The following is a 67,650-nucleotide window of genomic DNA, read 5'->3' as shown; positions in this document are numbered from 1 at the left end:
AACGTGGTCGTATTGCTTTTATAGATTGAAACAAACAAACCAAGGATGGGGGTTTTTAAGTTTTAAAGTCAAGACTTCAGTCCCTCCTTGCATGCTGGTTTCTTTGTCAGGACCTTGGAGAGGGGCAACATGGCCACCAAGGACCCCGCACAGGATTTGGCATCTGGCAGATTGCATTTAAGTCCTGGCTCTTGTTACTCACAAGGCTTAAAGGACCACCCTTCTGAGCCTCAGATTCTCACTCTGTAAAGTAGGGGAATAATGCCTTCGATATAGGGCTCAGAATAACGTGTGAAAAGTATCTGTCACTTTGCCAGGCGTAGAATAAGGGTGTTATTATCATTATTTTTCTTAAAATGATCATTTTCACAGTGGGATTCAGCACTAGTCTTCAGCATGCTTTATTTCTAGTTTGCCCTTCTTGCACCTGGGGGCTGGCTCATAGAGGATGGTGGACCTTTAAAGCTCCAGGGGCAGCCATCTCTGCCTGGACTCTCATTTTAGCCCAAAACCAAAACAAAATTCCTTGCATCCAGATGACCTCCCTAAGGAAACAGTAGGTTGTAAGAGACCAGCAGAGGCTTGGAGTCAGACAGAACGGGATCTGAAATCCAGTTTTTTCTTGCTGGCTGTGTGGCCTTGAATAAACTCCTGAATCTCTCTCGATCTCAGTTTCTTTATCTGTGAAATGGGGATACTATACGCCACAGGGTTGTTGCGAAAACTAATGAGGCAATGAGTGTGAAGTGCCTCGTACAGTTTCTCGTTCACAGTAAACACAGACCACCAGCATTATGCTTGCCTCTTAGACAGGCAGTCTTTTCCCGAGTCTGCTTGCTGTCCTGATTACAGAGGACCGCGTAGGATCAGGCATCAGCAGACGTGCATTTGAGTTCCAGCTCCTCTTACCTGTACGTTTTTATCACCTAAAACAAATAGCCCTGCCGAGCATCTGATTCTTGCTCTCTAAATGGAAATAATCGTGCTTACCTTATAGGTGTATATGCATGCACACGCGTGCTCGCGCGCATTCACACACACTCACGCCACACAGAGCTCAAAGTGGCGTGTGTGAAGGGTGCGGCTGCGGCTCGGGCGGACTCTATAGATCCTTTATGGTTGGAGCTTGGGGGAGTTGTCCAAAACAATGCATTTCTTGGACTAGTTCAAGCTCTTGGTACATTTTTTTGATTAAAAACACAGATAATTTTTTAAATTTAAATTCACGTTAGATAATACATAGTGTATTATTAGGTTCAGGGTAGAGTTTAGTGATTCATTGGTTGCACAGAACATCCAGTGCTCATCACATCACGTGCCCTCCCTCGTGCCCATCCCCCAGTTACCCCATCCCCCACCCACCTCCCCTCCAGCAACCCTGTGTGTTCCCTAGAGTTGTTTCTTATGGTTTGCCTCTCTGTTTTTATCTCATTTTATTTTTGCTTCCCTTCCCCTGTGTTCATGTGTTTTGTTTCTTAAATTCCACCTATGAGTGAAATCATATGGTATTTGTCTTTTTCTGACTGACTTATTTCACTTAGCATAATACCCTCTAGTTCCATCCACATCTTGGCAAATGGCAAGATTTCGTTCTTTTTGATGGCTGAGTAATACTCCTCTGTGTGTGTGTGTGTGTGTGTGTGTGTGTGTGTGTGTGTGTGTGTATGTATGCCACATCTTCATTTCCCGTATTTTGGCAGTTGTGGACATTGCTGCTATAAACATTGGGGTGCACGTGCTCCTTCAAATCACTCTTTTTGTTTCCTTCGGATAAATACCTAGTAGTACAATTGCTGGGTCATAGGGTAGCTCTGTTTTTAACTTTTTGAGGAACCTCCGTCCTGTTTTCCAGAGTGGCTGCACCAGCCTGCATTCCCACCAACAGTGTAAGAGGGGTCCCTTTCTCCACATCCTCGCCAACAGCTATTGTTTCCCAAGTTGTTCATACATCGTAAAAGCAGAAACCTTAATTCTGTGGTTTTGGAGCACCGCTCTTTTCGTTGGAGTTAGTTGCTGCAAGGAAACCCAATTGTTTATATACTGTTTACAACCCTGTTTCTTCAGAAGACATTGAGAAAAGATTAGGAGGAAATGTACCAAAATACTGTGTATTAAACGGCGGTATGTGAGGGACCTCAACAGAGTTATGGTTGTTGTTTTGTCTCTTTAGTTTTCCACGTTGTCTGCACCATGGGAATTATATGGTACTTTCAAAACGAGAGCAAATCTTAAAATATTTGTTACAAAATAGATCCGTAAGACTTTACTGTGAATAGATTCAGATAACAAACTTTGTCCTCATCGCGTGTCTTCCAGGTATGAACCTGACTTGATTTGGTCTGATGGAGAGTGGGAATGTCCTGATACTTACTGGAACTCTACAGAGTTTCTTTCTTGGCTCTACAATGATAGCCCAGTCAAGGCATGTGATTGTATGACTTCTCTCTTATTTATCTGTTATGAGAAAAGAAAGAGTAAGGAGCCAAGATCTGGAGTAATAAGAGTGACAGCAGCAACAATACTAAATACTCGTAGCGACATGGAGGTGGTAGGGACCAGGGGACTTTGTGGATGTTAACGGTTTCTCCTTTAATTCTTGATTTTGACAACAGAGGTTTAAAGCTTGTTAAGTTTAAATAGTAGAATAGGAGTTCGTAGAAGTCCCAGAGACTTAGAGAAAGTAAAATAAACTGTTAAGCAGGCAAACATTATAAATGAGAAAAACACCCAAAAATTAATATACAAAATTAATATACGAAATTATGGGAATAAGATGCAAATATTTATGACCTCATCTCATCTGTGCTGGTTATGCAGTTTAAATCTCAAGAGGGAATTTCATTTCTCTTATATCCACATGGATTAGGTGAGGTCACACCTGAATCCTACCCACCCAGATCTGTATCCCCCATTTAAGTGAGAGAAATAACTCTGTGATATCATATTGTCCACATATCTGTCTACTCAGCCAGTCTCTGCTGGATCTCTAAGGGCAAGAACTGTTGTATTCACCTTGGATACCCCAGTACAAGAATCATAGTAGTGTTAATCATTAATATTGAGATATTCCGCGGGGCTCAGTTGGTTAAGTGTCTTTTTTTTTTTTTTTTAAAGATTTTATTTATTTATTCGACAGAGATAGAGACAGCCAGCGAGAGAGGGAACACAAGCAGGGGGAGTGGGAGAGGAAGAAGCAGGCTCCCAGCAGAGGAGCCTGACCATGGGGCTCGATCCCATAACGCCGGGATCACGCCCTGAGCCGAAGGCAGACGCTTAACCGCTATGCCACCCAGGTGCCCCTGGTTAAGTGTCTGCCTTCGGCTCAGGTCATGATCCCAGGGTCCTGCGATTGAGTCCCACATCCAGCTCCCTGCTCCGCGAGGAGCCAGCTTCTCCCTCTCCCTCTGCCTGCTACTCCCCCTGGTTGTGCTCTCTCTCTCTCAAATTAATTTTTAAAAATCTTTTTTAAAAAAAGATATCCTGGGTAATGATTTCTCATAGTTCAGCAAAGATTTGAAGGAAAGAAAATATTTGCTGACTTTTCTTTACCTAGGAAAAGAAAGTCAGGGCCATGTAGTGGAAAGCATCCTGGCCTGGGTTCACATGCCTGATTCACAGTCCCAGCTTCCTGCAAATCTGCCCAGGGGTGTGACCTCAGGCACGTCTTCTCCTCCCCATTTCTCCTTTAAGAGAAGAAGTCGTTTACCAGATGATCTTTAAAACAGGTTCTCCCAGCTCTGACATTACATGTGGCTTGACCAGGGTTTCTCAGCCTTAGCACTATTGACTTTTGGGGCTGGATATTTTGTTTTGAGGGGGCCGTCTTGTTTGTCCTAAGACATTTAACAGCATGCCTGGCCTCTACGCACTAGATGGCAGTAGCACCCTCCCAACGGTGGCAACCAAAAGTGTCTCTAGACTTTGCCAAAAGTCTCTCGAACAAAATAGCCCCCAGTTGAAAACCGTTCTAGACCAAGTCTGTTCCTTATGTCCAAATACACAAGTTGCCAAACTGCATTATGTAAGGAAATGAAGTGGTTTTACACCAGATGACCCAGTGCTCTCCTCTTGTAGGATCAAGTAGTGGTGAATGACCGGTGGGGTCAGAACACTTCCTGTCACCATGGAGGATACTACAACTGTCAAGATAAATTCAAGCCAGAGAGCTTGCCAGAGCACAAGTGGGAAATGTGTACCTCCATAGACAGGGTCTCCTGGGGCTTTCGTCGTAACATGGTGATGGGGGACATCGCAAGTGAATGTGAAATCATTTCGGTAAGAGCACCTGCGAGTTGGTTATTCATTAACTACGGTCTCAAGGTAGCCTTCTAACTAAGCGTAGTGGGAGCACTCTGGATGGAAGTGCAGGTCGCTGGAACCCCCTGGGTCATTGAACACACCCATTGAAACCTGTCCTGGGGCATGTGGGTGGCTTAGTTGGTTCCAGCTCTTGGTTTCAGCTCAGATCATGATCTTGGAGTTGTAAGATTTAGCCCCACATCAGGCCCCGTGCTCAGCATGGAGTCTGCTTGGGATTCTCTCTCCCTCTCCTTCTGCCCCTCCACACCCCTCAAATAAATAAATAAATCTTAAAAAAAAAAAAACCCTGTCCTAAGGAAATAATTGTAATTACAGAAGAAAGTCTTACATATAGAGATGTTCTTCCCAAAATTATTTGCAGTTGGATATGTGGGTGGTTTTAATTTCTTGCAGCCATAACGGGATATTTAAGTAGATTTGGGGATTTTCCTTAACCATTAAAATGTTTATGAATGTAATATTGGTCAATGCCTAGGGTTTGAGTGAAAAATAAGTTACAGATTATCACAACTATATAAAACATATTTCCACTGCACAGGGCAAAGATCAGAAGGGAATATCAAAAGTTGATGGTGTGGTGTCTTTGGGGTACTATAACACATTGTTCTTTAAATTTTCTGAATGTCATTTTTCTGGGTCCACTTGAAGCGTACCTGTTTGAAGTCACAGTAAACACCGCGCACACACCATGCATTCCACACCACTCCAGGAGCCATGAAGAGTATATCCCTTTACAGCACGTTTTCCCAAAGGGACAGTATATACATGTATGTCGCCCATTTCATACAGTGTCCCACATTCTGCATCCCTCTTCCGTGTCCCCCAAGTCTCCCTGGCACCCACTCAGAACCCCTCTCCTCTGATCCCGTACTCTGTCCGCACGGCTCCCTGGGATCACAGCCAAGTGCTTTGTTCTCAGCTCCCACCACACTCTGTGCTGCTGACGCACGGCCCTCCCCGCCGCCCGCCGCAGCGGGGGAAGCGCAGGCCGGTGATCACTCCGTGGAATTCGAGTTAATATATTTCTCCACCTTGTAGCAGGATTTGTCAGTTTTCTCATGTAAGCCCGTCCTGCTTTTATGATGACAAAAAATGGAGGGCCTTTTCAAAAGGGTTAAGGATATTCACCAAGGAGAGAATGTGCCCTACATTCTTTTTCTTCTCTTAATACCTGTGCGCTCTGAGCGTTATGCTGGTCTCGGCACCTTTTGCTAGGATTTCACTGTTTCTGCTCTCACCAGGAACTGGTTCAGACTGTGAGCTTGGGAGGCAACTACCTTCTCAACATTGGACCAACTAAAGATGGGCTGATTGTTCCCATCTTCCAAGAAAGGCTTCTTGCTGTTGGGAAGTGGCTGAGCATCAATGGGGAGGCTATCTATGCCTCGAAACCATGGAGGGTACAACTGGAAAAGAACACGACATCTGTGTGGTGAGCTTGTCCTCTGTCGCTTGCGGAACAGGACAGCAGCCCCTTCCCGGCTGGCATCTCCTTAGCTCCTCAGTGTTACAAGCCAGGGTCAGAGCTGTCTTGAGGAAACCCCAAAGCTGCGCTTTTGCTATTAAATATTTACCCCAATTTATATCTTAAGCCAGCAGGATATCTTTGAGTAGCGAGAGGTATGGTGGGCTTGGTGAAAGGAGGAGCTATGAAGCGTCTGTGACTATACTTGACCTTGTTACCCTGCCTCCTAAAAATAGTAATAGCCCATGCTGGCACAGCACTACCCATGTTTAAGGCTCCAATCCAGATTCTTTCCACTCGCGGAATCCCCTCAACAATCCCACTGAGTGGTTACTGTTATTATCCCCACGTTACAAGTGACCAGGGGACTCAGGGCAGCTCTCTACCTTGCCTAGGATCACAAAGCTAACTCCTGGAGAAGTCGTGATTCAAACTTGGATTTGTGCATCTGTTATTTGACCTTGGGCCTGTGTTTTTCAAGTGTGAAATGGGGTGATGATACTTAGCTTCCTGTGGTGGTTGTGGAGGTAAAGCGTGTGAATTTGTGGAAAGGCCCAGCAGGGCACCGGGCGCATGCCAAGTGTTCGGTGAGAGGCCCCTGTGCGTGTGATGCCATCGGACATAGCCCTCTGCATCGGCGGAAACACGTTCATCCTTCCGCTTGGGGTGAAGGCCTGTGTAGTGATTTTCACCCTCTTCTCTAAGCGCGGTGAACTCTCAGAACCAACCCAGCCTCAGTGCACGTCTTATGGATCCGCTGCGGTTTCCCACGGATTTGGAGTTGAAAAAAGATTTGAATAAAAAGGCAAATGGCTACGGTGTGAAATAACTGGTATTAGAGTTAAAAATGTTTAAAGAAAACTTACAACCCGATAGAGAGGGAAAATGGAAGCGAGCCCCAGGAAGAGTCTCACAGGGCTGCCTTCTTCCCACAGACCTTGATAGGTTTGAGTTCGTAGCCCTTCCTGGCAGCACTGACAGACTCAAGGTGTTGGGATCGGTAGATAATTGAAGGGCTATATGAGGCTATGTGTCAGGGTCCCAAGCTGGGTATTTCTGACACGGACGTTTCTTCTCTCCCAGGTATACCTCAAGAGGGGCAGCTGTTTATGCCATTTTCCTGCACTGGCCAGATGATGGAGTCTTGTACCTTGCATCCCCCGTCACTACCTCGACCACACAGGTGAGGAGCCTCTGTGAGTCTGCTCCGGGAGGTACCTTTCCTCAAGGAATTGGAGGTCTTCTCTACTTCTTCCTTCCTGCCCCAGGTCTCCCCCATATTGACCACCCTCCTTCTAGACTATCTTCCCTGCCCTGGCCCAGCGCGGCCGTCTCCCATCACGTTCAAGCCATATTCTGTACTCAGCACGCTGATGTTTTTTTTCTCCATTCCCTTTTGCTTTCTGCAGATAACAATGCTGGGGATCGAGAAAGATCTGAAGTGGTCCACAGATCCAGAAGAAGGTCTGCTCGTTTATCTGCCCCAGTTACCACTCTTCACTCTGCCAGTTGAGATTGGTTGGACTATAAAGCTGACAGGAGTGCACTGATCATTGGAGTTCAGGCAGAACGGCCTCCTATATGCTGCTTTGGTTTTCCTCTTAAAGCACCATTGTTGCAATAAACTACTTCTCTACTCAGAGATGGCTTTTCCAACACATTTTAATCAAAGGAACTGAGTGCGTTATACTGATGTCTCAGTGGTCAGAGACCTGAGATCCATTGCTAGTATACCTCTCTCTGATCAGCAGGAGGCACTAACCGGTTAAGCTCTGAATTCATCCTTCTATTCCTAACCTGGGGAGGGACTCCGGAAACTTCCCTCCATTCTCTATGTTTGAAACCTCTCTCCTTAATCAATGACTTCAGATAAAGAAGGAACCAAGTCACCCTACTGCCTATGCAAGGAGGTGAAAAGGATTTGGCAAGCTCAACCATAGGCTGTGTATTTAACATCTGTTGTCACAGCACCCCTTGGGGAGGAGGAGAGCCTGGAAGAGAAGGAAAAGGCTTGCTAGGGCTGCTAGTGGTCAGCCCTTTGGAAGTTTCCAAAGCAAACTAGGGGCTCAGAAATTCAGTCTGTTTACGGTAGTATATGAAGAAAATGAATGTGATTCTGCCCTGCTTTTTAAAATATGATCAAATAAATAAATTTTTATGTCAAATCGTTTCTACCAAAAAGCATGTTGTAGTTTTCTTCTCCCAGTTTCTTATGGACTGCTTATGAAAAGCTGAAAAGCTTTGTTTCGGGGGGAAAAAAAAAAAAGGACTTGCCAAGTCTCCTTGATGCCAAACAAAGAACATAATTCCTTTGGTTTTTCTGCTTCTCACTTCTAGTACCATTCTTTTGAGTTGGCAACCAGTTCAGCCCCTTTAATTATAGACCCAATCAGATTTTCTGTTTGTTTTTTATTTAATAGATATATTTATAAATCTTCACCCAAAGTTTGAGGAGTATTTGTTTTCTCAAGCACGTGGAATATTTACAAATGTAAATATCAAAGGAACACTGTCATACAGACTTGTATGTCTGCAACATAATTAAAGGAACAAAAGAAAAACTCGGCGGAAGAAAACCTATATATTTGGAAATTTTAAAACACTTCAAAATAGTTCAGTGATCAAAGAAGACACCATACAAGGAATTAGAAAATACTGAGAATAATAATGAGACCACTATGCACTGAACTTTGTGAGATGGAATGAAGTCTTTAGAGAGGATTCTGGGAAGATGACAGAGAGGAGGCACCGGGAATCTGTCTCCTGCCCTAGACAACAATTACACTGGCAGAGTTTGGTGGAACTATTGTAGAAGTCTGGAGTCTACCAAGGCTCCAGCTTCCAGAGGAAGATTCAAATGGTAAATTGTGGTCTTGGTCAATTCACCTACCTATCCCCCAGCCACAGCCATGTAGCGGGCAGCTATGAACATGCTCCTGGAGCAACTTTTACACGGCTCGTGGGAGCCAACAAGGGCAAAAAGGACCCTGTCCTCCAAATATCTGGGATTTGAGTTCTGATCTCTGATTGCTGCTTCTGATCACAGAAGTAGAGGGAAAGAGGTGGGCAGCCATTGTTGCACCTCCCCCCTGCTACAAGGCCCTCCTCTGGCTGAAGTGACTTCCAGTGGATTTAAAGGATTGATGACCCCCCTTCAAATATTCCCCCTTTTGGGAGCCAGACATTAAAAACTAGGACATTCAAAAACAACTGCATGTATGAGGAAAATTCGAAAGTGACCACGCATGCCCACCTCTGGCTCATCTGCAGCACAGAGACAGCCTACAACAATCAAAATGCAAAAATAATAACAACAACCAAAAAAAAAAAAAAAAAAAAAGCAGGCCCCGGGGAGGGGGGGGNAACCAAAAAAAAAAAAAAAAAAAAAAAAACAGCAGGCCCTGGGAAGTGGGGCAGAGGGGGAATCTGATTACCAGAGTTACTACATTATTAGATTCCAATGTCCAGATTTCAACAACAACAAAAAAGTAAATCAACAGAAACTGAAACAAGCCCCTGAAAAAGACCTGGTGGCAGGTAAACTAGACAGACCTTAAAACAGCTGCCTTAAAGATGCTCAGAAAACTAAAGGAAGCTGTGGGGGAAGTCAAGAAAATGATGTAAGAATGAAAAGGATATGTCAATAGATAGCTAGATAACCTAAGAAGAAACCGCACACATACACAATTCTGGAGCTGAAAAGTACAACTGAAATGAGAAATTCACCAAAGAGATTCAAAGGCAGATTTGAGTAGGCAGAAGAAAGAATACTGCACTTGAAGATAGGACAATGTAAATTCCTGAGTCTGAGGAATTGAAAGAAGAAAGATTGAAGAAAAGACCATATGTTAGAGCAGGGATAAACAAAATAGAGAAAAACAACAGAGAAGATAAATGAAACAAAGTTGGTTTTTTGAAATATCAGCAAAATGACAAACCTGTAGCTAGGATGGACTAAGGAAAAAGAAAAGATTCAAATTACTAAAATGAAAATGAAAATGGGGACATTACTACTAATTCTACAGAAATAAAAAGGATTATAAGAGAGAACTAATGAGCAATTGTACTCGGTGAAGTGGGAAATTTCCTAAAAGCATGAAACCTACCGAGACTAAATCACAAAGAAATAGAAAACCTGAATAGATATATAACTAGTAAGGAGACTAAATCAGTAATTTTAAGATCTGACAAAAGCCCTGGACCTAATAGCTTCTTTGGTGACATTTAAAGAAGAACTAACTTTTCCAGAAAAGTAAAGAGGAGAGAAAATTTCCTAACTTACTCTATGAGGCCAGCATTAAACTGATATCAAATCCAGACAAAGACACTACCAGAAGACTACCGACCAACATCCCTTATAATCATTGATGCAAAACTCTTCAACAAAATACTAGCAAACCCAAATCAGCAACATACTCAAAGTATTACACGCCATCACTAAGTGGGATTTATTGAAGGGATGCAAGGATGGTTTGAGATATAGAAATCAATCACTGTAATAAACCACATTAACAAAACAAAGGGGGGAAAAACAGGATCATCTCAATTGAGGCAGAAAAGCATTTGACAAAATTCAATACTTTTTTGTGATAAATACATTCAAGAAACTGAGAATAGAGAGGCACCTGGCTGGCTCAGAGGAGCGTGCGACTCGATCTCAGGGCCATAAGTTCCAGCCCCACATTGGGTGTAGAGATTACTTAAAAATCTTTCTTAGGGAGGCCTGGGTGCCTCAGTCGGTTAAATATCTGCCTTCGGCTCGGGTCGTGATCCCAGGGTTCTGGGATCGAGTCCCACATTGGGTTCCTTGCTCAGTGGGGAGCCTGCTGCTCCCCCAGCTTGTGCTGTCTCTCTGTCTCTCTCTTTCTGACAAATAAAATATTTTTTTAATCTGTTTTTTTAAAAAAAATTTAAAAAGGGGGCGCCTGGGTGGCACAGCGGTTGAGCGCCTGCCTTCGGCTCAGGGCGTGATCCCGGCGTTCTGGGATCGAGCCCCACATCAGGCTCCTCTGCTATGAACCTGTTTCTTCCTCTCCCACTCCCCCTGCTTGTGTTCCCTCTCTCGCTGGCTGTCTCTATCTCTGTCAAATAAATAAAATCTTTAAAAAAAAGCATTTAAAAATTTTTTTAAAAACTAGGAATAGAAGAAAACTACCTCAACATAATAAAAGCCATATGAAAATCCTACAGCAAGTTATCATACTCAGTAGTGAAAGACTGAAAGCTTTTCCTCTAAGGCTCAGCAACAAGACAGGGATTCCTGCTCTTACCGCTTCTGTTTGGAAGTCCTAGCCAGAGCAACTAGTCATGAAAAAGAAATAAAAGGCATCCAAATTAACAAGGAAGAAGTAAAATAACCTGTTTGCAGATGATATGATCTGACACGTACAAAACCCTAAGAATTCCACACACAAAACTGGTAGTGACTAAGTAACCAGCCAGCATGGTACTGCCAGAAAGCAGACATAAAGTAGACCAATGGAACAGAATACACAGACCCAAAATAAATACACACACATGTGGTCAAATTATTTTTGAAAAGGGTGCCTGGGTAACTGGGTGGCTCGGTTGAGTGTCTGTCTTCAGCTCAGGTCATGATCTTGGGGTCCTGGGATCGAGCCCTGTGTTGGGCTCCCTGCTCGGCAAGGAATCCGCTTCTCCCTCTCCCTCGGCTCCTTCCGCTGCTCATTCTCTCTTTCTCTCTCAAATAAATAAAATCTTTAAAAAAGAAAAAGGGTACCAAGACATTCAATGGGGAAAGAACAGTCTTTTCAACAAATAGTGCCGGAAAAACTAGATAGCAATATACAAAGGAATGAAATTAGACCCCTATTTGATACCATACAGAAATTAACTGAAAATGGATCAATGACCTATGTGTAAGACCCAAAACAATAAAATTCTTCAAAGACAGCATAGGACTAAAGTTCATGATACTGGATTTGGTAACAATTTCATGGATATACCAAAGGCACAGAAAACAAAAGGAAAAATAGATAAATGGACTTAATGAAAATTTTTAAATTTTGTGCATCAAAAGGCATTATCAACAATTTAAAAAGCAAACCTCAGTTTATTTTTTTAAGATTCATTTATTTGAGAGAGAGCATGAGCAAACAGGAGGAGGGGCAGCGGGAGAGGGAGACAAGCAGACTCTGAGCACAGAGCCCGATGCAAGACTCTATCCCAGGACACTGCGATCATGACCTGAGATGAAATCAAGAGTCGGCCACCTAACCCACTAAGCCACCCAGGCACTCCCAAACCTCAGTGTAAAAAAAAAAACAACAAAAAAAATCCAAAAGAGGGGCGCCTGGGTAGCGCAGTCGTTAAGCGTCTGCCTCCGGCTCAGGGCGTGATCCTGGAGTTCCGGGATCGAGTCCCACATCGGGTTCCTCCGCTGGGAGCCTGCTTCTTCCTCTCCCACTCCCCTGCTGTGTTCCCTCTCTCGCTGGCTGTCTCTCTGTCACATAAATAAATAAAATCTTTAAAAAAAAAAAAAAGAGCTTTACTCATGGACGCCTGGCTGGCTCAGTCAATAGAACATGCACTTGATCTCAGGGTTGTCAGCTTAAGCCCCATGTTGGGCATAGAGCTTACTTAAAAAAGAAAAAGAAAAAGAAAGCAAACCTCAGAATGGGAGAAGATATTTGTAAATCATATATCTGATATGGGATTAAAATTCAGAATACAAAGTGGACTCCTAAAACTCAACTAACAAAATCCAATTTAAAAATGGAAAAGGACTTGAATATGTATTTCTCCAGAGAAAATACACAAATGGCCAATAAGACATAAAAAGACGGTCAGAATCACTAATCGCTAGGGAAATGGAAATCAAAACCAGAAGATACCACTTCAGAACCATTCGGACTGTTAGGCGATTACCAAAAAACCAAAAAGAAACCAGAAAGTAAGTGTTGGCAAGGATTGGCAGAAACTGGAACCTTTGTGCATTACTGGTGGGAATGTCAAATGGGGCAGCTGTTGTGGAAAACAAAATAGCACTCCTTGAAAAAATTAGAGAATTACCATAGGGTCCAGCATTTCCACTTTTGGGGTATATACCCCAAAGAACTGAGGGCAGCGTCTCAAAAAGATTATTGGCACACCCATGTTCATAGCACCATTGTTCACATTTGCTAGAACATGGGAGCAACCCAAGTGTCCATTGGCAGACGAATGGATAAACAAACTGAAATCTATCTATGTATGTGCTTCTCAGTTATATATGTATTTCCACAGTTTGCTTTTCCGTTATGTATATTATTTATTTCACATATATATTGCATGGTTTGCTTATCTACATATATATTATTCAATGTTAAAAAGGAAGGAAATTTTGCAATATGCTACAACATGAACGCAACTTGAGAACATTAAGTGAAGTCAGCCAGTCACAAAAGCCACAAAGAGACAAAAACTGTAGGATTCCACCTGTATGAGGGACTTAGCATTGTCCAAATCATAGAAACAGCAAGGAGCATGGTGGGGGCTGGATGTGGAATTTCAGTTCTACAGGATGAAATGTATTTTTACTACATTTATGGAGATGGAGAGTAGAGATGGTTGCACGTTATGAATGTATTTTTTAAGCTTTATTTGAGAGAGAGCAAGCAGGGCGAGGGGCAGAGGGAGAGAGAATGGGAGAGAATCTCAAGGAGATTCCCCGCTGAGCACACAGCCCAACTCAGGGCTCGATCGCAGGACCTGGAGATCATGACCTGAGGCAAAATCAAAAGTTGGACACTTAACCGACTGAGCCACCCAGGCGCCCCATGAATGTATTTAATAATGAACTGTACACTTAAAAATGGTTAAGATGATAAATTGTATGTTTTATGTATTTTACCACAATAAAAAAATTGAAAAAAATTGGAAAAAGTACTTAGAGGAAAAGTATAGCCTTAAATGTTTATATTGGGAAAAATGAAAGGCTGAGGTTTAATGAGTTACTGAATGTCAGTGTAGAGAAACCAGGAAGCAGGCAAGATTGGGGAGGTGGGTGGAACCAGAGCACCAATCCAAAGAAAATAATGTTTAAGTGATGAAATTAAAAACAGAAACTAAAGGAGAACACAATAATGATCAACAAGGTCAATAGTTTGTTGTTTGAAATACTAACAAAATAAACAAATAGGAAAAATAGGATAAGGCACACATAATTTTAGGAATGAAAAATGACACACTACACATAGATTAAAAATAACATGGATGATTTTATACCAATAAAATTTTAAATTAAATGAAAACATTCTTAGAAAATAGCACTCAGCCAAAAGGCTTAAGAAGAAACAGAACACATGAAAGTCCTCTAACATTTAAAGGCACTGAATCAGTAGTGCACAATCTTCCCCTAAAGGAAACACCTGCCCCGAGTGGTTTTACAGGTGAGCTCCACAAAACTTCAAAGAGGCTGAAAGTCACCATTTTTCAGGTAACGGGAAAAGGGAACACACCTCACCTCGTGCGTAATACTACCATAACCTTGACACCATAATTAGAGGACAAGAGTAAAATAGTAGAATAGCTCTATCCACTCCTGAGCAAAGATGCAAAAAACTCTAAGCAAAAATATCACAAACTGAATCCAGGCAACAGTCATAAAAGTATAACACATGTTGAAATTGGTTATATAGCAGGAACTTACGGTTGCCTTTAACATCAGAAAAAATGCCAATGGATTCAACACATTAAAGGAGAGAAGTTCGTTGATTCTCAATATTTTCAGAAATACCTTTTGATTTAAAACAACAACAAAAAAACCTCTGTGCAAAGCAGGACCAGAAGTGGGTATACACTAACAACTTACAGCAAACATCATAACACAAGCAGCATGTCGAGAAGCAAGCCTTCCCAGCCAGGAGTGAGCTGGGCTGCCCAGCAGCACTGTGCCACGTGCTGTTTGGGAAGTCGTAACCGACGCAGTAAAACAGGTCAAAGAAATAAGGGCATCAGAATTCGCAAGGATGAAACCGCACTGTCACTGTTCTGGGAGGATGTGATTGTCCACATACAAAACCTCAAAGAAGATACAAATGAACTATTAGAATGAATAAGATCCTTTAGCAGATTGTTGGATTAGTAGATAAAAATCCATTTCATTTCTACAGTCCAGAAATTAGAAAACAATGAAAAACTTCCATCTTCTACAACAACAAAAGATATAAGGTGCCTAAAACAAAATGAGCAGAAGTTGTGCCGGAGACTCAGGCATCGCAGCTCCCAAGGCCCTAGCCGCCGTGTCTCACGGAAGGAGATGAAGAGCCACTTTGCGGCTTTCGCACCTGAGCCTTCCTGATTGTGTGACAGGTCCCCAGGAAATCCTGCTGCTTGAGTCCGTGTACAGACCCAGCTCCTGGCAAAATCGTGGCCCCAGTGTGTCTTCAGCTCCTTAGTCTTCCAGAAGATACCAACTGGACTGATTCCAGGATGGTTCTCATGGAGAAGAGCAGATTCAACTCCTTACACGTTTAATCCCAAAGTGTGATCCCAACGCTAAGACTTCATCCAGTGTCTGGAGTAAATCTGGGCTGTTGGTCGTTAGAGAGTGGCTGCTTCAAAAACCAGCAGATTCAACTCCTTACAAAGTCGAGTTGTCCCTAACCCTTAAGTCTTAAGTATTGCATCAAATGTCTGAAGGACATCTGGGCTGTTGGACTTGATTCCAGATGATGGTTATGATGGAAATAAGTAGATCCAACTTCTTACAGATTGTTAGCTCAAGGTGTGTCCCCAACTCTTCAACCTTTCAAAATTGTATCAAATGTCTCTAGAAAATCTGCATTGAGTAAATTCACTTCGGAGGATCTTTCTCGGGGGACACAAGTCAACTGAACACCTTACAAGATTTGCCCTCAACTCAAATGTCTCACGTAATCCCATGGGGGAATTACCAGACCAGGGCGGGATGGTTTGCAATGAAGAGTGGCTTGAACCCCTTACAAAATTAAACCCCAAGTTTCTGGACTTTTCAGCTGGGGACCTTGGCAGGCCACTTCCTCTCATCTGTCATCAAGTCCTAAGCTGACAAATTATTTGGTCACTGTGCTTACCTTAGGAAACTGACAAAAGTGACCCTCATGGTCTGTTAATGGGCTGCAAGTTTTCTGAAGGTGGGCAATCCTGCCACAGTGGCCACCTAGGGACATGGGTTGCAGCTGAGTGAACTTGACCAGGCACAAGACACTGTATTTGCGGGGGGTACCTTGGGCCATAGACCCAGTTGGCTAACCTTGAGCAGGTGGAAAGGTGGGACTGGGCCTAAAAGACTCCATTGTCCATCATCTCAGGGACTTTCCCTCCCTTTATTTTATTATATTTTTGCCATTTTAAAAACTGCTTTATCAAGCTATAATTCACATTATACAGCTCACATGTTTAAAACGTACAATTCAAGGGTCTTTAGTATATTTTCAGAGTTGTCCAATCATCTCTACAATCCATTTTAGAACATTTTTATCACCCCCAAAAGAAACTCCATACCTTTTAAGCTAGCACTCCCCTCAACAGCCCTAGGTAACCACTAATCTACTTTCTGTCTCTATGAATTTACTTATACTATGTACCTCGTATAAATGAAATCAGACAACATGTGGTCTTTTGTGTCTGGTTTCTCTCACCTATCATAGTTTTTTCAAGGTTGATCTATGTTGTACCAGGTATCAGAACTTTCTTTCTATCTGAATAAGAATATTCTGTTGTGGGGCGCCTGGGTGGCACAGCAGTTAAGTGTCTGCCTTCGGCTCAGGACGTGATTCCGGCGTTGTGGGATCGAGCCCCACATCAGGCTCCTCCGCTATGAGCCTGCTTCTTCCTCTCCCANCGAATAAGAATATTCTGTTGTGAGGGGCGCCTGGGTGGCACAGTGGTTAAGCGTCTGCCTTTGGCTCAGGGCGTGATCCTGGCGTTATGGGATCGAGCCCCACATCAGGCTCCTCTGCTATGAGCCTGCTTCTTCCTCTCCCACTCCCCCTGCTTGTGTTCCCTCTCTCACTGGCTTTCTCTAATAAATAAATAAAATCTTTAAAAAAAAAAAGAATATTCTGTTGTATGTCTGTCACCACTACACTCAACTTATCTGTTCATCACTTGATGGGCTCTGGGTTGCTTTCACTTTGTGGCTGATTATGAATAAGGCTGCTATGAACAGTTATATGTAAGTTTTCTATGGACACATGTTTTTATTTCTCTCGTGTATATACCTAGAATGGAATTACTGGTTAATATGGTAACTCTTTGATTTTTTTAGTATGATAAAAAATATATATCACATAAAATTCATCAGTTCAACCATTTTATTTATTTATTTATTTATTTATGTATTTATTTTGGAGAGAGAGAGAGAGCAAGCAGGAGGGGAGGGGCAGCAGGAGAGAGAGAGAGAGAATCTTAAGCAGGTTTCATGCCCAGTGTGGAGCCTGGCACAGGGCTTGATCCCATGACCCTGAGATCATGACCTGAGCTGAAATCAGGAGTCTGTCAGACACTTAACCAACTGGCCACCCAGGAATCCCTTAACCATTTTTTAAAAAGATTTAATTAATTTATTTATTTGAGAGAGAGATGGAGGGAGCAAGTGCACAGGGTGGGGGTGGGGGCAGAGGGAGAGGGACAGAGAATCTCAAGCCAACTCTGTGCTAAGTGTGGAGCCCGATGCTGGGCCCGATCTCACCACCCTGAGATCACAACCTGAGCCAAAACCAAGAGTCAGATGCTTAACTGTCTGCACCACCCAGATGCCCCTCAACCTTTTTCAAGTGTACATTTTTTTTTAGATTATTTATTTATTTATTTTTTTTTTTGAGAGACAGAGGGAGAGCACAAGCAGGGGGAGGAGCTGAGGGAGAGGGAGAAGCAGACTCCCTGCTGAGCAGAGAGCCCGATGTGGGGCTCGATCCCAGGACTCTGGGATCATGACCTGAGCCAAAGGCCAGCCAATGACTGAACCACCCAGGCACCCCTTCCCTTATGCTTTTTTTCAAAGAGTTTTATAGTGTTATCTCTTACATTTAGGTCTTTGATCCATTTGTATATGGCGTCAGATAAGGGTCCAATTTCATCCTTTCATATGTGGATCTCCAATTTTCCCAGCATCATTTGTTGAAAAGGCTGTCCTTTTGCCATTGGATGGTCTTGGCATCCTTGTTGAAAATTATTTGACCATATATCAATGGTTTATTTCTGGGTTCTCTATTCTATTCTATTGATCTATATGTCTTCCTTTATGCCAGTACCACACTGTTATTATTATTATTATATTAATATTGTTAATGTGATATCTTATTTATTATCGTTTATAATATATTATTGTTAATTATATATTAATTATAATACTAATATTAATATTATATTATTAATGTGTTTTGAAATCAGAAATTGTTTTTTTTTCAAGATTTTATTTATAGGGACACCTGGGTAGCTCAGTCGGTTAGGCATCTGCCATCGGCTCAGATCATGATCCCAGGGTCCTGAGATCGACCATGCATCGGACTCCCTGCTCAGCAGCGGCAGGGAGGAGGTCTGCTTCTCCCTCTCCCTCTGCTGCTCCCCCTGTTTGTGCTCGCTGTCTCTGTCAAATAGATAAATAAATAAATAAAATTTTTAAAAAAATTTTTTAATAAAGATTTTATTTATTTTTTTGAGAGAGTGAGGGCACACACAAATAGAGGGGAAGGGGCAGAGGGAGAAGGAGAAGCAGACTCCCTGCCGAGCAGGGAACCTGACATGGGACTCAATTCCAGAACCCTGGAACCATGACCAGAGCCAAAGGCAGACACTTAACCAACTGAGCCACCCAGGCACTCCTGTTCTTCTTTTTCAAGATTGCCTTGGCTATTCAGGGTCCCTTGAGGTTCTGCATGAATTTTAGGATGGATTTTTCTATTTCTTCAAAAAACATCATTGGATTTTAATAGGGATTGCTCTGAATTTGTAGATCACTTTGGATAGTATTGACATCTTTTTTTTTTTTAAAGATTTTACTTATTTATTCATTTGACAGAGATAGAGACAGCCAGCGAGAGAGGGAACACAAGCAGGGGGAGTGGGAGAGGAAGAAGCAGGCTCATAGGCAGAGGAGCCTGATGTGGGGCTCGATCCCATAACGCCGGGATCACGGCCTGAGCCGAAGGCAGACGCTTAACTGCTGTGCCACCCAGGCACCCCTGGATAATATTGACATCTTAACAATATTGTCTTCCAATTCATGTACATAGAATACCTTTCCATTTATTTCTCTTCTTTATTTTTTTTAAAGATTTATTTATTTATTTATTTGAGAGAGAGAGAGAGCACGAGCAGGGGTGAGAAACACAGGGAGAGGGAGAAGCAGAATCCCTGCTGAGCAGGAAGCCCAATGCGGGGCTCCATCCCAGGACCCCAAGATCATGACCTGAGCCAAAGGCAGACACTTAACCGGCTCAACCCCCCAGGTACCCCAATTCCTGTCTTCTTTAATTTCAGGAATTGTTCGTAGTTTTCAGTGCACAATTCTTGAAAGTCAAAAATAAATATGTCATCACAGTCATGAAAATCATACGTAAATATTTTTAAATAAATTAAATGTCATGCTAGTAGTTTTGGGGTCATGTTCAATCCTCTACCTGCAGGTTTGAGAATTCTGTGAGTACTGCTCTGTTATGATGGAGGAAATTTTTGGTATTACAGAAGCATTTTTTTTTAGATTTATTATTTATTTTCCTTTATTTGACAGAGTGAGAGGATGAGAGAGAGGGAACACAAGCAAGGGGAGTGGGAGAGGGAGAAGCAGGCTTCCCACTGAGCTGGGAGCCTGATGCAGGGCTTAATCCCAGGACCTTGGGATCTTGACCTGAGCTGAAGGCAGACACCTGACCGCTGAGCCACCCAGGCGCCCCGGTGGTGCAGAAGAATTCACAGAACATTTACCGGGTCTCAGGGTCTCCTTCTCTCCTTAGCTAACAGCTGAGCTCCCTGAAGGCAGGGACAGTGCCCTCTCTGCCTCCCCTGAGAATGCCTATCAGTACACTTACCATTTGGATATCCACCCACCCAGTAGCCACAGTGACTATTCACAAAATGCAAATTTGATCGTCTGTCTCTGCTTAAAACCCCTCAAATGCATTGCTATGTGTTCTCCAAAGTAGGTGGTATGGTCCCTGTCAACCTCTCCCATCTTAGTAGGAAGTCTGTCCCTACTCCTCGCAGCTCTGCGGTCATTTTGGCCATCTTTCCATCTTTCTAAAACAAAATTTTCCCCCAAACATTTCTAATTGCAGCCTACAGTAAGAAATTATTTTACATTGCAACCTGGTTGACGTATATACCAACAAACAAGATTTGCAAAGCAATACTCAGCTTTATTACTTATGCAATACGCTCCAATGCTTTTTATTTTTTTAAAAAGTTGGCAGTCAGTAGATTAATGTTATGACCAATTAATGAGGTACAACACGCATTTTGAAAAACACTGCTCTAAGCATTCCATTTCTTGGCCTCAGGGTCTTCGCATATCCTATGCTCTCTGGAAAGCTTTTCTTGTGTCCTCTTTACCTGGATAAATCTTACCCATTCTCAAGGTATGAAATCAAAGGATGCTTCTCGCTCATTCTCGCGCGCGCCCTTTCTCTCCCTCCCGTCGGCTGCCTGCATTTGAATCCTGGAGATCGTGATGGAAGAGTTAACACGCGCGAAGAACTCAGAACAGCTCATGGCAAATAGTAATGCTTCGTCTTTTATTACGAAAGGTAGTAATTATACAACTATTTGTGTGATTTTTCATGTCTTCCCAGAGCTCCCAAACTCTAAATCCCTTAATTATTTGTTCATTTTCATAGTCCTAGCCTCACTTTGCCATGGCAAGCAGAAAGCACTCAGAAAAAACATAACGGATAAAAAAGAACTGGTCAGAAAGAACGAAAACCTAGAAACTGGAAACAGAGCCCGTATAGGGCGTCATCACGTCGCTCCAGAAGCCCCGCCCCAAAGGCGGGGGCACGCCCACCTGGCAGTCGGCGGTCACGTGGGACTCAGCCGGGGGCTGCGGGGGAAGTTGGGCCAAGATGGCGACTACGAGGAAGATTCTGCCGCGGAGGCTGGTGGGCTTGGCGTCTCTCCGGGCTGTAAGTGCCCCGGCCCGCCGAGGGGTGGCCCTGCAGGCACCATGACAGTCGGGGTCGGAGCCCTGGCCCGTGGCGGCAGCTCTCTGAGAGGCGAAGCCGGACAACTGCTCAGGCCACTGTCGGGAGGGCCTTGGAGTCTCGGATCTTTGTCCCGCCCAAATCCCTTGAGGGGCACGGGGAAACTGAGGCCCAGAGATGGGGAACGGCTTTCCTGGGTCGTGGAGACCTGGGGCGCCATCCCAGGTGTCCCGATTCCGTCCAGGGCTCTTCCCGGCAACCCTGGTACCTTCTCCCTCTGAGCTTCCGAGCTCTCCAAGCTCCTCAGTAGTGAAAATCACGAATAACCTTCCAGTTCCGAGTGGAAAAAAGCAAGATCCTCCCCCTCCCGCCGCCTGCATTTCCAGCTCTTGTTGCGTTTGGGGGCGCTTAGAGAGCTATCCTAGCGTGCCAAGTAGGACCAGGGTCGCGTAGGACCGCGTGCGATTCCCTTGGAATTGTACCTTGGGCATGTTCGATCCTTATGTTTCCCCCTCCCCTGCTCAGTGAGTGGAGGGAAAGTCTAGGAGACCTAGCTGAATGAGGGGTTGAAGAAATTGTTTTGGCTAGAGCCGAAGCTGTGGTGTCCCAGTGGTTCTGACACTTTCTAGGTCGAATGACAATTATTTGCTCTCTAAACCTCAGTTTTCTCATCTATAACATGGGTGAACATTACCTCAGAGTTCTTTGGAGGTTAAGGGAAATGTAGGTAAAGCATTTGACATTGTTTTAGCTCATAGTAAGTGGTAAATCAGGTGCGTTATTTTTGCTTGAAGTTTAGAAGGAGTTATAAGTGTGTAGTGGGGAAATTACACTACGTTGGCAAGTGGGCCCCTCAGAAAACCACTTTAATGTCTACTAGGCTGTCCACCCCTACCAATTATTAATGTGTAAAATAAAGATGGTACTTGGAAAACTAAGAAAATTGCATGAGATGGTGGGTATTGTGCTTTGAAAAAATTCCTGGTGTAATGAGGGAGTGGTCACAGGCGCTCTGTGGGGTTACTAGCAGAGGCTTGATACCAGACGGTTCAAGGCCAGACTTCTTCACTTGCTGGCTGTGTGATTTTGGAGAATCTTTCTGAGGCTGTTTCTTCCTGTATGAAGTTGAGATAATGATGGTCCCTGCCATGTAGGTACTAAATGAGGTACTGATCCTGAAGTTAGCCCTGGGCTTTCGTTGGTATTAGCTGTTTTGGTATAGACAACGCCATAGCTCAGGAGGCGTGGCCCAGGACTTCGTGGTTAGAGGAGATCATCTCTGAGCAGAGCTGTACAGAGGGAATGAACTGGGTGTTTAACCAAGACAAGAGAAGACTGGGGGGGACAGAAAGGTGGCAAAGAGGCAACGTGGCCCAGGGGATAAGAGCAGCACTGTAAATCAACACTGCCAGGTTCAGATAATGACTCGTGACCAGCTAACCACGTGACCTTGGGAAAGTTACTTAATCTCTGGGCTTCGTACTTTTCACAGTAAAATGGAGATTGTAATAGTTCCTACCTAATAAGGTTGAGAGGATGATATGGGTTAATATGTGAAAGGCTCTTATGAGTGCCTGGCAAATATTAAATTCTTAATAAATGTGAATTATTGTTTTATTATTATGTGAAGAGTTATTATGGGGAAGGATGTGGAATCAAGTTCTGTTCTAGTAAAAGGAACTTGGAAGCAGGTCTTGCATGCTTTCAACAAGGCCCTGTTACGTCCCAGGCCTTGGAATTACAGCAACGGATAAAACGAAGTTCCTGCCTCATGCACACGGCTTACGTTCCAGTGGGATTGACTTAGGGCAGTGTACCAGCATAGGCTGAACATCCCTGTTGTAGTGACATTCGACTTGCAGGGACCTTCCAGCCTAGCCTGTTGACTTCATGAAATTCAGTGGCTCATCAGCTTAGTCTCTAGGAAGTTTTGCTGACAGAGAGCAAGGCCAGTTCAGGTGAGTTGTTCACCTTCCAGCTGATTCATAGCAGGGATGTTTCCTTCCTTAAGGGCTTGGGGTGTTTGGGACCCTTAGCAGATTACCCAGTGCGCTTCTCCCCTTGCCCCATTGCAGTGTGTTTATCCAGGTTAAATCTGGTAAAATGAAGTTAATTGGAAGAGTAACAGTATTAAAAACAGAGGAGAGAGGAAAAAGAAGCCTCATACTGCTTGGTGGTAAGGAAGGGAGGATTTGGGGCAGACTTTAAATGGAGGAGATTCAAAGTCTTTTTTTACTGTCTTCACCTGTTGGTGTCCTCTCTCCCCAGACCCAGTCCTTGTCAATACCCAGACTATGACTGTAACAGAACAAGGCCCCCTCCATCCCCCAAAGCCCACAAAGTCCAAGGCTAACTGCTCCTCCCCATACCCAGGAATTGCCCTCCCCCTGGGGTGGCTATGCCCTTCGTGCATTTATTTGTTGTTTCAGTGACTTTTTAATGCGTGCCTGCTTTGTGCCAAGTGCAGGGCCACACATGAGGGGTGGAGCAGAGGTCGAGACAAAGTCCGGTAGAGCTTCTATTCTCCTGAAGGAAACTGAGTAGGCATTATTGTCAGGGCTCGGAAGGAATTAGTGTTTGTTTGTTTGTTTCTTTATTTTAAAAGGGTGGGGGCAGAGGGAGAGGGAATCTCAAGTAAGCTCTACGCCCAGTGTGGAGCCCAGTGTGGAGCCCAGTGTGGGGCTCAGTCTCACAACCCTGAGACCATGACCTGAGCCGAAGTCAAGAGTTGGACGCTTAACCGGCTGAGCCGCCCGGGCGCCCCAGGAATTAGAGTTTTGAAATAGAAAATGATGAGGGCCACAGGATTGGCAGCTTTACAAAGGGCTGTCAGAAGAGGCCCATCTGGCTGAAAGGTGAGAAGGAGTCAGAGACGGAAGGGCAGGTGAAGAGCATTCTGGGCAGAGGGAACAGTAAACCTCGAGGCCCTGCTGTGGGAGGAAGGCCATGGGAGCTGCAGTATAGGGACCTCACCGGGGGAAGTGGGGGAGTTGAGACAAGGAATGAGTTCCCTGAGGGATGTGGGACAGTAGAAACAAGTCATGAGTTCACTGAGCTCAGCAGGAACCAAATGATAAGAACCTTCTAGCCCATGGTGAGTGGGGTAAGGGGATGAGTCAGGTTTCTGGCTTAAGCAATAGAATACATGTGTTACTGTTCACTGAGAAAGCATGACGCCAGGCGGGGCTTTAGAATTCAAGCAACTCTGTTTGGGGCCCTCTAAGTGTAGGAGGTGCAAATAGGTTTGTGTAGGAAACATCCTAAATGCTCAGCTGGCAGACAGGCAGTTGGAAATGGGCTGGTATTGGGGGCATGAAAATCTTGCCCATTCCTCCGTGAAAGGCTTCTGTTCTTTTTGTTCTTCCTTCTAAAACAAACCGAATGTGAGAGATATGTAGTGTTTACAGTGAGAAATAGCGCTTCCTGTCTCAGTGCGGATGGATGCGTTCTTTCGGATTTGTCTCCTCGGAGAATGTGACAATCTCCTCCCGTCCCTTTTTGTTTCCTCTTTTAAACCACAGGTCAGCACCTCTTCTGTGGGTACTTTCCCAAAGCGAGTGAAAATTGTGGAAGTGGGTGCCCGAGACGGACTACAAAATGAAAAGGTAAAGATGGAAATCAGCCACAAGAGGTTTCTCGAGCAGTCTGAGTTGCCTGTGGTGGGCGCAGCGGGGATGGACAGAGCTAGGCAAGATATGATCACCCCCCGCCCCCCCGCCCCAGCGCAGAGCAAAGTCGAGGAGGCCTGGCAGGTGCGGGTGACAGTTAAGCAAGCATCAGGTGTGGCGTCCCTAGGGTCCGTCTCAAGGCCCCGGGCGGCAGGGTAGATGGGAAGGGCTGCAGGAGAGTGAGGGAGGGTAAGGGCATGCCTTTCATCTGGCAGTTCCAATTCCACGTAAGGGGACTTACCCAAAGGACATCACAAAGGCCACATGCAAAGATTTAGCCGTAGAGATGTTCCGCACAACCTCGTTGTGATAAAACAGTTGGAAACCACCTCAGTGCTCGGTGTGGAGCACGCTCACATACTTTAAGGACTTCAGTAGATGGGTTAGGAGGCTGTTCTAACAGAGGAGCATGTTAAGTGACTGAAGCAGATTATAAAATAATAGACATGTTCTTTAATCTTACACTTTCATGTAAAACAAAAAATAGTTTCGTCTCTCTGTGGGAACCTCTGCCTAGAAAAGGATCGAGAACAGTGCTATCTGGTAGCACTTTCTGTGAGGATGGAAACATGCTAGATGTGAGCTGTCTTGACACGAGGCTGTTGAGCGCTTGAAATGTGGCTGGTGTAGCTGGGGAACTGAAATTTTGTTTTTATAGAATTTAAATGAATGTGAATTTAAATAACCACATAGTATTGGACTACACAGATCTAGGAAGTCACGTTATCAGGATGTTACTAGTGTTATCTCTGGGAGATTTTAAGGATAGTTTTCTTTTGTTTTGGCCATGTTTTCTGAAATAATTGTGCATTATTTTTTCAATCGGAAAATCTTTTTTTCCTTTTTGGAAAGCATAGCTTTAATAGTGAGAGCGTATTGCTAACAATAAGCTATAAGCTCTGTGAGGGCAGCCTCGTGTCTGTTCTGCTCACCGCTCTATCCCCAGCACCTAGCACCACGCCTGGATCATGGCGGACTCTCAAAAAATACTTAGGAGATGGATTAAGGTAAAGCAATGAGAGAGAAATTGAGGGGGTCGGCATGAAAGGGCCTGGTGAGAAGGAGTTCTTGGAATTTTTTTTTTACCTGATCCTGTAAGCACTAGGGAGCCATGGAAGGCTTTTGAGCAGGGAGTAAAACAATGGAGACTGTTTTAGAAAGATTCCTGCATGGGATGAATTGGTGGAGTGAGACCATGCCATAATATACAGGGGAGAATGATAGTAGATTCGGGAAGAGGGAGCCATAGAATGTGGTGAGCAAGTAGGCCTTGTGGGGGAGGGAGAGAAAGAAGCAGTAGGCCGACCATGTGAGGGTGAGGCCCGGTGCCAAGTGGGAGGTGGAAAAGGGGACGGTGTGATACTTTGGGGGCCCCATCTCATAGGTCGCACACAGAGGGCTAGTCATCTCTTCCCTTTCAGGTCATGGCACATTGCTCTCAATTTGTTTATGATGGGGTCATAAACTAACAAACAGCTAAGAAAAAGCCTTTACGATAGAAAAATATTGTTTCCATGTAAATATTAACTCCTTTTCAGACGAGAAGCTGCCTCCACTGCAAAATGCTATCTGTGGAACTTGAAGATGTCCCCCCCCCACCCCGTTGGCATGAATCACATGTGACTCGGTGCTCGTGTTTGGACGCGGAGATAGTGAAGTGCATGCCGTAGCAAAGCTCTGAACTAACAGGCCCTGTGTCCGACACCATTTTATTCCCACTGTTGCTAACCTGTCTTTTCTGGTGTTTCTTTCTCCGTTACAGAATTTCGTATCTACTTCTACGAAAATCAAGCTGATAGACATGCTTTCTGAAGCAGGACTCCCTGTTATAGAAGCCACCAGCTTTGTGTCCCCCAAGTGGGTTCCCCAGGTGAGCCCCAGCCCTCAGTAATAAGCGTTTCTCAGATGAGAGAGATGTGAAGTTTTGCATTTGCCCTGGAAGTAAGTAGAAGCTGGGAACGTAGGTCTCCAGATCTCTGGCTTGCTCTCGTCACTTCTAGGAGCCTGGAGCAGCAGAAGACCATCACCTGATGGCAGCAGGCTTGGATTCCGTCTTGGCTTTGCCCCTGACTTGCTTGGGGACCTTAGCGAGGTCTTCCCCTCTCCAGGCTGAGGGTGACCTCTCAGGCCTCTTTTGGCTCTGGAAGTCTAGAATCTCTAGCCCCGTCTAGAGATGTGGTGTCTGTGTCTGTAAAAGGGAAAGACGGATGACTCCTATTTCACAGAAAACCATCAAGTGGGAAGAAAGGTCCTGTTTCAGCTGAGTGTTAAGTAACACAGAGTCCATTCTCGGTAAATGGCTGGTAGTGTTGTCACTGCTTGTGTGAGGCTGGCGGTATTAGCCATAGAGAGAAACTGGGGGACTTACCTGCCCCAAGGGGCCTTCGGGCCCATCAGCGGTCAAAGAGTGAAAGCACTGGGGAGACACAGCTCTGCAAAAGGACTCATTCTTCAAGGGTTCTGGACAACAGATTTTGTGATAAAAACCTTTTCTCTGCCTGAGCTCTCTGCCTGCCTTGGCAGTGATCTGGCAATGTCTCCTTTGGCTCCCAGATGGCTGACAATGCTGAAGTCTTGAAGGGCATCCAGAAATTTCCTGGCATCAACTACCCAGTCCTGACCCCGAATATCAAAGGCTTCCAGGCAGCGGTAAGAGACTCGCTTGACTGTCTTGTCGCTGGGCACTAGTCCCTGCCCTGGGCTGTCTGTCTGAAGGGCTTGTTTCCAGTAGTGATGAGCACTGACAGAAAGACCCAGGGCAGTCCTGACCCTGCCACTCCCGGCTGTCTGACCTTGACCAGCTATTTAACCTCGCCGAGCCTCAGATTCTGCCTATAAATGAGGGCTGATCGTGGTGCCTAATGGTGGGCGGATTTCAGAGGATAGAATGCACCCACCTTACTTAGCAAGAGCTTGGGAGAAGGTAAACGCTTTATAAATATTAGCTCTGTTGTTATCATCCATTTCCTCTTTTCGAGAAAGGTGATCACACTCCCCGCAGTGGTTGCTAGGATCTGCCGTCTTTCTTAGAGTGTTAGACAGGAACGTCATGGGGATGCTGAGTCTGAATTTAGGCAGAAAGCTGTCCTTAAGAGTGACAGCCTGGGCGGTGATGGCAGAAGCAGTGCCAAGGGTGAGGCTGCTGCTTTAATGGCGATAGGATTCCCCGTGTTCATTTGCTAGGGCTGCCATAAGAAAATACCAAAAGCCAGGTGGCTTAAAACAACAGAAATGTCTTCTCGCTCAGCTCTGGAGGCGAGAAGTCTGAAATCCAGGCGGTAGGAGGGTGGGAGCCTCCTGAGGGCTGGGAGGACGTGGCTCTCCTAGCTTCTGGCGAAGACTGGCAATCCTTGGCATTCCTTGCGTCGTTGACGCCTCACTCCCATCCTGCCTCGGTCTTCACCGCCTTCCCCTGTGTGTGTCTTCACATGGCCTCCATCTTAGAAGGACACCAGTCCTGTTGGAGTCATGACCACTATGGCTTCATTTCAGCTAACTACTTCTGCACCCACCCTATTTCCAGATAAGGCCGCATGCTGAGGTCCTGGGGATTAGGACTTCTACAGATCTTTTTTTTGGGGGGACACAGTTCAACCCATGATGTTCATGTGTTATGAAATTTGCTGTAAGACTCGAGTTTTTGCCATGCTGGAGTTCCTTGAAGAGACAAAGGCTGATAGGAATTCCCCCTGCTGGCAGGTTGCTGCTGGAGCCAAGGAGGTGTCCGTCTTTGTCGCCGCCTCAGAGCTCTTCACCAAGAGGAACGTCAATTGCTCCATTGATGAGAGTTTACAGCGGTCCGACGAAATCTTGAGGGCAGCTCGGGCCGCCGCGATTCCCGTGCGCGGGTGAGTCACGCCATGTCAGTGCTGCCTGCATTTCCTCAGTACCATTCTGGAAGGGAGCCAGGTTGAGACTCAAACCACCACCCCCTGCAAACTCCTTATCCTGGGTGCAGGCCGCGCATGCTTCACACCTTGACATCCTTCCTCAAGTAGCTGTGGTCAGAAGAAATCCTGCCCAGTGCTTTCTCCACCCCTGGTTTTGGGGTCAGTTCCCTAGAGGAATCCAGCAGGACAGGACACTCTCCGGGGTGTGTGGCGGTCGGATGAATCCCACCTCCAGCAGCCCCTCTTCGCATGTGTCTGAGGAACCCCCTCGGCCTCCAGGTCTCCAGCATCACATCTTTCATGGCAGGAGTGCCAGGCATTGTCCCTGTGTTACCTGACTGTGACCTCACGGTCACCCAGCAAGCAGGGCTGTTCCTGCTTCCAGGGGACAGAACCGGCTCAGGAAGACTGAGGAGTCAGCTGTGAGGTCGCGCCGCTGTCTGGCGGGCTCTTTCAGAAAGTGCACATGTGATGACCTCACTGCCTGGTTAAAACCTGTCAGTGACACCCCAACTCTGGACTCTCACCTGGCTTCCGAGACACTGCCTTTCTCGGCAGCCTCATCGTTCACTGCCACTCCGTGTCCAGCCTGACGGGGGCTTCCTTCCGTGCGCCCACGCTCCCTCTCTCTCTCGCCTCTGCGCACTTGCACTTTCCGTAGCTTCAGAACTCTCTTGTCGCACATGCCGCTTGTCCGGGCTAACTCCTGCTTGTCCTGCAGCTTCTCCAGGGAGCGTTCTCTGTCCCTCCGCTGGTGTTAGCGCCCGTCGTCGGGCTCTCGTGGCCCCCGGATATCCTCTGACAGAGCACTTCGCTGCGTGTTAGCTTCTCCCCTGTCTCCCACCCTGCTGGGCCCTGCGCCCCGTGAGGGCAGAGCCCACGTGCCGCTGTTCATGGTGGGCTCCCTCCTGCAGCGCAGGGCCAGCACGCCGGGGTGCTCGGGAAGCAAGGGGTGGCTGGCTGGGGGCGTACATGGGGAAGCAGGGGCCCATGGGGCTCATTCCTCAGCATCTCCCTTCTTGCTCAGCAGTGACTGGAGAACAAGGGGAAGAAGGAAGTTGGGAAAAATGCCCTGAGATCTTTGAGCCTGAAATGATGTATCCAGGCAACTTTTGTGATGCCTCTCACACGCAGAGCAGCTTGCCAGACTCTAAGAGGCTTAGTGGGGCCTTAGCTCCAACAGGGCAGGTGGGAACAGAAGCCCACCAAGATCCAAAGATCCAGACTCCTTCCCTCGGCTGGCAGGTCGCCGTGATCGGCCCGCAGCCACCTGTCGGGCCACGTGCTGTGCCGCCGTGCTGCTGGCTCTGTGCCCGCTCTTCTGTGCTGCTGTGGCACGAGCGCGCCCTCTCTCCCATCTCAGGGCCTCCGCGCTGCTCTGCTCTCGGCCTGGGATGCTCTCCCAGTGGCTCTCCTGCCACCTCTGCCCCCCTCAGCTCCCGCATCACAGCCTGGAGGTCTTCCTGGGCCACCCTGGCTATGGCAGCCTTGTCTCGTGGCTCCTGCCTCATCCCCTGTTCTTCCCGTCACAGCACATCACTCAGATTATCTCACCCACTCCTTCGGTTGCCCTTTTATCAGCTCTCTTCCTACCTGGAAATAACCTCCGTGAGGGTAGGACCTTGTAGGACCTTGTCCGTGCTGTTCACCGCGTGCCTGGCACGGAGTGGGCGGCTCCGTCAGTATCCGTAGAATGAACGAGTGTGTGAATCCTGGCGCAGCTCCCTGGAGCGGCTGATCCTTGGCCCTCAAGGCCAGGCCAGCCCTTTAGTTCCTGCTTGGGTTTCATCTGTCCTTGGTCCCCTCCTGGGAGTAGGGGTCCCAGCTGCCCTGTGGCACCTGTCCTGCTTTATCTCACTGCCCTATGGCCCAGGTGCCTGCTCACTTTGCCCTCTCGGGCTTGCTTCTGTCCTCAGGCCCGTGCAGCAACCCCTGCTTCCCGAGCGTGCAGCCCCGGAGGCCCCTCCCTGCCCTGGCTCTCCACTGCCCCCTCCTGGCACCACGCAGCACTCCCTTTGTTCGGGCTCCGCAGTATTGAGTTTGCCTTTCCCCCAGGCATTGGACCTTGCCCCGCTTCAGGGATGGCTGTCAAACAGCTCCCCTGCATCAGTCCTGCGGCCCGGGAGCTCGGGGGCACTGACATCATCCCTCCCCTGTCCTCCCGCAGGTACGTCTCCTGTGTGCTTGGATGCCCCTATGAAGGGAAGATCTCCCCGGCTCAAGTAGCTGAGGTGTGTGTATCCGGCCGGGGCTTTTCTGAGGCTTGTCCGCCTTGCCTGCCACTGAGGTTCCCTCGCCACCCTTTCCTGATGGGTCACTGATGTCCTTCGTTCCCGCAACTCCTTCATGGAGCCCCTCTGGGAGCACAGCCCAGCCCTTGCCCCTGGAGGCCCACCTCCCGGCGTGCTCGCAGCCCTGCTCTCTGCCCCAGCCTGGAAGCCTCTTGACAGTTCACAGTCTGGTCAGCGGACAGGTGATAGTGGAGGTGACCTCTGGAGGGGCTCCCCACCCAGGGTCCCTGCAGTTTCTCCCTGTGGTTGGAGAGGCCACGCCCTCCGAGCAGGAGCCAGGCCAGCACTGGGGAGAGGGCAGTGTGGGAACTAGTCTGAGCGACCCAGGAGCTCCTGCCGCTTCGTTGCCAAAGTCACCCTGCAAATGTGGTGGTGGTGGTAGTCCGTTTCTCCAGCGAGGAAACAGACGAAGTGATTTGCCACACAGGTTGCAAACGGGGACACTAGGTCTCAGCCCGCACTTGGTTTCCCTCCAACGCCCCGCTTTTCCCGCACACCAGGAGCCGCCAGGACGGGCGCTTACTGAGACTGGCGGCGCTCCCGTCCCAGCCTCGCGTCCCAGCCGGTCCTCACTGCCGGCCCGCAAAGCCACACCACTGCTTCTCGCAAGGAGAATGGAAGCTCCAAACGGATCAGCCTTTAGCAGTGCTGCCCAGCCAGGGAGCAGGCCGACTGGGCCGGTGACCCGGCGCGCGTCGCTCCAGAGCCCGCGCCTTCGCTGCAGCCTCGGCCTGCCGCCCGGGCAGTGGGCTGAGCGTCACCTGCGCCCCGGCCCTGTCACACCGTCCACCTGTCCGGCAGCGCAGTGGCGGCGGCAGCTCCTCAGGCGGGGCACGCGCTGCGCTGGTTTCTCAGGGACTTCAGAGCTTTGCAGACGAGCTTCGGCAAGTGAACAGTTAGGTACTTCTATTAGAAGTCCAGAACTAGCCCGCAGACCCGTGAGAGCCTTGCTCTTGCTGAGGGTGAAGTCATGAGAGAGGAGCCGTTTTACTGATGGCAGTCATGGCTCTGACGAGCCTGGAGGTGGTCTGTGAAGGCTGGAGTCGGAGGCATGGGCAGGCGGGACAGGGTGGGAGGAAGTTCAGCGTTGCAGCCCACGGTTGCCCCAGGGGCCGCTGTTCCCTATGTCTCTGCTTCCCAGTGGGTAGAGTGGCGATTATCGTTCCCACTCAGAAAGTTGTAAGGAGCCAAGATCGGATAGGAATTTAGTGTTTCAGACAAGGAGATGTTCTGCACAGGCCCAGGACCCTTGCTTCTGAGGTCTTGGCCCCTGGCTTAAGGAATCTGTTGTCCTCCAAGTGCTTGCCCGCTTGCTTCCCCAGGTCACCAAGAAGATGTACTCGATGGGCTGCTATGAGATCTCCCTGGGGGACACCATCGGCGTGGGCACCCCTGGGATCATGAAGGACATGCTGTCTGCTGTCATGCACGAGGTGCCCGTGGCTGCCCTGGCGGTCCACTGCCATGACACCTACGGCCAGGCCCTGGCTAACACCTTGATGGCCCTGCAGGTATCAGGGTGGGTCTGAAGAGAAAGGTGCGTGTCTATTCTCCGAAAGGACACAGTGGCAGGACAGCTAGGTTCCCGTGTTCTTTCCAGGAGCATTCACGATACCTGTGTGCCGGGCCCTGGGCGGCCACAGAGGACACGTCGGACACGTGACCCTGGCCTGTAAGGGTGTGGGAAGGAGATAGTCAAGGGAGTTTCGTGGTAATCCTCGTGCGTTATGACAGATCGCGTGCAGGGAGCAGCGCGGCTGAGGAGGCCTCCATCCCAGCCGGGGAGGTCAGAGAGGATGTGCCGGGAGAGACCTGAATGAGAGGCCTAGAGGATCTGAGGAAGTTAAGCAGTTGGAAAAGGGAAGCGGGAAGCTGACTAGGCAGCCCTGCGCTGTAAGGCTGTGGTGGGGTTTGGGGAGGACACACCGAGCCCAGCGAGTGCTGTGACTGCGCATGCGTGGGAGCAGGCAAGGAGATGGTGGGGGAGGGGGAGGCGGAGAGGCAGGCAGAGGTCACTCCAGGGGAGCCTTTCCTGCTGTTCCCCAAAGATGGGACTGAGGCTTCAGATTGGGTTTCCCTTGAGGTTTGCTCCTTGGGCTGACCCTGAAGGGGGATTCCGTGGACTGGCCACCCCTCAGAAGGAAAGTTCTGAGTGTCTGACCATAGGCTGTGTCTGCATCTTGTGTCTGACCTTGCTGGCCTGTTGGTTGAAGTCTGGCCTGTTGTCTTTAAGTTTCCTAAAGCAGTCCTGGGCCATCTTTGTTCTTGCGGTTGGTTGTTTTTTGTTTGTTTCTTTTCTCTTTCTTTTCTTTTTTCTTTTTTTGGTCTTAAGTTACTTCCTAGAGGCTGAGGTCTCTAAGCCACATGATTCTGTAACTTTCTGGGTCTGTTTTCTCTGTTGTCGCTGTCCAGGTTAAGGTCTGGGGGAGGTTTGTGGGGAGCGGAGAACGGGGAACAGTCATCAGGAGAGTGGGCGGTGCTGACCCAGGGAAATGGGATAGGCCCCCTGGGGTTAGAGGCCCAACGGGAAGTGAGAGCAGCCTTAGGCGGGGTGCTGGGGGGAGGGTAAATGAATCGCAGTAAACAACCAGGGTCTGAAATCTCAGCTGTGGGAGGCGCTTCCTTTAGGTGTGATCACGAAGGGCCTGGGGAGATCTTTCAGGGTGAGGAGCGCGAAAGGAACCAGGGAAGATACCCCTGGCAGAGGAAACAGTGTCCACACTGTTCCAGGAACCAAAAAGAGAAACATTAACAGAATCCTTCGCCAAAGGAAAGAATAACTTTCAGTGGCATTTCGGGCAGCAGTTGATGGGGAGGTTTGCAAGGACCTCCCGGCTTTGTAGGCTCTGGTCCCCACAGTGACACCCGTGTTTCACCATCCTTGTGTTTCCAGATGGGAGTGAGTGTCGTGGACTCTTCTGTGGCAGGACTGGGAGGCTGTCCCTATGCACAGGGGGCATCCGGAAACTTGGCCACTGAAGACCTTGTCTACATGCTGTCTGGCCTGGGCATTCACACGGTAAGCGCGCCTGCCCCCTGGTGGTGACGGCCCCGAACTGACTGCACCTCTCCCTGAAGCCAGAGGACAGAAGCTGATGGTTTTGTTCAGGGGTTTGTGGTGACGGGACAGTGAAGAGGAAGCAGAGGCGGCAGCAGGCTGTAGGGAAAGGGCCACATCCATCACCTGAGTCCATTCCCTCTGGACCTCTGTTTCGTCCCCTGTAAAATGAGGGCCCAAGGAGGAGACGGCCCTCGCCAGGGCTCTGTCGGGGTCAGTGAGGACCCGCAGTGGTGGGTGGGAGGCAGTACCATGTCTGAGCTTTGGGAGCAGATGGAACTTGGTTTGAAACCTAGTCCTGCCACCCACAGGCTGTGACCTGACAAATGACTTGACTTCCCTGGGCCTAAGAAACGGGAATGCTGACGGCACCTCTGTCGTGGGGCTGTGATGAGGACTAGGTAGGAGAATGGAGAGTGCCCGCCGGAGCTGAGCACACAGCGTGCATCAGTACACGCGAGCTCCTGCCGCCGGCCGGCGTTCGGGGTGGCCCTGTCAGTTGGTGTTTCCCTCCTGGCTCGCTCTGCCTGGGAGTCGTTATTACTCCAGTACCCACTTTTTGACCGCCGCAGGCCAGGCCCCGTACTGGGCACTGGAGATGGGGACTGAACAAGACTGACGAGGTCCCTGCCCTGGTGGCAGCAGTAGAAACCATTCCACAGATGGAGGCATCTTATACGAGGGGAGTCCCGGGGGTGACTCCAGACGGCAGAAGGCTGCAGCCTTGCAGGCAGCAGCACAAGAGGAACAGGAACCCGTCTTCCCCTTTACTCTCTCAGTATCGGTTTTCCGTCCAGTCCGACGTCTCCCTGGGTGTTGCAGGCACGTCATGATCTCGTGCATCCTTTAACTTGTTTCTCAAAGGGTGTGAACCTCCAGAAGCTCCTGGAAGCTGGGACCTTTATCTGCCAAGCCCTGAACAGAAAAACCAGCTCCAAAGTGGCTCAGGCTACCTGTAAACTGTAAGCCCCTTTGGGGGACTCTGTGGGAATAGGGGCTCACGTGAATGATTCAGGAACGGGCACGTGGAAATGGGAATAAAATTAACAGGAGCGGGCATCTCCCTGGCAGGTCCACACGTAGGTCTCTCCTGCAAAAGGGAGGCAAGAGACAGGAGCGGCTTGGCCTCAGCCCTTCCCTGCCAGACCCGAGTCTGAGTGAGAAGCCTGGGGGGCTGCGGGTCTTGCTGCCCCATGGACCCACTGGCTCAGGAGTTGAATGCCTGGGGGTCCCCTGGAACCCAGCTCCCTGGTGCTCAGGCCCCACGTCTGGGTGAAATCCGTCAGCTAGCTACACAGCCTGACCCTGCTGTGCCTCTGGGGCCATCGCTGACTCCGTAGGGCAAAGGGGCCTGGAGGAGATTTTCCCCAAGCTGGCAGGGGGCATTGGCGGAAGGGGTGAGGGCTGAGCTGCTTTGGCGACCACCTGCCAGCTCCAGCATTTTTGGAAAAGGTCTACTCTGAACATGATTTTTGAACACAGCTTATGTAATTAAAGTTTTAATGACATAAAAGCATGCATGCCCCAGTATCGTGTTGTGCAGCTGTGTGTGATGAATGGGGGAGACTGGTGGGGAGTGGAACATCGTTACGGCGTGGCATTCTGAGAGGAACGCGCAGACTTGGAACTAGTCTACTCATCTCTGGATCTCCTCCGTTTCCCAACCTGATTCTCGAATTCATAATGACTGGAAGCCCATGGCCTTGGGCCCGCTCGGGCCTGGCCCGAACACCCTGGAGAGGTGGTGGCTGCAGCTCGTGGGTGTTGTCCCTGCTGGACTCCCGGCCCAGGGCATTCCGGGCTGGGCACGCACTTTGGCTCAGCACTCAGAATGCCACGACTTGGCCCCAGCTTTCCTTTAAACAGAAGCACCGCATCATTTTCTAAACGGCTCTGGTAGGCAGGGTGCGGACGGACCATCCCCGGCGGTTCGCGGGGAGGCCGGGCGCAGTCAGCAGCGCCATCTGCCCTGGGCCTCAGAGCTTCCCCAGCCCGCGGCGGCGGCGCTGCAAACCAGACGCCCCAGAGCCAGCTTCCTTCAGTCAGCGCCGCCCCGACCGCCTCTGCTGCGCGCCGTCGCTGATTTCCTGCGGGGCCGGCTCGAAAGAACAGCTCGGCGGGTCCAGGAAGGCTGGAGAGAGCGCGGAGCCGGGCTTCTAGAGCCCTCGGCCTGCGGCTCCCGCCGGGGTAGAGCTCTCGGGTGCCGCGCCGTGGGGAGCCGGCGCAGGCCGCCGCCGGCCGCCCGGCTCCCGGGTCCAGGCCGCGCCTCCCCTCGGTCCCACCCCCGGCAGCGAGCCGCGCCGCGCAGGCGCCTTGATGCCACAGCGCTTTTGGTCCTTCCGGCGCCTCGTAGCGCGTTCCCGGGTGACACGTTTCCTTGGGGGCGTGGAGGGGGCGGGACCAGGTGGCCCGTTGGCTCTTAAAGGGACCCGGACGCGGAGCGCAGGAGGCGGCGCCGCTGGAGCAGCGCAGGGCGCGCGGTCTGGAGCAGGTTCGCGAGGCAAATGGGTGGGGGGCCTGGCGGGCTCGCGAGGGGCTGGGAGGTCTGCGGAGAGCGAGGGAGGGCTTCAGGGGTCCGGGCCGCGTGCTGGGCAGAGTCCCACTGGGGCGGGCCCCCTGCAGCTCTCCGCTCCCGCCGCCTTGGCTGGGGCGGCCCGGATTCATTCATTCCCGATTTGGGGATTCCGAGCTCGGCCCCCTCGGAGCCACTGCCCAAATCCCAGCCCGACGCTCACCGCCTCCTGCCCTCCATTTTGCAGACGGGAAAACCGAGGCGGCGACAGCCGACCGAGGTCACCCCGTCGGTCCGGGGCGAGGCTGCCCTCACCAGCCTTCCTGCCTCTTGGGGTCCATCCGCGACCACTTTTCGGGCTTCCATACGGCGGGGTGGGGGTGGGGGCGGCCTCGGCGTCCGGAGCAAAGTCCAGCTGGAAGCAGTGGTGAGGGGGAAGGGTGAACTGCTTGGCGCGTTGATAGCGGGCTGTGAGCCTGGAGATCCGGATTCTAGCCGGGCTATCACAGCTGTGTGTCCTCAGGCAAATTACTCATCCTCTCTGACCTTAGTATCCTTCCCGGTAAAGTGCCAGCCATAACACTTGGCTCATCAGGATGTTGGGGAATCCAGGAAAATAATGCAGAAGTGCCCGGTACAGAGCCTAGTACGCAGCAAGCGCTCAGTCAAGTGGGTGGAGTGCATAAGCCCAGAGCAGGGATTGAGGCAGCCAGGAGGAAGGCGGCTGCGGGCCAGGCCGCACCGAATGAAAGACCTGAGTGTCTGGAGCCTCCTCCCCTCTCCCCTGCTCTGCCCGCAGAGTTTGTTCAGGGCGGAGGTGCACACCTGGCAGTGGAGTCGGGACCAGGGACACGTCTACGCCGCCCGGCTCCGTGCCGCCTAAAGTTGGGTGGGATCCTTAGCTCCCAGCGGGCAGTGACCCAGCTGGCCCTGGCATGCATTGGTAGAGGCTGAGCCAGCCTGACTGACCTGGGGTGCGGTAGGGCCCACTGCAGGCCCCCACCCTGGGGCCATTTGGTATATTTCCTGCTTCCTCCCAGCTGACTCTTGAGGTGGAGAGGGAGTCCCGGGAGCTGCCTAGAGCAGGAGATAATAATCGCTGGGTCAGTTTACACCTAGTGATGGCAGAGGGACTGGGAAGGCCTGAATTTGAGCAGACAGAGCCTCTCCCCGGGCTATGGGAGTCCCCGCGCTGCTGCCATGTTTCCTTCTGGCCGGGACTGCCTAGTCCCCAGACACCTTGGAGGCTTTAGGTTTCCTCTTCTCAATCCCAGGTAAATTGGGACTAGAAATAGCGGTGCCGGCAGGCCTTTCTAGTCACCTCATTTAACCCTCCCCCAACCACACGGTGTTTGTACAATGATAAGCTCCAACCTCTAGAGATGGAAAGTGAGGCCAGGAGAGGGTAAGTGATCTCCAAGGCCTACGGCCAGGAAGAGATGGTACCCAGACTAGGCCCAGGGCTGATTCCAGAGCCGCCCTGCTCACTGGGACGTGCTACTGCCTCCCTCTGATGTTGGCCGGCAGCGCTGCGCGGGCAGTCTCAGCTCCTCTGACGCTCTGGGTTCTGGGCCAGGTACCATGGCAGAGAAGGTGCTGGTGACCGGCGGGGCTGGCTACATCGGCAGTCACACAGTGCTGGAGCTGCTAGAGGCTGGCTATTTGCCCGTGGTCATCGACAACTTCCACAATGCCATCCGTGGTGAGCACGGGGGCGGGGATGGAAGGATAACGGGGTGGGGGGGGTTCCACCACTGCCTCCTACGGGTGTGTGTGCCTCGTCCTTTGGGAGCCCAGGACGCATGTCCTCCTTTGATGGTCTCCACATGCTCAACCAGGAAGGGGCTCCATGCCTGAGAGCCTGCAGCGGGTTCAGGAGCTGACGGGCCGCTTGGTGGAGTTTGAGGAGATGGACATCTTGGACCAGGCAGCCCTACAGCGTCTCTTTAAGAAGGTAGGTGCTTGGCAGGCAGGGGGCACTGCGGAGGGCGAGGGCCTGTAAAGCGACCTCTGACCCTGGCTTCACCCCTGCAGCACAGCTTTACGGCAGTCATCCACTTTGCGGGCCTCAAGGCCGTGGGAGAGTCCGTGCAGAAGCCTCTGGATTATTACAGAGTTAACCTGACCGGAAGCATCCAGCTGCTGGAGGTGAGACGAGCCGCAAGGTCCCAGACACTGGCGGGCCCCAAGCTGTACCATTTTAGACACACGTCCCTCTACCTCTCCCTACGTCTGCGCCTCAGTCTCCCCATCTGTAAACAGGAGTGCCCAAACCTCAGCCCCTCTCACCTGTGGAGGAGGAAGGGGGTGGGAATAACGTGCGGAGGCCACTGACCCCTCCCCTCCGTGGCCAGATCATGAGGGCCCACGGGGTGAAGAACCTGGTGTTCAGCAGCTCAGCCACCGTGTACGGGAACCCCCAGTACCTGCCCCTAGATGAGGCCCACCCCACAGGCGGCTGTACCAACCCCTACGGCAAGTCCAAGTTCTTCATCGAGGAAATGATCCGGGACCTGTGCCAGGCAGACAAGGTGAGGGCCCCCATTGACCCAGCTCCGGTCCCACGTACGGACCCAGGGCCTCCCGTGCACCTGAGGGTGGGATCCCGAGAGCCACCCACCCGGGAGGAAGCAGGGACTCTGGAAGCAGCAGTGACTTTGCCCACGGCACAGCACTGGCGGGGGTGGGCCTGACCCGGGCTGCTTTCCAGGGATGAAGATCAGGCCTGGATGGGGGGCGGGGTGCAGGTGAAGAGCTCTAGCGTCCGCCTGGGCACGGCCTGCGCCCTCCCCCCACCCGTGATCACCTGACTGTCCTGCAGGCCTGGAACGCGGTGCTGCTACGCTATTTCAACCCCACAGGCGCCCACGCGTCAGGCTGCATCGGCGAGGATCCCCAGGGCGTCCCCAACAACCTCATGCCCTATGTCTCCCAGGTAAGGGGGGGGTTCTGGGGGCGGCCCTAGGATGGGAGGGTACAGCTGCACTGAGGGCCCGGGAAGAGCTGACCTGACCTCCACCCCAGGTGGCGATCGGGCGACGGGAGGTACTGAACGTCTTTGGCGACGACTATGACACGGAGGATGGCACAGGTGAGCCCAGGACCAGGGTGGGAGCCAGGGGGAGAATGAGGTCCGACGGACACGGTGCTGAACAACGCCCCACCCAACCACCGCAGGCGTCCGGGATTACATCCACGTCGTGGATCTGGCCAAGGGCCACATCGCGGCCTTGAGGAAGCTGAAGGAGCAGTGTGGCTGTCGGGTAGGGAGAGGAGGGAGAAGCGAGGCTGGCGAGGGAGATGGGGGTCCAGAGGGGGTAGTTTGTCCAACCCGCTCACCACCCGTTCTCCCCTGGGCAGATCTACAACCTGGGCACAGGCACGGGCTACTCGGTGCTACAGATGGTCCAGGCCATGGAGAAGGCTTCGGGAAAGAAGGTAGGCCAGCTGTACCCCAGTGCCCTGACTTCCACAGCGCCCCGGGCCCCTCCCACTAGCCTTGCTCCCAGTCCCGCTCCTCCGCCTGCCTCAGTGCTGGGTGCCTGCCCCTGCGCTTCTGAGCCGGGTGGGCAGCCGGGTGGGCGAGGCCAGGCCGGCTCAGCTAAGCCACAGCTGCTTCCTCGCTTGCAGATCCCGTACAAGGTGGTGGCACGGCGGGAAGGCGATGTGGCTGCCTGTTACGCCAACCCCAGCCTGGCCCTCAAGGAGCTGGGCTGGACAGCCGTCTTAGGGCTAGACAGGATGTGTGAGTTTTCACCCCAACCCCGGACCCTGGGTGCTGGCTTGACCCGTGGGAGGGGGGCAGGGGCTGGGCAGGGGCTGCCTGGGTCTGAGCACGCCCACCCTGGGCTGCCCGAGATGGTGGGGGTCCTGCATTCCAATGTGGACCCTCACTCCACACCTCCCCCACCACAGGTGAAGACCTGTGGCGCTGGCAGAAGCAGAATCCTTCAGGCTTCGGCGCACAGGCCTGACCCTCCCCTTCTGTGCACCAGGAAAGGAAAGAGAACTGCCTGCTCTCCAGCCTCTGGTGGGAACCCGGGGCCCCGGCCTCCCCTACCTCAAACCCCAGCCGGGCCTTCTCAGCCCACCAGGCATGAGGCAAGGGCTCCACTGACCAGGAGTTGGGGGGGCTCCCTAACACCTCTGCAGCAGGGTCCAGGAACCCATCAGGACCACCAGAAGTGAACGGGGGAGCAAGGGTCCCGAGACAGGCACTAATTTATACTGCTCCGAAAGAGCGTTCCGAAGTATTTAAAATAAAAGTTTTCTAACACTGGGACAGATTCTTGCCCGTGATCACACTCTACCCCTTGGATAGAATCATCCAGACTGAGAGTTGAAGCAATTTAATTTTATCGGAATCCAGGACACAACAAGAAAAACACCCAAAACCACATGGAGACAGAAGACGAGACACAACTCCTCCCCCACCTCCCCCCTGGCCCTAGAGTGGGGACAACGTGGGGTGAGACAGCTGGGGGAGACCTTGAGCCTCAGTCCAGCCCTGCAGGCTCCAGGCCTGCGGGGGAGCAGGGTAAGGGGGAGGCAGGGCCCAACCCCCATGTTGGGGAGGCTAAAGGAAGGCCCCCTTCGAAGGACTCTGCCCCCTCACCAACACCCCTGCCCAGGGGCAGGTAGCCCACAGCAGCACGGGGGCCCAGGGCCATGGACACATTCATGATTGAGAAGCAGCTGGAGGGAAGGAGGAGAGACACACGATTATCTGGGCAGAATCACTTGGGAGTGGAGTGGTAGGTGGGGCCTGGGAGGGCCCCATGGGCCAAACCCTGAGGTCACAGGAGGGGGCCCAAAGCGGGGCTAGTGAGTGAGGTCCTGAGTGAGTGGGTCAGCGGCTGGGCCCCTTCCTCCCGCTGCCTACAGCCCCTCCGATACTGCTGCCGGGGGCCCTGCCTCCGGGGACACGGGAGAAGAGGGCGGCCCATCCCCTGCTGCAGACAGCCAGGTGGCTGAGGCCAGGAACAAAGGCCTGGCCAGGCCTCGGCCTGCCTGCCTGCCCCAGAGGCCTATGGGAAGAGGACAGGTCAGGGATGGTGGGGACAGGGGCTCGACCGGCTCAGATCCAAGATGGTGCCGCGCGTGCTGGGTCCCCTAGGAGCTGGGGGACTGCGCTGGAGGCCAGCGACTCTGGTTAGACAGGAGGCAGCAGCTTCTCAAGAAACTCCTTCACAGCTGCCATCTCCTGGGGGTGAGAAGGGACTGTGAGCGGCTCCCAGCTGCAGGGAGGAGGGAGAGGGCTGGGAGGAGGAAGGGGTACCTCATCACTGACCTGAGGACAGGAGCTGTGCATGACACCTGGATAAGTCTTGAACTGGACCCTGGCGGGTGTGACAACGGACCGGAGCTTCTCAGCCGTCAGGGCCCCAAACCGTACTGGAACCATGGGGTCCAGCTCCCCATGGCACTGAAGGATGGCCAGGTCCTTGGCACTGCCATTGGCTGCCTGTGGGCCAGACAGGACCTCCAGGGCAAAGCCAGTGCTTCGGCACAACCCCCAAGCCACAAGGAGACTCAGGGCAGGAGTGGGGTCATGGAGACACTTACCTGGGGGAAGGCCCGATGCAGAGGCAGCCAACAGCTCAATGCCACAATGCCAGCCAGAGGGTGGGGACAGGTAAGGGCTGTGTAGAGTGACAGGGCCCCACCCTGGAGGGAGGAGAGAATGAGAGGTCATGAGGGCACAGCTCACCTACCACCCCCACCCCTTCTCTCTCCACTCACCTGTGAAAAGCCTCCCAGGACGATTCGATTGGCAGGGATCCCATTCTTCATCTCGTGCTCAATCAAGGCCTTGACTGGGGGGAGGGACACAACTGGGTAGGGGAAAAGCTGCTGGAGGGCCCAGGGAAGGGAGCCAGATACTGCCCAGTGCTTTCTTGGGGGGCGGGGATGGAGGGCGGATGCTGAGGGGCTGGGGCCTTACTGTTCTCTGCGGCCTTCTTGATGCCAGCCTCGTCCTCTGGGGCATCTGGACTCAGCCCCATCAGGTCAAACCTAGGGGAGGAGAGGTGTTGGCTCCTGGGAGGCCCTGGCCCGCCCCCTGCACGCCTCTCAGCTCCCATCCTGTCCCCTCAACACCCCGGCCAACTCACCAGGAGGGCATCACCATCTTCATGTTGAGTGTCACAGGGATCCGGGGTCTGGGGAGGGGCAGCGAGAAGGGCCATCATGCGCAGAAGGGATGAGAAAGCCACGGCAGAGAGCCGGGAGGGGGCAGAGTAGCCCCTGGGGGCCCCTCCCAGCAGGCAAGGCCTGTGTTTAAGGTGTTGCCAGGCAACCTGCCACGTGGGGCTGGAGGCTGTGGTTGGGGCAGCAGCAGAGAAGCAGAGCCCGGCACTCGGTGTGATGGGGTTCCAGCTCCATGGGTGAGTACTTGGGGAAGGGGCACAGGATCTCCTGGTTCTAGGAGAGCCCTGCTCTAGGAGGGCCTAGGGCTGGGGGCTGGGGCTGCGAGCTCCACGGGAGTGAAGGCTGAAAATGGCACCTCTAATTGCCCTGGGCCCAGGCTGCAGGCTGCAGCTGGCAGGGAAGAACAGGCCTGAGACCACAGGACCACCCCCCGGCTGATTCCCATCCACAGCCCCTCCCTTGCTGGGGTGACACTCACGCATGGGGACAGATGTACTTGACGTGAGGGAGCCGGATGGTGGAGAGGGCGTCAGCCCAGCTGTGCCTGTAGGAAGGAAGGGAAAAATGGCACCGATGTGGGGAGGGAGAGAGGGAGGGCACGGGCCCCTCCAATCCTGCCCACGGGGCCCTTCCCCACCTTCCCAAGGAAGTACCCCCTCCCTCTCCAGCTCACTCACCCTGTGTCTCCAAGTCCATGTAAAAAAATAACCTGAAAAAGGGTCAGACGTGGGGAGGTGGGAAGAGGGCAGTCGCCACCCTGCTCTCATTCCCCCTCAGTCCTCTAACTTCGGGCCACCCCCTGCGCCCCCAAGGACCTGGGGGTAACTGTGATAGCAGCCAAACAGGCTATTAACCGGTTGCCGCCTGGCTTCAGGTTGCTCCCTTCTCAACACACCTCCATTTTTCCCCACATTCCTTCCAGCCAGTTTCCCCGGCTGGGCTGGGGGCTGGCCTAGGGGCTGCCAAGGGCAGGGGAGGACCCTTACCGCAGCCGTTTCCCGCTCAGCTCCAGACACGGTGGCAGCATCGGTGAGCAGGGGCACAGACATGGTGTTACCACACATACACTGCAGGCTCCACGGCTGGGGCCTGTGCAAATCCGGGGGAGTGGTCAAGAGCAAGACCCAGCAGGGGAGAGACTCTTGACACACGAGAAGAGCCTCGAGCCTCAAACCGCGGGCCCACTCAGACCGTCAGTGCCCTATAACACCCTGGGTTTCTGTCCTGGGCACCAAGAAAAGGCAGGCAAGAAGTCTGAGGCCAGAGCAGGTAGGAAGTTTGCCTCCATTCCAGGGCTGAAAAGCAGAGGAAGCCACCCTAGTGTCCCTGGTTCTGGCCCACATCACACAGCCTGAGCTTGCTGGAGACCCAGAGGGGCAGAAGTAGGGCTTAGGGACTGTGGGGGAGGGGAGCCTGGGCATCCCCTGCTGTTGTCCCCCCACTAACTGCCTCCTCCCTGCTCTCCAATCATCAAGCCTCTAACAGAGTCCCAGGGTCCCTCCTCCCCAACTCCCAGACCTACTGGGAAACCAAGGGGAGAGCGATGCCAGAAAAATATGGTTTTAGCCCCTACCCCCAAACCCCCACACACATTTTCTCCAACCTCCTCCCCAACATCCAGCCCCCACTCGGCCTTCACAAGCCATTTCTGGCTCAGCCCTTCCCAGAGCCCCTGGGAGCTGCCCATGTCCGCAGAAGGCACAAAGACTCCAGTCCACTTCCCACCCCATAACTGGTGCCCCACGCCCCACTGCATGGTGCTGCCTGCTGCTGCTAATGCCCACTGAATCCAACCAGGTCCCCCAGCTTGACCATGCTCTGGGACCCCCAAACACACAAAAGAAGGTGAGGCTGGTTGGCTCCTCCCCATTCTTAGCACCCTCCAAAGTCCTCAGAAGCTACCTGCCCCTAATTGCCTACCCTTCCCTGAGGTGCCCACCCACCGCCCCCCACTCTCCCTACCAGCTTCAACCTTCCATCTCTGACCCGAGTGCACATCTCCACGTGGGATCCCTCACCTCTGACCCCGGGGTCCCTCTTCCCACACGGGGATGTACCTTTTGCCCAAAGCAGGGATTTCCTTCTTCCCTCGCTGGGAGACTTCCACCTCTCACCCAGGGTCCCCCCTCTCAAAGTGATGCCTTCCCCCCTGACCAGGGAAGAGAGCTCCCCACAGTAACAACTTCCACCCTAACCCAGGGTCTCCCACTCTCCACTCTAGTAACGTCTGTTCTGACCAAGGGTCGCTCCCTCCCTACGGTGACATTTTCTACCCTGAGCCAGGACCCTCTCTCCTGGCCACAAAGGGGCGTTCTACTTTTGACCCTGGGGAGCCCCAGCCCCACAATGGGATCTTCCTCTTCCAACCCTAAGTCCCTCCCATCATAGCCGGACACCTTCTTGCCCCTTTCTACCCCCAAAGTAACCAAGACCGGCCAGCGCCTCTTCGCACCTCACTCCCCACCCCCAACCTTCACAACTGCGGTCCCCTCCCCACTCGCCGGGACTCCCGCGGAGGTCCGGTCTCCCCCCACCCGGTACCCTCCCTCCTCCGGCTGGCCGCGGACGAGGGTACCTCCACTCCCTGGGGGTTTCGAGACCTCTCGGGCGATTCTCCTCTTTCTCCTGCACAGACACACACTCTTCCCCTCGGCCGCCCCCGCCGGAACTTCCGTTCGAGTCCCGGGAACCCAGCCATCGCGCTGCCGGAAGTAGCCTGGCCAGCGGTACGGAACCCGGAAGTGGGCGTCGGCGATCCGCCAGATAGGAGCTGCCATGTTGGATACGGTGGGGCCACTCCCCGTAATGAAGCCACGGAGGCACCTGCAGAATCTAGACAGCGCGTCGGTAATTCCCCCCTGCTACCACCACCCGTGCGCCTCCTGAAGGCAAGCTATCCGGAAGGATGGCATCACACACTGAAGACATCCTTAGAGGCCATCTAGCTCTCCCGTCTTATTCTAAAGATGAGGAAACTGACGCTCAGGGAGGGAAGGGAACAGCAATCCCAGGATGACACTGATGCTGCCTCTCTGCACCTGCTTCCTGAGCTATAACACGGTGATAAACAGCACCCTGCCCACTTCACAGCTTTGCTGTTGGGCTCAAAGGAGGTCGTGTGGAAACACTTCATACACTGTAAAGTTACAGTGTGAGGACTTACTGACTAGAAAGGACCCTGGGAAAACACAGGTCACAGCAGGACAGCTGGACAGGCAGTGTTGTCTTAGTTCTGCCCTCAACAAGCAAGGCCACGTGGACAGTGTGCAAAATACCATCAATGAGCCCCAGTTGTTAAGAACAAAAAGGGCTTCATCTTGTCCCCATTTTGCTCCTTGCTGCACTGATGAAGTGGAAATGGGCTCCCGGTCCACAGAAAGGCTGGAAGGGGAAGCAAACTGAGTTGAAGGGCTATGTTCCTAAGAGAACATGTGGGCATCTACAGACAGGAAATGAGTGATGCTGCTACCTCAACAGCTTAGGACTCATTCTCCCAGTATAACCTACAGTTTTCTTTGAACTGAAAGAAAACAGTAAGCTTGGGAACTTCAAGCACTTTTCCAGGCTGAGAGGCAGTTTGTCTTAAGGGCTCAACAGGTCACAACGACAGCCTAAAATACCAGGATTCTGAACAGGAAATCTTTTGAGCCCTGAGGACTCCAACAAGCTGAAGAACCGGACTGGATGTCAGGAAGGGATGAGTGTGCCCAGACCACAAAATTGCCAGCCACCGTCCCCCACCCCACCCCAGGATCCCTGCTAGGTCTGCTTATAGAAGACTAAACAATTCCTCCTGCACCCCCAATCGCCTAGGACCCTGGGGCACTTCTTCAAGTTCTTGAACAAATTCTTCAGAGTGACGCTTCAAATTCAGAAGTCCAGTCCCAGGGCCTGCCTGTGATTAGGCTTTAATTAGTGGAACTAATGAAGGGATAGTCTGCTTTAAGATTTCTAACTTTATTTTTCCTCCTACTCCAAATTTTAAAACATAGCCTTTATTTTTTTATCTCCAAAATGATCCAACTGAAATAAAGAGGCTGGGGCTGAGGAGTAGGACCCTTAGTGCACCAAGAACTGCATTTGCACTCTGGCTGATTTCAGGTTACGTTTTAGAAATCTTGAGGCTTGACAAAGCTGGGTGGTGGCAGGCTTTCCCTTGGACAGGCTGGAGAAACAGTGTGAGCCAACACTTCAGAAAAATTCTCTCAAGAGGATGAGATTCAACACTAATTCCCACTATTCATTGTTCCTATTTCTGCAAAGGAGAGAATACTATCTCAAATCCCCTCATTATAGATACTTAAATTGTCTCCAGTTGCTATCTTGACTTACAAAATTTAAGTCCAGTCTTGGGTCCACATGTGCTGCTCACTTACTTTCCTTGCTCTCATTTCTTCTGGTGAGCTCCGGAATCTGTTCTCCCTTGTTTTTGTAAATGTCACTCCGCAAGTTACTTCCTCTCATGAGAAATGGAACTTCGGTTTGTAACCTCACCTTCCTCTTTACAAAGGGTGGGTGGGTATAGGAGTGTTTTTTTTAGTCCACTGTACCTTTCCTGGAAAAATTATCTAGTCTTAATTAAATATCACCGTGGCACTATGACCTACCTAGTACAAAACAACAACAAAAAATTTCAAAGTTCCATACAGTTCCCAGTAAATGTTTCATCAGTACTACCAAGAAATCAAAAGAATATACAAACATTAAGTATGGCAAAGATTTATTAGGAAGCTTACTAGTTACGGTGAATAAAAAGCCATGAACAGAAGAACTGAGATCTCCAATTTCTGGCACTGCGCTTACGACACTAGTTAGAAGCTAACAGACATTAAGGATGTCCCAAGTGGAATCTTACCTAAGTCCCAATCTTACCCAACCAGGATAACTCACAAACACAGAAATGATGCCCACGCTCTCCCCAGACTGCTTAGCTAGGCAGTAAGAAAAAGGACCTCCCCAAGCCATTAAGCGTCATCAGGAGACTCCTGCTCTTCTAGCTGTAACCATGGGACACTAGTACAGGACAAACAACTCCAAGCCGGGCAACTTGACAAGGATGCTGAACGCTGACAGGAAGAAGGAGCAAGCGGGGACAAGTATTTCTAGGTGGAGACCCTCCTGATGGCTAAGAGAAACACAATGCTGAGGCTTCAGAAAGTTTACTACAGCCCAGGAAAAAGTTTCCATTAAAAAAAAAAAAAAACAAGTCACACAAAAATCCTGCCACAAAGCAACAAGACACTTGGGATCCCATGGCCACACTGACTGGAAAGGCAGACATTATCCAATGACTGCCAGATGCTGACCAGCCCAAGACTCAATTTCTAGGCCCTAGAGAACCACGACTGTCCCTCAGCACACACACTACCCTCCCCGGTGGTGTGGCATCTTCCACAGGCCAGGTTTCTGCAGCAAGCCCCAAAGACAAAGCTTGGCAGAAGCTGTGGCACCAACTCTCTCTGGAACCCTATCTCTTTGTCCTCCCCAACAGGACGCTGTACATCTTCACTGACACAGCGCCTCTGTGGAAGCCCTGGCCAGTCTTAGGAAATGAAGTGTGTCTGTGGGGTAACCTGATGGACCCTGTGGTCTGCTGGGTTGGCTGATGCTTCATAATTGCAGATGGTCACCTCATGTCGGCGAAGCTGCAAGAAAAGTGAGAGGCTGGGTCAGCTGGCCATTTCCCAGACCACACACTGGAATAGTCCTTAATCAGGTTCATTTCTGGAAGTCATCTCTACCCCCTTCTGACAATTTTATCCTAGGAAGACTGCAAAGATCATTATCAAGGAATCACCCCATAACTTAAGATTCATTCCCCCATTACTATGGTGCCACCATGAGAGAAGAGGACCTTATCTGTCTTGTTTATTATCTTATCTCTGGGTGCCTGGAACAAGAAAAGTCATCAAAAATGTCAAATGAAGAAAAGAATCTCAAAGTGAAAAAAATGAATTGATATCAACTGTATTATTTCAATTCCTTTAAAAATACCTATGGCCTGTCAAAAGAGATGGACTGTTTATAGTAATGAAACCAAGGAAAATACACAGACTGAGAGCAAGTGGTATCTCACTTGCTCTTTTTTCCTTTCCTTATAGTGCTCAGATCACAGTATACAGATGTATAGACACATATGTAGATACATTGGGGGGGGGGTCAGGTATGCTTCCCGCCCCTTCTTACCTCAGTCCATTCTCCTCTCAGACCAATATAGAAGACCTTTGTGGTATCAGCTCCAAAGTTTTTTGAAATATGAATTGAGAGATGATAAACGTTTGAAAAACGAGAAATTCTAGAGAATGAAAGGAATGGGGAGAGAAGACACAGGTTAGAGTTCAATGAATATCTCACCACCAGGACAAAAACAATAATTCTAGCTCCAACTTGTGGTAAAACCCAGGTAAATGTCAGCGAACACTCTGGACTCTTAGTATCATTCTTCTCTTTTGGACAAGAACTGATTCAGTGGCAACTGCCTGAGCATCTGCCAGGTCCTGCTCCAGGCAGTAGGAATAGAAAAATGAGTCAACACTGCCCTGCCCTCAAGGAGCAGGAATGAGAAATGCTGTATGACCAAGCAGGGATTCTAACAGAAGTTCAGTGTTGATCTCACCAGCCTTATTGTTAGGAAAAAGAACCAGTGAAGACACAAGGTGGTCTTGGATAACATGGCCTATTGTAAGCCCACTATGCAAAGAGGAATTCTGAAAACATCTTTCCTAAGACCACCCTAGTAGATCTGTCAACAGCTCACAAGTTTAACAAGTCTATGGCTTCCACTGCATCTCTGCCAAAAATGACCAAGCCAAGGATCAAGTTTCCTCCACTGTTTTAACTCATTTCTCATGCTAAGAAAGCAGGAAATGGGCCAAAATTAAACTGCAAGCTCAGTAAGTGCTAATGCACATATGTTCACTACAAATGAACACCTGCTGTTCCTCAGGAGAAGCCAGAGAGTGGAGACAGGCCAAGTGCTTACTTTGTAGCATACTCTAATTCTCCCGTAAGATCCCGATTCAGACTAAAGGTCTGATCTGGCTCCCTGTCTGTATCATCAAAGGACATCTGTGGAATGTTTTTGTACCTGAGAAAGGAAAGGGAAGAAAAATCAAGAAATGTGTCTTATCACATCATGCATATTTTTTAGTTCTTCAAGACTTCTTATCGACTCAACTGCCTTCAGTTTTATCAAAAGGAGATCAAATTTTAGGAATGGCATTTTACTGGCATTTATACACAAGTATCTTTAAACCAACAAGAAAAGAGTTGAGAACTGCAACAAAAGCCAGTGGCATCTTTGAGTGGGTTAAGATCACATGAGAAACAATATACAAAGAGGAGGCTCAAACCAGGTCACGTGCAGCAAACGCATGGAGAGAATCAGCAACTCAGCACATTCAGACCAAGCTGAGGAGGTTAAAAAAAACAGCTTACTCAGGGGAGAAAACATACTTTTGGCAGAAACCTATTAAACAGAGTTAAGAGATAAGAGCAGGTAACTTAACGCTCAAGCAATTTTTGTGTTCAAAATTACCCTATATATTGAATCCTCTTACAGTTCTTTAAAAAAAATACAATTTGGGGGTTTCCACTCTGAAAAGAGCACAAAAGGCTGCCAACTCACAACGAGCTTTGGAAAGTCAAGTAAAACTACTAATGAAGAAAAAGGTTTTCAAAGAAATACCTAAGAATCAGCTGTCTCCTCTATAACTCACAGATGCTAAAGACCTAAGCCACACCCCTATCATCTCTAGAGTGTTTTATTAACACACCCACACAGGAGGGGCCTAGACATTAAGGGCAGCAAAATGCATGTAATTTAAGAAAGCAAATGTCTGCTTCAAAGTGTTTCTAAGAATGATGCACAGAATAATAATAGTGAACATTTATGACTAGCATTATGAGAGGCAGTGTAGCACTGCAGTTAAAAGCAGTGTCTCTGGAGCCAGACTTCTAGGTTTAAAGCGTGGCTCTGTCACTTACCAGCTGTGTAATTTTGGGCAAGTGATTCAACCTCTCTGTATTTGTTTCCTCACTTATAAACTGGGGGTAGTGATAGTACATATCCCATACAACGATGAGATTAAATTGAATCAATTTTAAGATACATACACTTTAAAAATTTTACTATGGAAAATTTCATATACAGAAGGAGAGAGAAAAATACAAGGAATCTCCATTTATGTATCACTCAGCTTCAATAATCAACATTCTGCCTATTTCCTATCACCCCCATTTTGTTTGTGCTTGATATTTTAAAGCAATCCCAAACATTTCACTTCACTCATACTTTAGTATTTCTAAAAAGTAAAGACTTCTTAAAATACCACTCTTAAAATGATACCATTTTACAGAAATTAACAATAATTCCTTAAAATCATCTAATACCCAGTCTGTATTCAAATTTCATTAAGTACCAATTTAACTTTTCTAGATGTGTCAGTGGCATGTCACAGTTGAATAAACAAAATTTTTTTAATTTATGGCATATAAGAGAATTACAATCAATGACATCTTAGATCTGATAAAATATATGTAAATTGCTTAGGACCAAGGGCTATGTAAGTATTTGTACCTGCCATACCAAAACTGGGCATTTATTATGTTCCATACTTACTCTAAGCTCTTTACATGTTATATATCATTCAATTCTCTCCACAATCTTATGAGGTTCATACTATCACTACGTCATTTTTTTTTTTTTTTTAAAGATTTTATTTATTCAACAGAGAGAGAGACAGCCAGCGAGAGAGGGAGCACAAGCAGGGGGAGTGGGAGAGGAAGCAGCAGGCTCATAGGAGGAGCCTGATGTGGGGGCTCGATCCCAGAACGCCAGGATCACGCCCTGAGCCAAAGGCAGACGCTTAACCGCTGTGCCACCCAGGCGCCCCATCACTACGTCATTTTACATACAAGAGCACTGAGATAAAGTAATAGCCCAAAGTCATGCAGCTGACCAGTGGTACAAGCCAGAATTTGAACCCAAGCAGTTTATTCCAGAGGCCACTCTTAACCACAATACAACAGAGATTTCTAGTTTCTCAAGCCAATCCATCTCCCCAGGAAACAAGTCTCCAAAAGCATCAACTCAAACGTACTGTTTCCTTAAAATGATTAAATATGTGGGTTTGCTTTCATATTCATGTTTCTAACTTTCAAAAACAATATCAATTTCTTAAATCTCTCACTTAAATTGACCAATTTTTCAAGAAGAAATTTTTTTAAATGTAAAGTTCTTCTAGTATTTCTTCCTCCAGCACTCAAAAAAGTGTCCCCCTTCTTTTAGGAAGGCTATGCTGGACTAAGGCAAGCTGTCAAAAATGGAGCATTAACCCTGGTAGCAACAGATCCAGTGTTGTAACAGGTATACAGAACTTTGCTAACTAAAGGGCATCCACACTCATATGGAGTAGTCATTCCATGTCAACAAAACACACACAAAAATTTTAACTGTGTCAAATAACAAGGGTAAATTTGGAAACTAACCCTATGAGTAGAAACCATAAAGATCATTTGAGATCTACAGCTGGGTTACTAAGAAAACTGCAAAGTCATCAACAACTGGCATTTATAGGATGCTCTCTGGATGAATGGTGCCACAGCAGGTACTTTGAAAAGACACAAGCTGTTGGCCCTAAAGGTGCTTAATCTAAAAAAGTCGCTAATTCAGGAAGAGATAAGTGTCTTCTGATGCAAAACAAGACCAAGATTTTTCGGGGGGCGGGGGGGAGGTAATATTTCACCCAGTAAAAAGAAAAATATGTGTCATTCTGGAATAAAGTGCTACCAGAGAAATGAGAACTAGGAGCTTCCTGAGGGCTTCGGCCCTCACCACTTACAGTCTCATCTCAGAGGGGTGTGAGTCATCGTCCTCTCCCATTATAATGATGCCTTTGAGCTTGACATTGCCTGTAAATCTGCCAGAATGCAAAAGAAGTTGTCAACCTGGGTATGAACTTTTGCATAGCTGTGTGACCCTGGACAAGACCCTTCCCCTTTCTGGGCTTCAGGTTACTCATGGGTCAGACTTGTACCACAGCATTTCTAAGATCCTGTCTGCCTCTAGCATTCTGCAGTTCCATAAATTTACCTTGACTCCTCAGTTATCCTTCAACAGATGCATCTTTATGCTTTCCTCCTCAAACCCACCACACTGTAATTTCCCCCATTTCTAGAAAAAGATGTGTGCCCTTGACACGACCAATGAATGAATCCTGAGAAGACAACTGGGTACAGCCTATCCAGCCGAGGCAAACACCAAGGAGATACTTACGGAATATTAAACAGAAGCTCTTCATCTGCATCACTTTCAACAAACTGGAGGGGATGGGGGGTGGGGAGGAGAAAGCAACAAATATTTGCTGAGAGCCTACAATTTCAGGCGTCTTCCACCCTGTTCTATGACTGGAGTGCAAGGCAAACAGTCAACCTCCCTCGGTTTTCCAGCACTTATTAACTTGACGCAGATAAGTTAGACCATCCTCTCGGAGGGCTCTTAAATGGGGACCCCGTGAATGAACTTCCAGACCCAACTAGCCTCCTGAAATTGTGTGTAAAAATCCGTGCCTATAGAGTCCACAGCTTTCAAGCGGCTCTGTGACCCCACAGCGGTAAATGCTCTAGAAAGGATAACACGCTTCATCTGCCTAGCCCGCCTGGGCTTCATCAGGTGATATGATCAGGCAGCCATTGGGTCTAGCAGTCAAACAGTCGGGAAAACGCCCTCACAGCCTTCCTCCGCTACCTACTGAAGCTCTGAAGAGAATATTGGCTGTGTAAAGCCAAAGCGCCCCTTTCCCTCTCTGGGCCTCAGTTCCTCTTATCTGCAAAATGGGGAGACTCGACCCTGTTTTCTTCCCAGGGGGCGGGCAGGGACGGGCACGGGAAAGCGCTTGGCAAGCGGGCTGTCGTTATTTTTAACAGCAGGACTGAGGCCGACAGAGCAGACGGGAGGCCTGAGGCCCCGCGCGGGTCCCCGCCTCGCCCGCCCGCCCCAGGCCCCGGAAGGCCCACCTTGGAGCGGTCGGTCCGCTCTTCCCACGGCTTGAAGACGCCGCGGCCGCTGCCCTCGCGACTCTCGTTGAGGCACTGCAGCCGCTCCAAGTCGATGCGCAGGTAGAGGCCGTAGGCCAGGCCGCGCTGTTCGGGCGGCTCCTCCCGCTCGGCGGCGCAGCGACAGCCACCCCCGCCGTGGCTGTGGCCGTGCGACATGGCGACGCCGCCGCCCGCGCGTCCCCTGCCCTGCCGCCGCCGCCACCGCCCGCGCTGCGCTCGCCCCGCTCTGCTCCGGCCGCCAAGCGCGCCGCGGCCGTCGCGTCGTAAAAGGCGCCCCTGTGCGGCGCATGCGCCCGGGGAGAAAGGGGGCGGGGCTCGGAGAGGGTTTGACGTTTGACAAGCGCTTGCAGGTGCCAGAGAGTCAGACGTGGAGTTGGATGCTATCGGCTTCCCCGCTACTCGGGTGTGGAAACTGAAGCGCAGAGAGATTCGGCTGGCGTTCCGAGTAAATGATGGGGCTGGGATTCGAATCCTCCTCCCCATTAGGCTAAAGTCTGTGCTTTTTTGCCACCAACGTTTTTGGGGGGTTGGTCGAGGAAAGCGTGAGCAGTGATAAGGCCCTGAAGGGTTGGGCGCAGAACGTTATCGCTCCTTCACATGTGCACCTGCAGGCGTTTAGACTTCACAGACTCACTTTCATAACCACTCTCTTCATTGTGGGCTTAGCGATCGAGGGCAGGCTTCACGGACGACCGGATCTGGAGACAAGTCCTATCTGCTACTAACACTGTGACACTCTGAATAAGTCATTTACCCCATCCCAACACTTCGCTTTCTCGTCTGTAAAGTGGGAATGATAACATGTTTCATAGGACCACAGTGAGTATTACATGAGATAATGAACTTAAAGAACTCAGCACAGTGGCTGACACATGGTAAAAGTTCAATAGCTAAGTCACATCTTGGTTCAAATCTAAGCGCCTTGGACTTCCTAGCTGTGTGGCCTTGGGCAAGTGACTTAACCTCTCTGAGTCTCAGTTTACCGCTTGTAAAGTGCAAGGATTGGACTAGATGACCTTTATGTCCCCTTGCCATGTGACATGTCAGAGTAGGTTTTTCAAATGGCTGGCTGTGACCCATTAATGGGTCTTAAAACCCATTTTGAGGATTGTGACTAGCATTAAAAAAAGTAGTATATAATTTAAAAATTCAGAATATATCGCACTTTTAAGTCTCAATTTATAGAACTTTTGTTCCAGTTTTGGGTTTGTGTACTCAGGTGCAATGTAAAGTGTTTTTCATATTGTGGGTTGAAGTCAAAAGAATTGGAAGCCAATGTTTAAAGTTGAAATGATTTTGGATTCAGAGTAGAATGCGTTCTTACTGCTGGTGGGGAGGGGGAAAGACAGAGGTTGTAGAGAGAGTTATGGGACACTCTGCCTGTCCCTTGCCCTTCATGTCTGCCTCTGGAGTGTCCAAACAAGACTGGGGGCTGGTGAGATACAACCCAAAATATTCATCTGGTTAAGTTCCAGTTATGATGTCTGGGGTGCCTGGCTGGCTCAATCAGTAGAGAGTGCAATCTTTTTTTAAAGATTTTTTACTTATTTATTTGCCAGAGATAGACGGCCAGTGAGAGAGGGAACACAAGCAGGGGGAGTGGGAGAGGAAGAAACAGGCTCCCAGCGGAGGAGCCCGATGGGGGACTCGATCCGGGAACGCCAGGATCACGCCCTGAGCCGAAGGCAGACACCTATCAACTGTGCTACCCAGGCGCCCTGAGCATGCAATTCTTAATCTCAGGGTTGTGAGTTCAAGTCCCACAGCGTGGAGCCTACTTAAAATATTTTGATGTCCTAGTTCAATTCTTTGTGAAATAGGCAAGCTTGGTTCTGGTTCAGAACAGCACAACATCACTAATTATTTCTACTTTGTGATCACAGTTTCAGGCCAGGAGCCTGGCACATAGTAAACACTTGGTAAATGTTTGTTTAATTGAATGATACACCTAGAAGCCTTTCTTTGGGAAGACTGTGTCCCACTGCAGGACTAACACAGGCCTTACCCAAGACAATTACTCACTTCGGGCTTCCCAAATAAATCCTTTACTGATTTATTGAGCACTATACTTGTGATTCTGTAGATTACCTGGGCCGTTCTTTTCTGGGCCAGTTTGGCTTGGGCTGGATAATTTGGAATGGCCTCCCTCACACGTCTGGTTGATGTTGGCTGTCCGCTGAGGCAGTGGGGCTGTATGCCTCTAGCAGGCCACCTGAGCTTAGTCACGTGGTGGCAGTTACAGAGTTCTAGGAACAAGAGAAGGAAGACCCAACTGCATGAGCACTTTTTAACCCTCTGCTCCTGTAATCTTTGCTAATGGGCTATCAGCCAAACAAGTCTCATGGCCAAATCCAAACTCAAGGGTGGAGGTATTGACTGCACCTTTTGATTGAGAGAACTGCAAAATGCTGTGGCTCCTTTCCCTCCCTCCCCAATGTATCTGTATTAATTATCTTTTATTGTGGAACAAATTACTCCCAAATGTAACAGCCAAACAAGTTAGTATTTATCTCAGTCTCTCTGAGCCAGGAATTTGGGAATGGTTTAGCTAGGTGATTCTGGCTCAGTTCTCTCAGGAGGTGGAGTCTTTCAAGGCTTGGCTGGGGCTGGAGGATCCACTTCCAAGATGGCGGACTCACATGGCTGGCAAGTTGGTGCAGGCTGTTGACTGGAGGCTTCACTTCCTTGTCATATACACCTCTCCATAGGACTGCTTGAGTGTCCTTAGGATATAATAGCTGGCTTTCACCAAAGCAGAGAGAGCAAGGTAGGAACCACAATGTGTTTTATGCGCTAGCCTGAGAAATCACATACTGTCAATTCTGGAATATACCATGGTTCCACAGGTCAGCCATATTCAAAGTGTGAAGGAACTGTGTCAGGGTACAAATAGGAGGAGAGAGAACTCATTAAAGGCTGGCTACCACACTACCATACATGCTAAGTGACCATTGACAATGTCTTTACTTTTCTCTTCTACTTAATTGGTAATTTAACTGAAGATAAAATTCATTTAGAATGGTGAAGATATTGCTGTTTTCCTCTAGCTTTGAGAAGTGCACTGCCGTTCTTTGCATCGGTGTTCCCCCTGCTCCCTTTCTGGAAGCTTGTTAGCTTTTCTCTTGGTCCCTGGTACTCTGAAACGTGATAATGTGTTTTGTTGTGGCTCTTTCGTGATTCACTGTGCTGGACACCTAATGGACCCATTCAGTTCTGAAACTTTAGAACAGAACGTGAGCATACAGGTTAGGATATCTGCACATATGTGCACAAGACCCCTTGCAGGGGAATGCACTTAGGGGTACAAAGAGAAGGGGGCATGGGGCTACCGTCCTGCTTTTCCACCTTCCACCACCTTCTAGTGCAGAGCTCCGAGAAGCCCAGAGATTTGAATGTGGCCTTCCAGGTCATTTATTTTTCAAAGTAGCCCAATAGACTGTATTTTATATAACAGTTCATGAACTCCATTTATAACTTTTTTTAAGTTTTATTTATTTATTTGAGAGAGAGAGATGTAGCACACGAGCAGAGTGAGGGGTAGAGGGAGAGGGAGAAGCGGACTCCCCACTGAGCTGGGAGCCTGACGTGGGGCTCGATCCCAGGACCCTGGGATCATGACCTGAGCCGAAGGCAGACGTTTAACCGACTGAGCCACCAAGGAGCCCCTCATTTACAACTTTTTAAGTATGCCTCCTTGTGTACTTTTGGTCCAGTCCTGCAAATAGTAGGTATGGCCTGCTGGGCAAGTGGCTTAGTTACTCCCCTCAGATTTGTCGTATCTAAAATGGGAATAATAAGAATACCTACTCCGTAGGGCTTTACTATGAGGGCAATATGAGATCATGCATGGAAAATGTTTGGAACAACGTCTGGTCCAGTAGGAAAAAAGTTGAATAGTGACTTACTGTTGCTAAGAGCAAGACTTTTGACTCAGCGCCCCCGTGTGGTTGGATGGGAAACTGCAATTGCTTAAAAGGGGGTCGGATTTGGCGGAAACCAGTGGTTACAGAGTAACTTGGCTCTGATTTGGGAATAATGCCCTTTTGCCTCTGCTTACTGGGCTTATTCTGCCTGTTCCTTCTCTTGAACTCCTATGCCGCAGGGATGACTGAGAACAAATGGAAATTCTCACTGACTTCTAGGACTCCCTGGGGCAGGTAGGAAACGTTTCCAATTTTTTTCTTTCTCTCATTCCCAGATTCATTGTGAACATTTCTGTGGTTCAAGGACTGATAAATTTGTATCTTCTCGCCCATTTTAATTAGGCTGGGAGAAACGAACTGTCTTTCTTTTACTTTTGGTTGCCTCTGTGTGGCAAGCTGAGAGCGTAGTAAAATAATAGCTAACAACCACATGGCACTGATAATGCGCGAAACACTTGGCCACAAAGGTCCCTAGGGCTTTACTTATATTGTGTTTTAATCTTCATAATTGCAGGTGTCCTATTATGATCCTCATTTTATAGATGATAGAACTGGAGCTCTGAGAGGCTTAGTGACTTGCCCAAGGTCACACAGCTGATGAGTATTGGAACCAGGATTTAAACCCAGGCAGTGTCCATACTCTAAACCACACTGAACATTCCTCAAATATTAATTAACATTATGGAGTATTTCTGAGTGCCAAGGTGAGACCCCAGAGCTCAGGCTTTTTTTTTTTTTTTAAGATTTTATTTATTTGACAGAGAGAGACACAACAAGAAAGGGAACACAAGCAGAGGGAGAGGGAGTAGCAGGCTTCCCGCCGAGCAGGGAGCCCAATGCAGGCCTCCATCCCAGGACTCTGGGATCATGACCTGAGCCGAAGGCAGATGTTTAACGACCGAGCCACCCAGGCACCCCTAGAGCTCAGGCTCTTAACCACCATGCTGTCCTTACCAGCTGGGTTAGCTTGGACATTCATTTCCTTCATAGCTTCAATCATAATAACCATCCTTTACTAAATGCCCATTCCATGTGGGGTACCTCACATTATTTATCCTGGCTAACATGTCCTGTGCGCTTTCTATGTGCCAAGCACTGTCTTAAGCACTTTATTTGTTTTAAGTCATTACATCATTGTATAATAACTCTGCAGGGTTGATATATTTTCCTCATTTTGGGGAGGAGAAACAGAGAGGTTAAGTGACTTGCTCAGGGGCCCACAGCTAGGAAGTGCGGGATTTGAATCTGGGTGGCCTTGTGGGTTACCTGAGGGTCCAGGCTGTTGTAATTGCTTTGGGAGCCTTTGATGCTGTTAGCAAATATTTCCAGTTCTCTGTGTCCAGGCACATGGAGGGATTGTACTTCCTTATCCCCTTGAATTTAGGTGCAGTCAATGAAACATGGTGGAAATGATGGCGGTCACTTCTGGACATAGCTTAGCAGCCGTGCACTATGCTTCACTCGTCCTAAAAATCTTAGCAGCACAGGTGGTGCCTCCCTTCGCCTGGGTCCCTGAGTGAGGATGACATAAAGCAGAGCCCCATCAGACCCACAAAGGACATGTAATACGAGTGAGAAATAGACCTCGTTGTTTTAAGCCACTGAGATTTGGGAATTGTGGCTACAACATGTCCAAATCTAGGGTTCCCCGTCCTCAGCACTATTGACATTTTGGGGCCGATTATATTTGCTTTGGGAGGCTGTCCTTTGTGCTGTGGGATGTTTAACATTTTTTGCCAAGTGTCTTGTTGGGGGCAAAATCACCTCTGGTTGAGAATGACTTCCCAGCCTATTCTAATAGTCTGAGTATCCTGCCAGTCCTAAGTAAACCCCATTTAGGCATGATTTCTTTGTTTTATTTCTTTATTTTAAAGATTTTATTTATTTATTTGAGAGAGAGAGAATGAGTGGGAGGGAAAGGGAGACTCCGAAGCCGACTCCACGCTGAGCGCAGAGCGCGACCTGGGGCTCAATCCCATGACCAGGGGTCACGACCTGAGCTGAAACTGAGAGTCAGATGCTTGACTGAATGAGCTACCCAGGGGCCCCTCTTTGTTTTAACATGCGGTTAGATTCTGCTAATATTTGGGATAGTCACATCAATATTCATAAATAAGATTGGTCTATAATTTTTTTGGCTCAGTCTTTATTCAGTTTCCAGGTCAGCGTTATACGAACTTCAATAGCATTTTCCTTCCTTTGCTTTGCCTTGGAATAGTTTAAGTAGCGTTAACATTTTGTGACTTTAAGGTGGAAAGAATTTCCCTATGAAACCATCTACAGGGGCTCTATAACTACTTTCCCTATTTCTTCTGTGGTAACTGTTCTGTTTAGACTTGACATCTCTAGGGGCGCCTGGGTGGCTCAGTTGGTTAAGCGTCTGCTATCAGCTCAGGTCATGATCTCAGGGTCCTGGTCATGATCTCAGGGTCCTGGGATTGAGCCCCGTGTCGGGCTCCCTGCCCAGCGGGGAGCCTGCTTCTCCCTCTCCCTCTGCTGCTCTGCCTGCTTGTGCTGTCAGATAAATAAGATCTTAAAAAAAAAAAAAAAAAAGACTTGACATCCCTATAGGAGTCAATTTTGGTAAGTTTTGTTTTGTTTTTTCTGGAGAATTATCTACTTCATATTGGTTTCCTGATCTGTTTCATATAGTTGTGGCCCAAGGTTTTAAAAGCTGGGAAATTTTACAAAGAAGTCTAGATTTCTGGAGGCTCTTGGGTGGCTCAGTCGGCTTAGCGTCTGCCGTTGCCTCAAGTTATGATTCCAGAAGGATCGAGTCCCACCTTGGGCTCCCCGATCAGCGGGGAGTCAGCTTCTCCCTCCCTCTCTCCCTGCTCATGCTCTCTGTCTCGAATAAAATCTTTTTAAAAAATTCTAAATTTCTGTCTTGTCTTTAAAATTCCAAAGATGTGGCAGCACTGGGCCCTGCCTTCCACCTTGAGACAATCGCGTGGATCTAGGTAAATAGCTTTCATTTCCTGTTTCCACCTGCTCCCACCCCACTATTACCTTATACCAAACTCCTGGCCTATGAGTTTGTGATTGCTGAGGTAAGAAGGAATTAGGTAGAGCCTGCTGTTTTCATGGTTGTTAGGGCTGGTGTAAGGGACCTGAAAGAACAGATAGGAGTCCAAAAATAGAAAAGTTGAATGACCCCACCTGGGGCAGCACAGACTAGGATTTCAGTTATCAGGAAGGACTTGCTGGCCTCAAAATAGTGCTCAGCTTGTGACCCGAAAGCTTCAATTCCCATCAATAGGAAATAAAGCTTTTCCTTCCATTCCGCATTTCAAGGGAATGAAGGAAGGACAATAAAACGTATTGAGCTCCCTTTCTCTCATTGAATCCTTACAAGAATTCCCGTGGGGTGTCATTATTTCCATTTTACAGGCGAGGAAACTAAGTGAAAGAGGTGTCACAAAGCTAACAGGTGGTGGAGGCAGGATTTGAACCTGGATCTCTCTTCAAAGCTCATGGATAGTTTCTCCACTACACTAGGCATTTCCAAACCAGGCTGCTCATCACTGGGGAAGGCCTTTGAAAAGTACTTACTTCCAGATCCGACCTCTGACCTATTTGAACAGATTTCTGCAGTGGGGCCCAGAAGATATCTGTGTTTTATTTTTTTTTAAAGATTTTATTTATTGATTTGACAGAGAGAGAGAGACAGCCAGCAAGAGAGGGAACACAAGCAGGGGCAGTGGGAGGGGAAGAAGCAGGCTCCCGGTGGAGAAGCCCAATGTGGGGCTCGATCCCAGGACCCCGGGATCACGCCCTGAGCTGAAGGCAGACGCTTAACGGACTGAGCCACCCGGGTGCCCCAGATATCTGCATTTTAAACAATGATCGGTGCGGTAACCAGGTTACTGTCTCCTCTACTAGTTAGAGCTCCAGGAAGGCAGGGACCATGTCTGTCTGATTCAGTGACACAGGGTGGGGGCAAAGTGTGTGCCACACGACCGAATGTGAAAACTTCCCAGCCCTGACCCATGGGTCAGCTGAAAAGAGCTTGTAAACTAATGGTGGCAAATTAGCCGGAGCAGTTCTCAAACTTTTTAATGTACATTTTAAGAATTGGTTTTTTTTATGTTTTTTTAATGTGCACGTTGGGGCCCCAGCGCCAGAGATTCTGTATTTGAGAAACACAGGTATAGCTATATAAAATTTCAATGGCTTGTCCTTTCCAAGGAGGTTTTTGAATGGAGTTGAGACAGTAGGCATCACAGAAAGAGAAGTCTGGGGGCCTGTGAAGACAAACTGCCTGTTTTACCATTTGGGCAAATAATCAGAGAGAGACTCAAGTAGATGTGGAACCCTAGTGGAGAGAGTCTGTGAAGGGGGCATCTGTTGAGGCGATAAGCCAGCCAGAGTGTTCTTCTGGGCATTAATTATATGCAGCAGAGAGAAGAACTCATTGTTCACAACGATTAGGGCGTTTTTTTTGCATTGGAGTTCGGCTTCACTCGGGTGTGTGATTGCAGAGATAGTGAAATGTGACTGACACGTGCTTGGGAGTCAGGCCAGCACACACCACCCTGCTCACCGATTGTGGGAGCTTGCGCGCATTCTTAATTTCGCTATGCTTCAGTTTTCTCATTTTAAAAATGGGGCCATGACCACCTACCTGGAAAGATCGCTGTGATAACTGAGACAATGTGGATGAGTCAGAGCTGTGCCTGCCAGTGGTGGGGGTAGAACCAGTGAGGCCAGGTACTCTTACCTAACTGCGTGCCAGCTGGGTGTGCTACTCTGTATCCCAGGGCCGAATCCGGGTTCTGGCTCAGCAAATGTTGAATTAATGAGTAAAGGACCAGGTGCTAACTTACAAACTCGGGTAAAATCATCCATCAGATACGATGTTCCATAATTTCCTTCCAATGCATTGTAACTCCTTACAGTGAGCATTCGATCCAGTAAAGGTGGGGGAAAGTTAGGTCCATACACCAGGAATGCCCTCTTTAGGAGAGAAGGATAATAAAAATGTGTTTCTGGGAGACGCTGTAGGTTTGATCTAAGATCCAATCCAATGGAGGGGCGCCTGGGTGGCTCAGTTGGTTGAGCGCCCAACTCTGGTTTTGGCTCAGTCCTGATCTCAAGGTCGTGAAATCGAGCCCCGTGTCAGGCTCCCCACTCAGAGCGGAGCCTGCTTAAGATCGTCTCTCTCCCTCTGCTCCCCCGCACCGGACTCGCGATCTCACTTAAAAAAAAAAAAGAAAAAAAAAGCAGCTACAATCCAACGTCTGCAGAGGCCACAACCAAGCGCTGGGCTCCGTTAGCGCGGGACGCTCCTGTGGCTCAACCAGGGCCCATGCCGCAGGGCTTTCAGTTCTGGCTGATGTGACCCTTCTGCGTTAGTTGTCATTATGCTCTCATTAGCAAGTCCCACCTGGGTCCTTCACACCCCCCAGGGACTGACAGGTAGAGTGGCACCCACTTTGCAGCCAGAGAACCTGGGTTTCACACCCTTTCCTTCGCAGCAGGTTGAGTGCATTATTTCACCCCGGAGCCCCGGCTTCTGGCTTGTAATAAGGGGTTAATGTCTCAGTTCCAGGAGGTACTGAGGTCCCTCCCTTTGCTCAAGGGTTCTTTCCCCCTGAATTCCCATCCCCCAGTCCCGCTTTGCTCCAGAAACCCAACATCCTTTACGAAGCCTGGTCCAGGGATCAAGCTCTCTGCCTCACTGCCCAGGAACCAGACACTTGGTGACCAACTGCCATTCTCGGACACAATAAGGGAGAAAGGAAAGAACACCACAGTATATGGGTTTTTTTGTTTTTTTTATTTAGACATGGAATTTTCCTTCCTTTTCATATAACTTATCTAATTAAAATATTCATCTTGGTAGTTACCACAAAAAAGTAACATAGAAAATTGTATTTACATTTTGGGACCAAAATACAAACGAAGAGCAGGAGGGCCCCTTGCTCCTTTTCCTCCCACTTCCCGGGAAGAGAAAGCCCCAAAGAAACTGCTCAGCACACCAAGGATCACAAAGGGTTAATCTGTAGTTTGGTGATTCGTATGTAGTGTAGCACAGGAAAAAAATTGCACACGTTTTCACAAACGAGACCAAAGGTTCAAAATCATCCTGCGTGTCTGCTCTGCAGCCATTTCAATAACCAGGTGAGAAGGTTGTTCAGAAATTCGGCTTTTCCTCTTCCCTCCTTACTCTTCTCACCAAGTCACATCCCTGATGCAGACACTCTTGGAGGGGGAGGAGGGAAAGATCTGGCTCTAAGCAAACAGGGCTGATCAAAAATCTGTATGTGCTAAAAATGGGTGGTGATGTTGGCATGAACAAATGTGTCCTTCCTTCCTTCCCTGCCTAAAAACTCCTAATTAAGGAAATGAAATCCTACACGACGGAATCTGCAATATGAAAACTGGTTTCGGTGACAAAGACCTGAACGCACAGCTAAGAAACAGATTCAAGCTGGTGGACACCTACAGGAAGCTATTCCAGGCGACGGCCGTCTGGCCCCTGACCCAGATGTTCATTTGGCTTTAGGGAAGAGGCTTCCTAGTACCAGATCTGCGGAGCAGGCCAGGGCTAGGGGTGGAACGGTAAGACAAATGACCAAGAGAAATGGTGTTTTACCCAATTCAAAAACACAGCAAATGAAAACACAGCAATACTTGTGTCCTGTTGCAACAGGCAGCCTGCACAGCAATGCACACCGAACGCTGCAGCTTTTGCCGCAGTCTCTGCTCACTCTGGAACCTTCAAAGTCAGCCTGAGGTCTCCAGGATGGTTAAAAGCAGTGGACTCCCTATTCTGGGCTTTGAGGGAGCCTCAAGGGGACTCACTGCCAAGCTCCTGAGGCTGTCCTACGAACCATGCCCTCCGTCTACCACTTAAGTATCTTAAGGCTAGGCACCTCAAATTTATAGCATCTGCTTCCCCCTGGGTCACAACCAAGTGGGTTCCTACGAGATCAGTGCTCGTCAACAGCCGAGAAGGGCACTGACGCTGCCCTCCCAAGTGCTGATCTTGCTCCTATGTCAGCTTGAAAGTGAGATCCTCCCTTCCCAAACCTGGTGGGTGTCCTTGCGGTTCTCCCCCATCCTGACACTACAGCTCAGACACTTTCCCTAAGTTGGCCGTTCCCTCCAAATTCTGGCTTAAACACTCAAAAAGTAGAGAGAGCTTCAGCTGCAAAGTTCTCTACAAAACATAGCGAATTCTTGTGCTCTTTCAATCACATGATCTTACCTTTTAAAGAAAGGCAAAACAAAACCAATTTCGAACACAGCGTTACAACTTTTAAAATCACTCACTTCTGTTAGCAGTTCACAGGGAACTAGAGATTAAAGTGCTGGCTTCTTAGACTCCGGAGTTGAATTTGGGGGGGGGGGGGCACAGAAAGCCCTGCCGTGTGTGTTCCCCCCCTGCTAGTGGGGAGAAGGAAAAATAGGGGAGGAAAAAAAGACCCTAAAGTTTTGAATCAGAAATTGTAAATCGTAAAAATGTTGGGGTTCTGTGCAAATCGATCCCCCAAGGCTCTGTGTCCTCTAGTGAGCCTCAAAAAAGTGGGAACTGGCAAAAAGGATGGGGAAAAGACTCTAGACCTTTACAAATAACCTCCTTTAATAAATACTATTTAATGAAGAAGAAAGAGATGCACCTGCATAGGAACTCAAAGCAACACTGAGAAGGGCCTCAGATGCGAGGGGTCCACCCTGAACACTTCTGGTCTCCACGTCGAGGCGCCCCGCTAGGACGGGCAGCCCAGGACCCACTCCGGGCGCAGGCACCACACAGGTGCTGAGGATGCCCAGCCCTCCCTCTGGACCAGAGTCCACTCAGAAGAGCTGAACTGGGACAGGGGAATGGCTTTCACTAGGTTTTTATCTAACTTTAATAAGGGACCCTGAAAATAAAAGACTAAGTGTATGGTAGAGGACCTTAAAAAAAAGAAGGAAAAAAAGAAAAAAAAATACTGGGGTAATATAAATACAATCTGGGGGCAATATTTATTAATTAAAACTATGTCTTATAGTTTACAAAGAAGCTAATTAACAACAAAAGTATAATTGACCTTAAAATCCTCGGTAAGACTGAGGCTTCACATCTTCTTCAGAATTCTGAAGTGTTCTCCCGGCCGGGAGGCGGTGGCCACGATGCACAGGCTCACAGGGGCAATACCTGCGGGCCGTGCAGGGTTCGGAGACCAAAAGGTGCCTCCAAGCAAAGGATCCTGGTCTCCTCTGGAAGTTCCATTCCCCAACCCCATTGTCCTGGTACTCCTCCCCGCAAATTCATCTCCAAGGCGAGTCCTCAGTTTATCGTCGGGAGAACCTGTTCTTGAAAGCTTTAATCGTCTTGGCCATCATTGGGGCAATTTCTGTGAGAAGAGAAATCAGGCAGTTGCTTCAGATCGTGGCAGTTTAGACACACACGTGACTGGCTGACGCCAAGGCCAAGCCCTGCTGCTCTCGGCTCCGCACCAGCAGACACATGGGGATACGCAGGAGGCCGCTCCCAGCACGACAGCGGAGCAGCACGTACCGGCACTTCCGAACTGCAGCGCCCGCCGGCCCGTAACCATCCCTGGCTCTACCTGCGACCACCTCACCAACCCCGAGACCCTGGCCGACCCACCCCCTGGTTGGGCAGCAGGCGGCAGAACTGGGATTCACTAGCTCCATCTCACGGCCGTTCTGAGCCACAGTTTAACTCTGCCTCACCAATATCCAAACCAGCGCAAAGCAGCCCTCTCACTTCGGTCTGGCCAGGGCAGCAGCACGTCCGAGAGGAGCTCAATGTAGACACCACCTCAGGCTGGCTAGCCCGCCCTCTTGAATAATTCACCCGAGCACGGCCAACACTCACGCCAGGACTCCCACCCGCCCACGGGCCCAGGAGTGAATACAGAAGCCTGCTTTTAGGGAGGATGCCCGCTTAGAATACGGGAGATAGTCTATGGTAATACATGTAATAAAATACAAAATACACGTAATTAGATATAAAAAATAAATACCTGGAAGCTGGGGGTTATAGGTTATAAACCCTCCAGACGGACTGTCATTTAGCAGTTAACAGTAATAGTTATGAACCTCGTGTTATTGCCCGGAGAAGCAGGTTTACATTTAGGTTCCAAAAAAAAAAAGGCAGAGTGCCAAAACGAATATGCACGACGATCGTTATCTGAAGATGCTCGTGCATCACACACAAAGCCGGGGAAGGAGGCACCAACATCTGCACCAGCCACGTGCAGAGCTTCGGCCACGTGCCTCATCTAGCACGCGGAACGTGATGCAGCGGCCAAGACAGTCGAGGCTTCAAATACCGGTTCTGAGATATCTGAGCGTGAACCCCAAGTTACTTACTCTTCACAGTCGGTTTCCTAGGATCGTAGGAAACAGTGCTGAGCACGGGAGCCAAGTGGGCACCGCTGGTGCTTGGACCATCGTAGGCCGGCTCCTCGGGGCTGGCGCTGTAGCTGTTGCCACCGCTGGAGGGAGCGTGGCTGTTTCCTGTGGGGTACGGGGCTGGCTTAATCCTGCAACACAGAGCCAGCTGGTTAGTCCCGGGTGTGAGAAATCTGCCCTCGGCACCGACAGCCTACGGCTGGCCTGCCTGAGGAAGACCCAGTTCTGTGGCTTTGCCCAGCCGACCCTAGGGCCCCAGATTCTGGGGATGGCACAGAGCTGATGGCGTTAGCCTTTCACCCTTTAGGTGTAACTCTGTATTCTGAAAATGCTAACGTGACTGAGCTTATGTACTCATCACAGCAACAATGGTTTATTTTATTCCTTTTCTCTCTTTTTTTTTTAAAGTAATCTCTACCATCCACTGTGGGGCTCAAATTTGTGACCGCGAGATCAAGAGTCGCATGCTCTAATGACTGCGCCAGCCAGGCGCCCCAGGAGCATGGTTTGTTTTTTTTTTTTTTTTTTTTTTTAAAGATTTTATTTATTTATTCGACAGAGACAGAGACAGCCAGCGAGAGAGGGAACACAAGCAGGGGGAGAGGGAGAGGAAGAAGCAGGCTCATAGCAGAGGAGCCTGACGTGGGGCTCGATCCGATATCGCCGGGATCACGCCCTGAGCCGAAGGCAGACGCTTAACCGCTGTGCCACCCAGGCGCCCCAGGAGCATGGTTTGTTTAAAGGGAGAAAGGGAAAGCACAAGGGAGTGTCTCCCCTGGTCTCCATTTAATCTTAACCCCTGAGAGGCAGGAATAATTATTGGC

The 67,650-nt window shown here is 49.5% G+C and overlaps 6 protein-coding genes across 9 annotated transcripts in view; 3 read left to right on the top strand and 3 right to left on the bottom strand.

The window, feature by feature from the left end:
- FUCA1 (alpha-L-fucosidase 1) overlaps window positions 1-7,966 on the top strand; it is a 12,554-nt gene extending 4,588 nt beyond the window's left edge. The window contains exons 4-8 of the mRNA XM_034646469.1: window positions 2,317-2,422; window positions 4,075-4,275; window positions 5,562-5,752; window positions 6,869-6,968; window positions 7,195-7,966. Of these exons, the coding sequence (XP_034502360.1) occupies window positions 2,317-2,422; window positions 4,075-4,275; window positions 5,562-5,752; window positions 6,869-6,968; window positions 7,195-7,335 (739 nt within the window). The 3' untranslated portion in view covers window positions 7,336-7,966. The remainder of the gene's footprint in view (window positions 1-2,316; window positions 2,423-4,074; window positions 4,276-5,561; window positions 5,753-6,868; window positions 6,969-7,194) is intronic.
- A 12,793-nt stretch (window positions 7,967-20,759) lies between these two features.
- Window positions 20,760-35,339, top strand: HMGCL (3-hydroxy-3-methylglutaryl-CoA lyase). The gene is made up of 10 exons (XM_019802621.2): window positions 20,760-20,886; window positions 24,426-24,509; window positions 26,335-26,442; window positions 27,126-27,221; window positions 28,272-28,420; window positions 30,630-30,693; window positions 32,076-32,264; window positions 33,647-33,772; window positions 34,676-34,773; window positions 34,883-35,339. The coding sequence occupies exons 1-10, from the start codon at window positions 20,827-20,829 to the stop codon at window positions 35,085-35,087; spliced, it is 1,179 nt and encodes a 392-aa protein (XP_019658180.1). The 5' UTR covers window positions 20,760-20,826; the 3' UTR covers window positions 35,088-35,339.
- Window positions 35,340-35,490: 151 nt separating this feature from the next.
- On the top strand, window positions 35,491-40,605 carry GALE (UDP-galactose-4-epimerase). Of its 2 annotated transcripts, XM_034646406.1 has the most exons (11): window positions 36,149-36,302; window positions 37,900-38,025; window positions 38,162-38,277; window positions 38,358-38,471; window positions 38,678-38,854; window positions 39,145-39,258; window positions 39,348-39,414; window positions 39,501-39,586; window positions 39,684-39,761; window positions 39,954-40,068; window positions 40,239-40,605. In XM_034646406.1, the coding sequence occupies exons 2-11, from the start codon at window positions 37,905-37,907 to the stop codon at window positions 40,295-40,297; spliced, it is 1,047 nt and encodes a 348-aa protein (XP_034502297.1). In that variant the 5' UTR covers window positions 36,149-36,302; window positions 37,900-37,904; the 3' UTR covers window positions 40,298-40,605. The 2 variants fall into 2 exon arrangements, with proteins under 2 accessions (XP_034502306.1, XP_034502297.1); XM_034646415.1 differs by lacking the exons at window positions 39,348-39,414; window positions 39,501-39,586; window positions 39,684-39,761; window positions 39,954-40,068; window positions 40,239-40,605 and having other exon boundaries at window positions 35,491-36,302; window positions 38,678-38,954; window positions 39,054-39,177.
- Window positions 40,606-40,656: 51 nt separating this feature from the next.
- LYPLA2 (lysophospholipase 2) lies at window positions 40,657-45,276 on the bottom strand. 2 transcript variants are annotated; one of them, XM_011228423.3, is made up of 10 exons: window positions 45,049-45,276; window positions 43,460-43,562; window positions 43,151-43,182; window positions 42,952-43,017; window positions 42,437-42,484; window positions 42,268-42,338; window positions 42,066-42,139; window positions 41,889-41,990; window positions 41,614-41,805; window positions 40,657-41,526 (listed from the first exon to the last, which is right to left on the bottom strand). In XM_011228423.3, the coding sequence occupies exons 2-10, from the start codon at window positions 43,535-43,537 to the stop codon at window positions 41,476-41,478; spliced, it is 714 nt and encodes a 237-aa protein (XP_011226725.2). In that variant the 5' UTR covers window positions 43,538-43,562; window positions 45,049-45,276; the 3' UTR covers window positions 40,657-41,475. The 2 variants fall into 2 exon arrangements, with proteins under 2 accessions (XP_011226725.2, XP_002913319.3); XM_002913273.4 differs by having other exon boundaries at window positions 41,614-41,787; window positions 45,049-45,271.
- Window positions 45,277-47,176: 1,900 nt separating this feature from the next.
- On the bottom strand, window positions 47,177-53,803 carry PITHD1 (PITH domain containing 1). Of its 2 annotated transcripts, XM_034646448.1 has the most exons (6): window positions 53,490-53,800; window positions 52,750-52,793; window positions 52,316-52,393; window positions 49,456-49,560; window positions 48,660-48,768; window positions 47,177-48,118 (listed from the first exon to the last, which is right to left on the bottom strand). In XM_034646448.1, exons 1-6 carry the CDS (start codon window positions 53,685-53,687, stop codon window positions 48,017-48,019), a joined length of 636 nt encoding a protein of 211 aa, XP_034502339.1. In that variant the 5' UTR covers window positions 53,688-53,800; the 3' UTR covers window positions 47,177-48,016. The 2 variants fall into 2 exon arrangements, with proteins under 2 accessions (XP_034502339.1, XP_034502349.1); XM_034646458.1 differs by lacking the exon at window positions 52,316-52,393 and having other exon boundaries at window positions 53,490-53,803.
- A 9,411-nt stretch (window positions 53,804-63,214) lies between these two features.
- The window catches only part of ELOA (elongin A), a 12,851-nt gene continuing 8,415 nt past the window's right edge, over window positions 63,215-67,650 (bottom strand). Inside the window, exons 10-11 of the mRNA XM_011228416.3 lie at window positions 66,785-66,957; window positions 63,215-65,799 (exon numbers count right to left, since the gene is read on the bottom strand). Of these exons, the coding sequence (XP_011226718.1) occupies window positions 65,738-65,799; window positions 66,785-66,957 (235 nt within the window). The 3' untranslated portion in view covers window positions 63,215-65,737. The remainder of the gene's footprint in view (window positions 65,800-66,784; window positions 66,958-67,650) is intronic.

This window comes from Ailuropoda melanoleuca, chromosome 2 (genome assembly GCF_002007445.2).
Source record: "Ailuropoda melanoleuca isolate Jingjing chromosome 2, ASM200744v2, whole genome shotgun sequence".
Taxonomy (NCBI): domain Eukaryota; kingdom Metazoa; phylum Chordata; class Mammalia; order Carnivora; family Ursidae; genus Ailuropoda; species Ailuropoda melanoleuca.
This window is presented reverse-complemented; position numbering and strand designations above follow the sequence as displayed.

Coding starts and splice junctions, on each gene's coding strand:
- HMGCL (XM_019802621.2), top strand. CDS start 20,827: ATGGCGACTACGAGGAAGATTCTGCCGCGGAGGCTGGTGGGCTTGGCG. Junction 26,443..27,125: donor CCCCCAAGTGGGTTCCCCAG/GTGAGCCCCAGC, acceptor TTTGGCTCCCAG/ATGGCTGACAATGCTGAAGT. Junction 30,694..32,075: donor CCCCGGCTCAAGTAGCTGAG/GTGTGTGTATCC, acceptor TTGCTTCCCCAG/GTCACCAAGAAGATGTACTC.
- GALE (XM_034646406.1), top strand. CDS start 37,905: ATGGCAGAGAAGGTGCTGGTGACCGGCGGGGCTGGCTACATCGGCAGT. Junction 39,415..39,500: donor TGACACGGAGGATGGCACAG/GTGAGCCCAGGA, acceptor CAACCACCGCAG/GCGTCCGGGATTACATCCAC. Junction 39,587..39,683: donor AGGAGCAGTGTGGCTGTCGG/GTAGGGAGAGGA, acceptor TCCCCTGGGCAG/ATCTACAACCTGGGCACAGG.
- LYPLA2 (XM_011228423.3), bottom strand. CDS start 43,537: ATGTGTGGTAACACCATGTCTGTGCCCCTGCTCACCGATGCTGCCACC. Junction 43,183..43,459: donor CTGAGCGGGAAACGGCTGCG/GTAAGGGTCCTC, acceptor ACCCTTTTTCAG/GTTATTTTTTTACATGGACT. Junction 41,991..42,065: donor TCCTGGGAGGCTTTTCACAG/GTGAGTGGAGAG, acceptor TCCTCCCTCCAG/GGTGGGGCCCTGTCACTCTA.
- PITHD1 (XM_034646448.1), bottom strand. CDS start 53,687: ATGTCGCACGGCCACAGCCACGGCGGGGGTGGCTGTCGCTGCGCCGCC. Junction 52,394..52,749: donor GAGCTTCTGTTTAATATTCC/GTAAGTATCTCC, acceptor GCATTCTGGCAG/ATTTACAGGCAATGTCAAGC. Junction 49,561..52,315: donor CACCCCTCTGAGATGAGACT/GTAAGTGGTGAG, acceptor TTCCTTTCTCAG/GTACAAAAACATTCCACAGA.